The 72,089-nt window shown below is 33.1% G+C and overlaps 1 protein-coding gene across 1 annotated transcript; it reads left to right on the forward strand.

Moving 5' to 3' along the window:
- The first annotated feature begins 7,208 nt into the window (after nt 1-7,208).
- On the forward strand, nt 7,209-41,933 carry LOC129231505 (ferredoxin-fold anticodon-binding domain-containing protein 1 homolog). Its single transcript, XM_054865836.1, has 7 exons — nt 7,209-7,420; nt 17,926-18,007; nt 20,831-21,006; nt 29,607-29,763; nt 37,862-38,065; nt 38,170-38,313; nt 39,088-41,933. The coding sequence occupies exons 3-7, from the start codon at nt 20,841-20,843 to the stop codon at nt 40,211-40,213; spliced, it is 1,797 nt and encodes a 598-aa protein (XP_054721811.1). The 5' UTR covers nt 7,209-7,420; nt 17,926-18,007; nt 20,831-20,840; the 3' UTR covers nt 40,214-41,933.
- The last annotated feature ends 30,156 nt before the right edge of the window (nt 41,934-72,089 follow it).

Raw genomic sequence — 72,089 nt, forward strand, 5'->3', positions numbered from 1 at the left:
GTTAAGAATGTTCTAAAGTGTGAGGTCAAAGGTGCTTTCTCCCTTTATACAGCTTTGCAGAAAAGCATAGTACAAAATGACATTTAAACAAAGTAACAAAAAGGACATTTAAAAAACTTTGAAAAAGAAAAATAGTTTAAAATGAAGAAAAATGTGATACGTCATTAGTGTAAAGAGTCCAGTTTTCATTCCGCAGTTTTTTCTAGATCGCGAAATGAATTTTGTTTAATAGTTATACTTTTTAACATCTTTCTATTTTAGTGTAGCTTAAATGCTATGTATAATTGAAGCGTTTAGTATCAAAACCAGCTCAATCCATTTTTTTAAATTGTACTGTAGAGACAGAAAACATGTCACGTTCTGGCCACTTAATTTTTAAAACAGATTTTTTTTTTCCTTCAGTCGTAAAACATTCGATATACTTCTTTTTTTTAATTAGGCGTACAGCCTTGTTATTTACAGATAAAAATAATTTGCATTGATCTGTTTTTTAAGTAAGTCGAATTAATTTTATCCTTTCATTTTCCCTTCAAATTTCAATTAAATTCAAGAACTTTCTCATTTTTATGCCATGTACTAGCCTGTACAATCGAAAATGAATTGATTAAGCAACTTAGGATAATGTTGTTGAATCCACCCATTCGTGTTTATAGTGGCGATGTGATGCAATCATAGATTGAACTGGTTTTGAAGCAAAGCGGGTTTCGGGGCAGCAGTTTTCGACAAAACTGAAAGGGATTTGTTCCAAATCGCTTTGTGGCGTGATAGTATTAAGTATTGACTAGAAGTATGAATTTATAAAGAAAAACACTTTTGAACATTCATGGATTTAGCTGGTTTTGATACAAAACCTCAATTATTCGTAATGCTTTGTTATTCAGACCTCTATTTTTGCATCACTGCGCCGTAACAATTTAGCAGACTTCCAAGTCAGCAAAGAAAGTGCGCGACGAACTTCAATTTCCTGAATAAGTAAACGGTTTGAATTTAACTGCTTTAGTTCATTAATAAAAATATTCAATCACTTTGTACATTTTTTGACGGGATGCTGTCTTTCAATTTTATAATGAGCTGTACAGTTCTTCTCATCTCAAGCTAGTTTTTAATATTTAATAGAAATTTAGAAATTCGACTGCGAAGAATGCATAAAATTTTGACTAATCTAATTGTTACTCTCGAGACGGTCTTTTTGTCACTGCTATTTATATATTTACCGTCTGCTATAATTTGCATTAATTATTCTGGAAAAAAAATTAGTCTGCAATGTTTTTCTTTTTCTTTTTTTTTTCCTCGCATTATTTGATTTAATTATCGTTTGCTCTATTTAGTAACGTTTTTGTATTTTTGCAATGACAACGATAAAAGAAATCAGGTAGAATAGTTGAAATGTTTTGATGGAATACGTTACTGCTATTTGTAACTTTATCGTTGCATTGCAAAAAAATTATAAATAACGCAAAGGATAATTAAATTAAATAATGCAAAAAAACATAAACTAACATTGTAGACGGCATTAGTTTGATAAATAATTAACTTAAAATCACAGCAGACGATAAATTTACAAATTGCAGTAACCACTCTTGTTAAATGTCTCCGCCATAGACTAATAATAAGAGTAGACCGAGCTTTCTCATTCTTGCTGATGAAGAAAATTGGTTCATAGATGTATCATGTGACTAGTGGAAGGGCTTGGCGAAGACTTTGGCAGCATGGTTGCTAGATGGCAGCATTATCTATAGTTTGGCACTCGACATGTATTTTAAGACGTATTGTGTTTTCATTAAAAAAAACTTCCAGGTGCAGAGATTGAACTGTTTTTCTTTTAGTTATGCATTATTTTGACATTAGTAATAGTTTTTGATCAGTTTTCGGTAACTTTTATTTCATTTGGAGCTGTCAGCGTTGGCGTGAACGAAATGGCGTAAACGTTTTGCGTTAACGCAAAAATGTACTAATCGGTATCTTAAATTGAAACTGTAGGTAAAAATCTTACTGTTTGCTGATTCTTCTTGGTCGCTTGCATCTTTTATTGCTTAGAGAGTTATTGAAATTGACTAAAGAAAATGCACAATACTATCTAAACGAAAAACTCACTATATTAACAAAATATTTACAACTTAGAATAACAAATTTACAAATCGGACTCCATAAAAGATCATTCTTCCGTGTTCCATCAATTCTATTTATTTTATTTCGCGCTGGCGTTGATCGTCTGCTACGATTAACGCCCGCTGTTGCTAGGATATCCACCAGTCACATGGTTTGGTTTATGAGCAGCAAAAGGGTTGCCATAGCTCGGTCTACTCTTATTATTAGTCTATGGTCTCCGCAGTTTCAACATTTCTTGGCATTCTCTCATTCGAAAACAATTATTGGAATGCATGAGTAATAGTTCTTATGGACGTCCTATAATTGTGAGTGTTACGCATATTTTCCTGCATTTCTATAACACTATCTTCCTAGTACGTCTGTTAAAATTCCATCACGGCAATAAACTTAAAAAAAAAAAAAGTTTTTCGTTAAAAATCTTTGAAAGGTTTTAAACGAAGTTAAACCATCACAACACATATGTTTAGAGCATTAATTTGCAAAATATTGAGTCATTTTTTCTTTCAAATATGTAATTCATACTTTAAAAAGTAGAAATATATGATAATTTGAGTATTAAATGGATAAAAAAAAAGAATCGAAAATTTTAAATTCAAAGCTTTTATGACTGACTTGATTATGTGTATTGTACATAAACTATGATTGGTTGTTTCTGGTGTAATGCTTCCAAAGTTTTTCCTTTTTTAAATAAAATAAATAAGTCTCATATTATGGTGTGAAAAGTTTTATTCATAGTTGCAATTTTAGATCGAAAAATAACTTTCGTTCTCATTAAATTGTATTCTAATAGTTTTTACCTTTGTCGAAACAAGAACCGATTCAATTCTAAAACGAAAACCTTCTCCAGTAGAAAAATATAACTAGGCAAGGATTCACTTTCTCTTGTGCATGAAAATAAACGGGTCCTCGCATCGTTTCTTCTAGATGTTTTAAAATTAAGTAAACTGAACTATAAAATGATACAAAGACCGCTTAAATTTCCTACTTTATGAGACTTAATTTTATGAAGCACACAAGAAACAAAATTTTGGAATCAAATGCAACCCATCTCAACACTTGAGCTACAAAATTCACCCCCCTCAGTTAAGGGTTAAAAGAATACCTCACCTCTAAGAACTTCTACAAAACTTGGTATTTTATTTTTCACTGAAACTCACCTACATTTTAGAACTTAGAGGTAGGGTAGACTGGGTACGGTTGTAACGTACGGACCTGGTGTTCATCTGAATATTTTTCATTGTACTGCGTCAACCATTGTGCTACATTAACGTTGGCTGAGGATTACATTACTTTTTGACAGTCAAAAGTAAGTGTTTTTATTCCATTTCTTTTAATTGCACAGACCTGCAAAGTTTGGGTAAAGTGCTTGTACGGTAATGACTGATTTTATATCACCGATTTCAAATATGACGTTCCTTTTTCCTGACCACATAAGGAGTTCTCACAAAATAGGCTGGAATATACGGGCAAATTAGCCTCTTTTATATGTTCTGTAGAGGTGCCCCTCCTATAGGCAAGGGCGACCCCTCCCCCCAAATTTTGTGAAGCCACCCCCTAAAAATTCCAAGCGCGCAGTCTGCGCCATGACCCCATTACGGATCCAGGGCAATCGGGTCTTGATTTTACGTATATAAGAACAAAACAGTACGAAACAAAAACCGGTAGTGAACACAAACTATTGTTTTTAAAAATTAGTATAAATACATATATGCATAAATTATAGCCTATGTCCCTCATTAAGAATGCACCTTTCATATAGTGAAAGAATTTTTCAAATAGTTGCAGTGGTTCTAGAGGTTATCTCGAACATATAAAAATACAAAAATCCTCTCTCTCTCTCTCTTTATAACACAGCGAAACCTGTGTAAGTTGACCGCTTGCGGTACACTACTTTAGTGTTCAACTTAAACAGGTGGTCAACTTACAGAGGTTGAATTACATGATATAGATCTAATTCTGTGCCTGAAAATAGCAGTCAACTTACAAAGGTGGTCAATTTTACAGGTTTACTGTATTAGTATAGATTTATCTAACAGTTGGAAATGATTTGCTTAATATCTATTAACTTCACATTAATAAAAAATGATTGTGATCAGACCAGTTTCCATCATTTAATACATCGTATGGTACACGAGTCTTCTCCGTGTAACATTCAACAGTAATTTGCCATTATATTGACACTCTACTTATCTCTGTATTAACACTCGATCTCGTCACTTAGGAACATTGAAAATAGCGCCCTAAGAAAGAAGAAAGTTACAATCGAATCGCGAAACTTTGCATATAAGAAGAGTGACATCTGATATGCAAATGATCTAAGTTTGGTGTCAATTCGCATGACCGTTTACCCACAGGGTCTGGATCGGCCAGGAAGACGACGAAGAGAGAATATCGAAGCATCGTCCGACAAGTGCTCGTGGATCCCACAGCGACTCGTTCCGTCGTTCCACCATACAAGCAGACGTAGGGATAGCAGTTGTTCCCCGAACCTTTCTAGACGTCTAGCGGAAGTGAATCTGCAGTCCAATCGTCCTTTCCGTGTACTCCCTTTAACACCAAAACATAGACAACTCCGTCTACAATGGTGCGAAACCAGAGCGATGTGTGAGATGTCATTGACTAGCAAAAGGTGGTGTTCAGTGATGAATCCCGGTTCGTTTCGGGGTCAGATGATAACCGCGCACGGGTGTAGTGGTGCCCTGGAGACCAGTTTATTTCACTTAGCATCAAAATTAAACTTACTTTTTTTGCACGCAACATAGCCCATTGTGACACGTCCTTAGCAATTGTCCACCAGTGTATTAACGCTTTAATTTTCATATGAACGTCGTCTTTGGCAGTAAGAGTTTCTTTTATTCCCAGGGTTTCGATGGAAGAGGGATCAGGGTGTAACTGCACCAATGAAATTTTTACGTTTTGTTTTTCTTTTAGATTTGATTCTTGATGGGGGGGGGGGCGGTGCTGTATTATTCAAAAAGGTTCGCTGTTTTGAAGATAAACTGGCCACCAGTGTGTCGAACTGCCCAACGCATGCTACGATGCGCGGAAAAAAATCGACATGCTATGAGGTAACCCCATGCGCAGCACAATGTCCTCATCCACGTATGAAACTGCTGTCTCGGAGCCCAGTATTTAATATTTCAACATTTCAGCGCCCAAAACCTGGGCACCCAATATTCCCGGAGCCCAATATGCTTGGCGCCCAATGCTGTCCCCACGGACTGCGGAGTTGGAATGAAAATTACCTACTTCGGCTCAGAGTCGGGGAATGTTAGATCCTTCGACTCGGACCCCTTCACCCCGAAATCAGTGATTCTGATTGACTCCGCAGCATTGGCAAGGCTGCGAACTCGAAAGGAAAATGATCGACTCACACTTCTGAAATTAATAAATCCCCACTCTGAGTTAGCCCGTCTCCGTTTCCGCAGTGCTGCTTTTAACTCACAATTTTCGCAAACTGTCAGCAATAGCTTCACTCCAGATAAATTATTTTCTGTTAAACTTTAATTTATAATTTTTTGTAATTTGTTAAACTTTAGTTCATTGACAGTAGCTCAGAAATTACTCATAACAGAGGTAATCTCATCATTAGTTCACTGTTTTGGTTCAGGAGAGAAGTCGCAAATTTTTTTAAAACATTGTTTCTTGAGATTTGATACTTATTGGTTGCTTTACGCTTCATCTGAGCCATGAAATGCCCCCCCCCCCACCCACGCCCTGATCTACTTACCCACAGAACCGCAACACAGGGGGCCCACGTCTCTTAGTGACATAGCGATCCAGTAGACAGTTTTTGCGCCTTGCTGCATTTTTGCAGTGGAGCCCAAAATCTATAAATTCGCAGCCACTTCTGGCCCTATAGTAAATTATTCAATGCAATCAAAAAAACTGATTAACATATACTACTACCATTTCAAAATGTATTAATATCTGGAAAATACTGCTTAAAGAGTTCTTAACCTCTTAAAAGTAAGTGGCAAAAGTAACTCTTTCATTTATTTATCCATAACGTCTGCTTTTCATCAGCCTAAATATTAAATATTTAAGAAGTAATAAATTATCGTTCCTTATCGAGTAGAAAACAATGATTTAGCTCAGACAAATTAAAATAGTGAAGTATATATGTTTTTCTGTTTAAGTGGTAAAAACTTCATTCATTCTTATGTTGTTATTGTAAGGTAATATCAATATTGATATTTTAAGATTAATGCAATGTTGCATACGTGTTGTTATTGTAATATTGCTTTTTAATCTTTATGCAAGCTTTATGCAGTATGAAACATGTCAATATTGACGCCGTCAGCATAATATCAAGATCTGTCAAGGTTGATGCAAGAAATTTTGCTAGTAGGGTAAAGGATACATATGTTTAAAATTATCTATTACATTTGCTAATTTGGAGCTTTTACACGATGTTACTGCACTGTGCTTTTAATAATATTATAAGTGTGAAAATATACTGGCGAAACGATTTGATACAGTTGATTTTATCGGGAAAAATCAAATTAACAGTCATGAAATGTAGATTCAGGAAGATAACTAAACACCTTAAGAAGAAAGAAACAAAGCACAAAATCTGCAACTATATGCATTAATATTAGCTTATCAATGAGAATAATCGATTTTCAGTAGCGAAGATACAATGTGAGGTACAGAACAAGACTGCGATCATCAAAATAAAGTCATCGTCATAGCATATGCGAATGCAGAATGCAACACAAATCGCAGAAAAACTAAACAAATTCATCACTGAATGTACGAATTAAACTGAAGACTTTTTTTTTTTTTATAAAAATAACAAATTTCTAAGTGAAACTCAGTCTACGGCAGCCAACATTAGCACATGCATTTGTTTTCATTTTTCAGCTGCTTCCACCGTTGTTTTTCTTTATGACGTCAGGGCAGTTAGTTCAAAACGGAGAGGAGGAGTCTAGTATGTATATCTCTCATTTTGTTAGTATACGTCTGCGCCAAATACAATGTAATGCATGTAATGAGGTAATGATGACGACGACAAAAGCGACAAAAGCATGCACGATAGATACACAATTATAGACGATAACTAACTCCATCATGGAACTCGTTACTGTAAGGGCATATCGCGCCAGGCAAATGCATTTGCCGGTAGAAGAGTATTTCGCTAGTGAATTTACTTGGCACTTTTTTATATTTGTGGTGGTTAACATTTGTTCATTCACCTTAGGTTTTTTTTGTTCTTGAAACGACTTGGATAACAAAAATACTTTTGTTCATAGTTTTGCAGATGACTTTTCGTATAATTGTTTTACCCGGGGAATAAACATTTTTTATGGTACCTACAAATTATTAATATTTAAATCATATCTATCTTATCAATGTCTTTGTACCAAAATATCAATTCATTTAGATGATTCCATTTTTTATTTTGTGCACTTTTAGTTTTACCATTTGTTGTTTCCAATTTTATATAACGTTGTGTTAGAGTGACTGAAACTTATTAATTATATTTTTTACTTTAAAGGCTTTTATTTTTAACACTAGAACCACAGAGCGGGTCTATTTGATCCAAAACGATGTTTAGCTTATAACAGCGCATGAAGTATCTATTGGAAAAGGAAATCCTTTTAAGACTTAAAATCATTCAAGTGAACAACAATTTACCAAATTTAAAAATTCATAACTTGAATAATTATCTGAGTATTAACTCTTATACTTAGAACTACAGAGCAGGTCAGTTTGACCTATAAGGATATTAAAGCACAAATGATGAACAAAAATATATATTTTCTCAGAAGTAACTTGCTCCTCACCCTCTCATTCGTGAATGAAGTGTACGAGAAGAAGAAATTGAAAGATTTTAGTTGAGGACATTATGATTGGTTTGAAACGCAAGCTACCTTTGGGTGTTAAATAAATACATTGAAAAGGCGACATATTCTGAAGTTTCTTTAATTCTGTATACTCAATAAAAAAGACATCACGATTCAGCAGTCTTCCCATTCTGGATGCTTTAGAATATTTCAAGCAATTATCTGAAAATGATTCAAAAGGTGATGATGGTTATGAGAGTGTTTTAATTTTAAATTGTGAAGATGGGTGCTTGCTAATGAAGGTTTTTTTTTTAGGGGGGGGGGTTAGGGGGGGCAGACTTGATTAAAAAAACCACTATCTTGATAAACTGGGTTTTCACAAGTATCTCGAATACTAATTGTTTAAGTATATATATATTTTTTATATTGTTTTTTAGTTCATTTTGACAGGCTAAGGAATTACGTCGCACAATAAATTCTCACCTCTGTTACCCAAACACAAAATACCATTTCTTATAACTGATGACAGTAATGATATCAGATTTTATTTCCTATGATACAAGGGAGCCTCCTTGTTTATTTTCAGCCATAAAGAAGTTGTGAGATTTTTGTTGAAAAGCAACAAGATAGATTTTGTTGCAAAAACCAACTGAGGTTATTGGGAATTCTCACCAGTGTGAACTCGAATTTCAGGGATGTAAGTTAGTGTAAAAAAAGAAGTGCACATGTTTTCATACAGGGGCGGATCTAGAGGGGGGCCATGGCCCCTCCGAAAGGCCTTATGATTGTAGGAATTTTTTAAGGAAAAAAATAAGAAAAAATATTAGGAGCAGATAACAGAATTTAACACATGTATTTTACTGAAAAAGAAGTATATGCCTTAATTAAGAGAGAAATTATATCTCTATCCTCAAAACAAAACTTTTATTTCCAAAATTTTTCTCCATCTTTTACATCATTTCTTGATTCTAACTACAGACACTTGGACAATCTCTAAATGCTGTGGTTCTCAGAGTTAAACCTTTTGTTCACAAGACCAAAGAGAGCCTAAATTTTTGTTTTTATGGCTTTAATTTCGAAACTAGGAGGAGAACCCCCTTTTCCCATGCCCTTTCACAAATGCCTTGATATGTAGTAAAAAATTGCATTTCAAGTCTTATTTGGAAAAATGTCAACGGAAACTAGCTTATCCAGCCCTTATCACTTAACTTGCTTAAAAGCAACTTAAATGAATTTTTTTGGGACTTCAATTACAAACGAGTTTTGATAGGACCCCCCTCCCTCCCTAGTTCATATCGTGATGATAGCTTTAAAAGGAGGTTTTTTGGAGGAGCTCACGAATCTTCCATCCCTTTCTAAAATATGTATAAATATACTTAAAATACACCACCAGCTCAGTTACTCCATCCGAGGACTGCAGTTTCGTGCTTTTTAGCACTCGTTAGCCCGGAATAGGAATCACATAAGCTGATGGCGAAAATCCTCTTAAGGAAGCCAAGAGAGCCAAACAAACTGGTAGCTAATGTAGAATTAGCACACACAGTGGTTGGAAAAACTACATTTTTTTGTAGCGAACTACAACTACTTTGTTACAAATGTAGTTGACTACAGCTACAACTATTTTTTTCAAAATGTAGTAACTACAAACTACTTTTGAAATGTAGTCGCTACTTCGCTACTTTCCAAAAAAATAAGCAAATAAAAAATATACACAATAGGTTGTCCCTCAAAAAATGAAAGTCAATTTTTCAAGTCCCATTCCCTCTTGTATTTTTCCTCTTGTGTCAAAACAATAGTGAAAAAAAGTTTCATATAATTTGCATAAGTGCAACCCGTGCCGACTTGCACCTGAAAGTGTAAAGCAGTACTTGTATGCTAGGGCAAATCGCAAAAAAAAAGTTTTTTAGAAACTTGAAATTTCTGTTGGGAAGCGTTGCCCCTGTACCCAACACCACACGTGTACCACAAGAAAATTTATTCAAATTAAAAAACATTTAGATATGCCGCACTTGACCTAAAATTTATAATTTTATTTAAAAAATTGATTTTTTTTCAGTTATCTTTTAAAAAATTGCATATAAATTTAAATAGAATATCAAGTTCAAAAATTAATAACGAACACATTTACAGATCAACAATTACAAACGAATAATAAAAAAAATAATGTATTTTAAATGAAAAATTTAACTCAACCTGGAAAAAAACCAGATCTTTGAGTACTATGTGGGAGACTTAAAAATTGCAGGAAAACAAACATTTCTATTTAACGCTAATTACCTACTTTTCTACTTCACTGTTTATATTTTTCAGCTTGATAATTTCGTAAAATCTTACATTTCTGAAAATATGTATCAAAAACTTAAATTTTTGAAGAAAATTAAAAATGTTAGGCACGTGTGGGATATCTAAATGGTTTTTAATTTGAATAAATGTTTTTGTGGTGCATATGTGGGTATAGGAGCAACGTTTTATCAACAAAATTTTGAGTTTCTAAAAAAACATTTTATTTCAATTTGGCCTAGCATTACACAAGTGCTGATTCACACTTTCAGACATAATCGGCACTTGCTGCTGTTGTTCAAATTACATGATTTTTTTTGGATGTAAAAGGATAAAATATAAGAGAGTGTGCGACTTAAAAAATCATCTTTCAATTTTTTTTTTTTTTGGGGGGGGGGGGGGATCCTGATACACACACACCGTAAGAGAGTTGAACAAAAAAGATTGATAAATTAGCTTATCAGAAGACATTTTAAGAAAAATGTCCGTTATCATACTCTCACACACTGTAATGCTCGTATTTATTGTAAGTCCTCCAGAACAGTTCAATTTCACTCTTTTCTATAACATATAAAATTCACCAAATTTTCAACTCGCGAAATCACCGATATCTTTATTTTCGCGAAACTAAGTCCTTTTTGCAATATGAATATTGGGGAAATATGAAAATTACAACAGCAAAAAAAAACTATTTGCGTCAGACAGATAGAACGTATGACGTCAAAATAAAATGCCTGAGGTCAGCTCGTATTTTTATGAGTATTATTTCTCATTGCATCCGCTGATGTACTTGTGTAAAATTTGAGCCAATCAAATTCGTTTGATCCTTTTTTTTTGTTTCCAGTTTATTTAAAAGTAGTTTCCAGAAATCGCTACAAACTACTATTTTTTGTAGTTAACTACTCACTACACTACTTTTTTAAAAAAGTAGTGCGCTACACTACAAACTACTCAAAAATGTAGCTACTACAGTAGCGTCGCTACTTGTAGCGCGCTACTTCCAACCACTGAGCACACCAGATGAGTGACCGCAGCAATGGTGCGGTTCAACTCAAAGATTGATGGCAAAGCTAAGGTATTTTGTAGTAAGTTACCGCCCTAAAGCCAGGGCTAAGGCAGAAATACTTAAAATACACCACCAGCTCAGTTATTCCATCCGAGGACTTACTACAAAATGTATAAATATAGTTAAAAATCGAATTTTTGAGCCTCAAAGGCAAAATATTTCCAGGAAGGAAGCACCTTGACACTTAGGTAAGCAAACATTACCTAAAGGTGCATTTTTAGGCTCGACAGCTGAAGAGTTAGAAGAGCACCCTTCCTCTTCTAACTTCTCAATCTATATTGACAGAATATTTTGGTTTCTAAGCTTTATTTCCAAAAAGTATTTTGGGGCCAGAGCCCGAAACCTGACCTTTCTCCATACATCATCAAAAATAGACAAAATGCTTTTTTAGTTTCCTAATTTTCAAAAATTACTCGGAAATTTAAATTTTGAAACATTTTTGAGAGAGATTCCTAAATCTACCCCCGCACCTAATGTCTCGATACCCCGAAAATTGAGTTTGTATAGCTTCATTTTAATAAAATTTCTGGTGAGTTATCAGGGACCAATTTCCTAATAGGCAGAGTACGCAGCTGCCTAGGGCGGTAAATTTGCTATTATAATAGACATTTTTTGAATTAAATTGTTATTCTTGAAAGTAAAATATTAGCATTATTTCATTTTCCACACAGACAATTTTTTCTTTTAATTTAATAATGATTACTTTCACATATCTTATGAAAGTCGAATGTTTTTCAATCATGGTAATTGCAGAATCATCAGCAAAATTTGCCAAATAAAAATTTTTTTGGGAGATCACTGATTATTTCGTCGGGGCGCCTCAGAATGTGAAACGCCATCATTTCCCCATAAGTTTGACAGTTTGAACCTGGGGAACACTTTTTTACGATTTTTTGAGTCAAAGATATTTTGCTTCTTTTTTTTTTGGGGGGGGGGGGGGGAGGAGGCAGCAGACTTCAAATTTGCCTAGGGGTGGCATGGAGCTAAATTCGGCCCTGGGGAGTTTGTTCAAAAATTCGGATGGCCCCTCCCAAAACAATCGGCTGGATCCGCCACTGTTTTCATATGCTTAACATGTACAGATTGTAGCAACAAAGAAAAAGAAATCCCTGAGAAGTGTATCCAATAGGCCTATATCAATAGAAAATTCCTTATTTGTGTGGTAGACCTTATCAATGTCATTATTTCTGAGGTGAGAATACGAGGGACGTTTTTAAAGTAAGGTACGTTTTGAAATAAAAAAAGAACTTGAACAGATAAAGCAAAGACATTTATTGCAAAAAAATCTACCACCCTTATGCTACATTTCGACACTGCTCCCGTGGTTTTCCAAGCATTTGTCATAGCGTGGTACAGGTTTTTGTATACCTACTCGTAGAAAATTGCCGCCTGTGTAGTCAACCATGGGGGTAACATCTTCTCTGAGCTCATTATTACTGTTGTGCCACAGACCACCTAGGAAAGACTTTAGATGCCGAAACAAATGAAAGTTGCTGCGAGCGAGGTGGGGGTAGACCAAAGGATGTTCAAAAACGTCCCAGCCAAAGCCCTGTAACAGTTCTCATGGTCGTCTACACAGGCGGCAAATTTGTACGAATTGGTATACAAAAACCTGTACCACGCTATGACAAATGCTTGGAAAATCACTGGAGCAATATCAAAATATAGCGTAAGGGTGGTAGATTTTTGTGCAATAAATGTCTTTGCTCTATCTATACTCGTTCTTTTTTTATTTCTAAACGGACCTTACTTTAAAAACAAGCCCCGTACATGATGGAGACAAATAGATCAATTTTAGATGCTCTGCCAAAGTTATAAATTACCAGTATATTCTCAAATTTACTACTTTGGAAATTTATTAATATGTACTATACTATTTTTAACACAAATTTGAACTAAAAGGATAACTAAAATTTAAGTATTAAGTATAATTAAGAGAGTAAGAGCTTAATACTAGATTCACACCAATCATTAAAATAGCTCATTCTTTGTACAATTAACAAAATTACTACTTTGTAATATTAAATTGGCCTCTATTTTTGAATGCTAAAAGTTTTTTCTTTTTTTAAAATTTTCCTGAACAAGGTATTTTTAAATTTTTTTTTAAATATTATGAGTGAAATAATTGGAATTTAGCTTGGCCATTGTTTATGGTTACTTCTGTAGGTAACACTTACATATAAGAATTGAAAAGAAAACAAAAGGTTTTGAAATTGAAAAATTTTCAATTTCAAAGCCTTTTTGTTTTTTTTTAAACTAACGTAAAATCCCAAAAGTAAGCCCCCTATCAATTATAACCCCCTTTTATTGTTTAAAGTGAAATCATTTTATAATCCCGAATTTACCTCTCTCTCCCCCCCCCCCCATTCACCTAAAAATCATCTTCATCCTTCACATTTCTAATCTTCATTTGCCACTCCATCCAAAAAAAAAAAAAAAGATAACATTTTCTGTTTCAGTTAGAAATCCTTTACAGAGATTTATTTTCTCCCTCCATGTGCGGGTTTTCTTATCTAAAAAAAGAAAGAAAAAAAAGTCTACACATTGTATTTGTTGGAAAATATCTAAGGCATATTTTTTTTTTCTCTTTTTTTTGTTCATATGTATTACAAAAGAAATTTATGAAATTGTACTGCTTTTTATTCATTTTGAAAGGAGCATTTTTGTTCGGACTTGTGAAAATAAACTATCTTCAACACGACTCCATTTTGGAAACGTGTTGCTTAAAAAGTTGCGCAAAACTTAAAAATAACCTGTTTTTAAAGGAGAAATAAAGTACTTGAACAAGTTTTTTTATCATCAGAAATGTATATTTTACTAAATCGAGTAAGACATTTGTCTGTTTTTACGTACGGGAATTTTGTAATGCGCAGTTTTCGAAATTATGATTTTCATAACGATATTGGTGTCGTGATTGTGATTTTTGCTTCTATTTTGAAACAAGAACATTAAGATTTTGCTTCTTTTACTGTATCCTTATTACATTCAGCACATGATTTATTTTCAAGCGATAAATTATAGGGCTTTTGCCAACTGAGGTGCAAAATCCTTTCTTTCGAAAAAAAATGGCGCCCACGTGCAATTTATTACAAGAAAATTATGACAGGTTTTAATTAATTTTTCACTCTTCATTCACTCTTATTTACTTATTATTTCTTTTCTGTACTCTAAAATTAATACTACTAAAAACTATTATTTTGGCTAATTTTTCAAAAAAATCTCAATTATAACCACCCCTCTATGAAATCAACAAGTTTTGGTTTGAAAATGGGGGGGGGGGGGGGTACTTTCGAGGTTTTATAGTATTTTCGTTCAGAGGTTACACATTTTGGAGAATGACCCATAAGCCAAGGATGCCCATCCCCCTAAGAAGCAAGGGTGCACCCCCCCCCCAGTAAATATTGCAAAGACCTCCCCAAAAGCAAGAACCTCCCCAAAAAATGAGAAAAATGCCCCTCAAAACACCCCCCTAAAAATTTCAATCGCACAGTGTGTGCCATGACCCCCCTAGGTGAGCACTTGTGCATAAGCATTGTATTTGTCATTACTAATACATACCTGACATGGCCATCTTGTGCTATACTTGTGCTATAGCAACTTTGGTCAAAAATTTAAATGTAGTAATTGGTATTATTCATGTTTATGATTTATGCTGCCTCTTTCCCTAATATTTTAAATTTAGTCATAAATTGTACTCCTATTCAAAATGTTGTCATAATTTGCTTCTGAATAATGGTAATTGTTAACTCCTTTAGTAGTCATATCTTAGAAAAAAAGATTTTTTTTTGAGCAATCACGATAGCTTATTGCTTTCATTTGACTGTTTTTGACGTTCCTTTGATTTTTCCCACCCGCCACCCTCCGAAGCATCACCGTCGACCGGGTCCTCACGATGCTGCACCTCTAGCGAAAACCATCTCCAGGTTTCGTCAATATCCTACACTTACACGCATACATAGACGTACCTACACACATATACATATACAGTTGACGCTCATTATAACGACCACACATTATAAAGACCGTCCCATTATGACATCCAGTGGTAAAAGTCCCAACTTTGTTCCTATGAACTCTACGTTGATTTGCCTTCGTTATGATGACCGTTCTGAATCGTCTAATCCAATACAACGACCGAATTCAGCGGACGCTATTTCTGGTGTTCTTTCCAATAAAACAAATCTGTAGCTTGAAATGACCTTGATTATTGTTTACGGACATTTGCCCGAAGTTTTCAATGTAAAATCCAACTTTGAGAGGGGGTGGGGGGTGGGGGGGAGAATTACCATTCACCACAGCTAGCACAAAAAAAAAAATGGGAGGAAAAATCGAGAAATTTCCAGATTCCTAAGAAAAGGGAGTTGACAGATGTGTTGGTAGTTTTGTGTTTGAATCTAGTGGTTTTTAAGCTTTGAGGTTCTCGATTGACTTTTAAATGTTTCTTTGAAAAGCAAGAAAAACACAATTTATCACCTATATCTGAAACGGATAATAAGGTTTTGCAAAAATCACGTCTGCTAAAAAGGCAAACATCTGTTTCTGGTCAGAAAATGTAGTGGTAGCAGTAGTAGTAGCAGATTTGTAAGTGTGTAGCATTTTCCTCCCTATATTTTCTACTTAAAATTTGTTTAATATTCTGTTATAGTATTTTGCACACGATGTTTCTAAAAATTCCTATTAAAAAAAAATTTGAGCATTTAACTGGAATGTTTGAAAAAGTACCATTTTTTTTTTTTTGGAACAGGGCATGCATGATGACTGGGTGTATTTTTTTAAATTATACCTCTTATAACGACCACTCATTATAAAGACCTTTTTTTCTGGGACGGAGATGGTCGTTATATCGAGCGCAGACTGTATACACCTACACACACATACATACTTATATACACCTACACACACATACATATATACACCTACACACACATACACACAACTACCCACACACTCATGCATGGACACAAACACATATGCCTACACACACACACATACACATACCCCTCCACACACACACACATACCCCTCCACACACACACACACATACCCCCCCACACACACATACACACAACTACCCACACACTCATGCCTGCACACAGACACAAACACACACACACACACTTACATATACACACATACTCGTGATTGGGAAAAACATATAATTGAATTCAAGATGGCAAAATTCAAATTAATTTTTTTTGTAATATTTATGTGACTTCTATAGACGCTGCTTAATGCAGGGGTGCCCACCTAGGGGGGGGGGGTCATGGTGCAGACTACGACATTGAAATTCTTAGGTGGTTGTTTTGAGGCTTCTTTTTCACTTTTTTTTTGGGGGGGGGGGCTTTGCAATTTTTAGGGGGATGTGCCTTTGCCCTTAGGGGGTGGCACCCCTGCTTAATATGATCATGGTTAATGTTATCAGAATCATGAAGTTACGAAACATTTGGTTTTGTTCCGTGTAAAAAAGTCTGATATTGTAGTCGGTGTCTTTGCTTATTGTTATCACTTTTTCATGAACTTTGTATTTTTTACCCCTTTTATGTTCTTTAATTAAAAGAAATAAAATGGGAAACCCTGACAAGTAGCTTCTGGGAAAACAAGTTCCCTTCGTATGAGTAAAGCACGACATATGTTCTCCTTGCTCATTTACACTAAAAACTTCAGTCTAAACAGTCGAACATTTTAGCCAAGGGGGAAAAGCACAATGATATAATTGTAAAGGAAAAAATTAACATCTTAAAGGCCTTTGACAGTTTAACTGCGATGATTTAATGAAATACTGCGGGCCTTTTTTCGTAAGTTACTACAAAATCGTGGCAAGATTGAAAACTTCGTGAAACTAAATGAAAATTTAAACAGCAAGTGAAACAGGGCTGGAAAAGATAGGGAAGTTGAATCAGCTTTGAAACTGGGTTTTACGACTGTCGGGGGAAAGGATGCATGAAGGATAATGCTGCAGAAAGCACAAGACCGTCCTTTTAAAATGGGCTAATGGTAATGGAGTAACAGATGGATTCTGATAATAGGGAAGTTGCAACCTATTAAATGTTCATATTTTGACTATTGGATATTGTTAATTGACCCTCAAAACTAAAAAATTCACCATTGCCGGATTTTAAAACACCTTGGTTGATTTTTAATGAATTTTTAAAAATCCATGTTCAAAAGTGCGCTCTTCTGAAACGTCACGAGCCTACGTCACAGGGCGCGAATGGGCAGCCTTCCGCCGAAGATCCCTTGTTTTCGCTAGGGACATTTTGAGCGCGCTGATATTTATATTTTTTAGAAATTCAATAATCCTTTTGAACACACTATGGAGACCGGATTCGTTAAAGCACAATCTAAATAATCTTCCTCATGTAACATCAATGATGATATTCGAATATTTCCGAGAGGATGAGAGGTTTAATGTTCCAGAAACGTGAGGAGTTAAATGCGAGGAGATAAGCCTTTTACGTTTCGTCTTCGAAGTCGAATGCGTGACCTTCGGCTTCTCCCCTATCGGAAGAGCGCATGACGTCATTTCCTATGCCATTTGACGTCACAAGTGCTTGAACTTTAAAAATTAATTTAAAAAAAATTACTTATTGTAACGCAAAATTTTTTTTACCTATGATGTTCATACATGTTACTCTATCATATAAAAATAAAATTGAAAAATCGAAAACTTCCCTATTTCAGAGGCGTATTTGGATGTGAATCCGCCCTGAGCTTTTGAAACTGACCGCCCTCTACAGGTGTTGAATTACAGAGTTGGAAAAAAGTAATCTTTTTCTTTTACATACTTAAAGCAGATTTTTTTAAAATTTAAATCAGCTTTTTTTAAAATTTAAATCAATTGTTTAATAAAATCTGGTTAAAGTCAAATTAGAAATGCATTCATAATTAACTTTAAATTAATAAAATTATAATTTCTAATTCTAAGTAATAATTATTATCGTCTTGAAGCTATTCATTATACTTCATTTACTTTTTTGATTAATGATATTTTAATTTATTAACTCACTTTTATTTCTTAACATTATTAATAAGAATGTCAAACTTTAACAATAACAAATTTCTGAAATTATAAATACTACAAAATGTAACATAATAATAATGTATTGTTATACACTTAGCAATTTCTATTTAAAATACAAAACAGGCAATTATATAAGCAGTTAGTAAGTAAGTATTAAATTGGTTGTTTTTTCAACCAACCAATTGGTTAAAATTAGTAGTTATCAAATCTCATCTTTCACTGTTAAAAACTTATTCTTACATTACAATAAATCAATATTTTCCCAACAGATTGAAAACTTAATTTTTGCAATTTAAAGCAGTTTTTGAAATGAATAATCTTAGCATATTTGTTTCAAAAATAACTTAAAAGAATTTGAAAACATATTTAAAGATTTAAATGGGAAAAAAGTTTTGAGGCCTTAATCAACAATTTCCAATTTAAAATAAAGTAAACTAAATAATAATAATAATAAAACAATATGTTCTAGTCCAACAGATGCAGCGATTGCACTTTATGGAATGACATCAATGTCTATGTTTTTGAAACATTGATGTGTGTGTTAAAACATCGATGTTTTTTACCATCAATGTTAGAGGCTCGCTGTTTTTCTAACGTCAATGTTTTGCTTTCAATCATTCACATCAATCACGTTGAAAGGAGTTTCCTCTTTATTTTATAAAGAAGTAGACTTTTTTGCGTGTTAACTTAATGAGATACAACAGTAAATTATCACATGAAAGAATCCGGTGCGGTCAGACCGGGGTGAGATTTTTCTGGCTTTTTCTGTTTGCTTTTAAAACCTTTCCTCCTTTTTTTTTTTTTTTTTTTTTTTTTGCCTGTTTCAGACCTCATTTTTCTCAAAAATCGAAAAAAAAATTTTTTTTTTAATTTTACATCCCCGATTTGTTATGTTTTCTATTTTTTCCTTGTGAATCTTCATCCTCCGCAATATCTGCCAAAAACGTATGTTTTGGAATCATGCCAATGACATCAAAAACGTGCTGCGCCAAAAGTTGCTTGCCTCGTTTGAGATTTCAATCTTTTTGCATCCTGTATGTATTTCAATTATTTTTAATGTTGGAGTGGTTTTTTACTAGGTGCTGCCTTATATCTGATATTTTTATTCATCATTTCAATAGTATTTTTATTTCTTTAATTTATAATTTATTTTAGAAATGCAAAAGTCTATCAATAAATGTGGCTTAGCTCCCAGTCTCGAATTTTATTGAAACTTGGCATGGTTACTTTTTTTGCGCATTTAAGAAAGTGTAAAAAATATCTATGGTGAATCTCAAATGATTTAGCCTTTACAGCTTGTTAAAAGTTTTGAGATTTCATGATTGAAGGAGGCAGCTGCGTGTTGGTTCTTTTGATTCTGAAATCGTATTAGGAAATTTTTAAAAACAAATTTTGGGTTCCAATGCAAGGAAAAAGATAATTAATCTTTTATATACATATATATTTATTTATTTTCAATTCTTACTATGAAAAGTATGTTCTACCACATAAAAAAATTTCAATTTTTCTCTCTGTTATTAAATTTTTACTTTACAAACATACCTAATTTTAAAATTTATGTTCTCACTCGTTTCACACTATAAACACAAATGTTTTGAATGAAAAAAAATGTATTTTTCTCTAAAAAAATATGAAAAGTTGACACAATTGTGTGATGCTGTCAAGATTGACCTCTGGTTCCCCCCAACCCTTTGTTTAAGGAATCGGGTTAGAAATTGTTGCCTCTTTTTCAAAATTTAGATTTATTTAGGAATAAACGCTCTTGCAAGAAATGGTACAATGCAGCAAATTGCACAAAATTATTAATTATAACTTAAATATGTATTACCTTCAAAACTGATAAGTTAGCCATTTTTTTGTTGAATTTTTGAATATCATGGCTTCCAGGTTCTTTTTTGATACGGCTTTGGATATCATCCCTTTTACGATTTTTTTTTTTTGGATTTCCTCCTTTTTGCTGCCTGACCACTCTCATCCCTGGGTCAGATCTTTGTAATTTTTGGGCCATTTCCAGTTTTTTTAAACTTTATTCATGTTCATTTCTGCACCCTATCACTAGATAAGTAAATGAATAAATAAGGATTTTATTAAATGAATAAATAACGTGGTCTCTCCTATGGCCTTTTGACAAAAAAAAAAGATTTTTACTTACAATTTTGGTATGGGAAAAAGTGCCGCCCCTCCAATCATGCCGCTCTGGGCTATAGCTCAGTAAGCCTATACTTAAATACGGCACTCGTTAATTTGTAATTTAAAACTGCTTTTAGTTGGTCATTGTAATTTTAATTTGCAGTCATGAAACTAATTTTTTCTTAATTGAAAAAATAAACATTTTTTGTGTCCTGGATTCTTTTTAGTTATTGTTATCAATCGGTTATTGTTATCAAACTGTATTTTTCCCAAAGCGGCGCCTACTGTATTTAGTTGTTTTTAAATTAATATTTCTGGCATTTTCCTCTACGTGTTTCATTAAAAATTTAGATGCATCATATGAAAATTATATATTGCTCAATAAAATGTAAAAATTGAGAACACACATCTTTATATCGTTTTTGCTGTTTTCAGTATAGATGAAATGGCTTCCCAACTGAAAAAGGAAGCAGTTCTCTTTGTTGGTGAAGGAGATTTTTCATTTGCAGCTAGTTACATTGCATGTGATGCTGGACTTAATGAAGAAATTTATGCCACTTGCTTGAATGGTTTGGAACAAACAGAGAACATTCAAAAGATTCAAGAATTTGGTATGTTCATCTTAAAATTGATGAGCTGTTTCATAAATATCCTTAAGAGGTGTATAAAAATAAGAATAATATTATGTTAAGACTGGTTGGTCCTGAATTTGTTATATATTAAGTTTGGGATATCTTGTATGACTGCAGTATATTTCTTTCATTTTCATTAGAATTTCATTTTAGTTGCTTTGTTTTTTGTATTTGTTATTGATCAACTTTCTGATTATTTTTATTTTTAATCTCAAGCCATTATTACGCCTATAATGTCATTAAATATGGTATAGTCTCTGTGCCTCATCATTATAAAATCAAGGTAAAACTAAACTAACAGCGTAAAACAGGGTGTATACCTACTTGGAAAGCATGAAAAACCTAGAAATGTCAGGGAAGTTTTTTGTACTGGAAATGTCAGGGAAATCTACTTTTGTTTGCAGAAAACCTGCAGTGTTTTCAAAATTATAACCCGTTTCAAAAGATTTTTCTTTTTTTACAGCTCAGTAAAATAAATTTAGTCAGAAATTCATGCAACTTGATATTACTAAAAGGAAATATTTCTCTCCTAAAACCAGTTCTTCAATCCCTCCTTTTGGTTCCTAGTTTTGCACATTCCAGTTTCCCTTTTTGGTTGAGAAGTTTACACCCCCTAATAATGGTAGTTAGTTTCATTGAAAAACTGTTTAGTTTTCCCTTATCAGTTATAGATAAGCTCTTCAAAGTAAGGATAAACTATACAAATACAAATACAAAAGTGACGACCAGCAACAGGCTCTGGGCCCAGCTAGACTGGTCCTAGTCAATTTACAATCCCCAGTGAAGATCAATGGCCCTCTTAAAACTGTCTACTCCTTTGCTCATTACCACCTCTTCCGGTAAGCTGTTCCAAGGTTCCACTACCCTGCTAAAATAATAATTTTTCCTAATATCCATGTTAGCCTGAGATTTAAATAGCTTAAAACAATGACCCCTTGTCCTGTTTTCAGTGCTAAACTTTAGCCCCGTAACATCTTTCGTTTTAATAAATTTAAACAGCTGAATCATGTCCCCTCGGTCTCTTCTTTGCTCAAGACTGTACATTTTTAGCCTTCTAAGCCTGGAATCATAATCTAAGTGGGAAAGTCCACTTATTAGCCTTGTAGCCCGCCTTTGAACCCTTTCCAATACATTAATGTCTTTCTTAAGATTAAGGAGACCAAAACTGAACAGCATACTCCAAATGGGGTCTTACCAAACTTCTATATAAGGGCAGAAGAACTTCTTTAGATTTATTTGAAATAGATCTATTGATAAACCCAAGCATCTTATTGGCTTTGTTGCTAGCAATGCTGCACTGTTGGCTAAACTTTAAATCCTGACTTATTAGGACCCCCAGATCAGTAACTTTGTCTGCCTGACTAATGACTGAACCTTGCAAATAATAACTTGTACACTTATTTCCATGCCCTAAATGTAGCACTTGACATTTCCCAACATTAACAGCCATACCCCATTTATCAGCCCACTCCGTAATATGATCTAGATCCTCTTGCAGCTGATTTGCTTGTTCTTCATTTTCTACAGTCCCCATAACTTTGACATCATCAGCAAAACAATTCATGTTCCCAGAAATATTTTTGTGAATATCCTTCATAAAGACAATGAACAAAACAGGCCCTAACACTGATCCTTGAGGAACCCCGCTTAAGACCTCACTCCAATTAGAATAATTTCCCCTTACAACTACTCTTTGTTTCCTTCCGGTCAGCCAATTTTTTACCCAAATGAAAGTTTTCCCTCCTATTCCTATATCAGCTAATTTGCTAAGTAGAGCAACATGCGGTACCTTATCGAAAGCTTTTTTGAAAATCAATGTAAACATCTACAGGCTTCTTATTGTCCAAAGCCATGGTAACTTTGTCATAGAATTGTAATAAATTAGTTGCACAAGATTTACCTTTCCTGAAACCGTACTGAAAACTAGTCAATAGATTATTAGTCTCTAGAAAATTTACTATCTTAATTTTCATCAATGTTTCAAAAATTTTGCAAACCACCGAAGTTACTCACAGGTCTATAATTTCCCGCACTCCCTTTAGACCCTTTCTTGAAGAGCGGTGTAATGTTAGCCAGCTTCCAGTCCTCTGGTACTGTCCCCAAATTATAAGAAGCATTGAAAATGTTTGCGATTACATCTGCTAATTCCTCTGCACATTCAACTAAAATTTTCAGATAAATATTATCTGGCCCCGGAGCCTTAGTCTCTTTAATTTTTTTCAAATGAAGTAAAACGTCATCCCTGGAAAATACGAAGTCCTCAAGCTGTACTATAGCTTGTGTCTTGTTGGTGTCAACTGTTGAGATACAGTTATCGTTAAAAACACTCGAAAAAAAGTTATTAAGAACATTAGCAATATCACTATCGTCCTGAATTAAAATTCCGTGCTCATCAACCAGTGGCCCAATATGACTATTTCGAACTTTCCCCGAATTAGCGTATGCAAAAAACCTCTTGGGATTCCTGTTTATGTTATCTGCCAGTCTTTGCTCCAACTCTCTTTTCTGAATCCGTACCAAATACTTAAATTTACGCCTTGCCTTACAATATTGGAGCCTATCTGCACTGTGACCTGTTTCTCTAAACCTATGAAAAGCAGCTTGCTTGTAATTTAGAGCGTCTTTAGTTTCCCTGGAGAACCACATTGGCCAAATTTTAGTGTTGACACCCTTTCTCCTAAAAGGAACATGATCCCTAACCGTATTCGCTAGATTTTCCTTAAACTCTGCCCACTGAAGATTCACATCGCTATTGTCCAATCCAGAAGAAAAAACTGCTTTCAAACTCTGCCGAAGTGCCACAAAGTCAGTATTTCTGAAATTGGGCACAAACCTAAAATTCTCTACTTTGTGCATATCAAATTTAATCCCAAACCTAATACTGTTGTGGTCACTATCTCCAATGTGTTCCCCTACACATAACCCCTGAACTGAGCCTTCCATGTCGCAGAAAACTAGATCTAAAATCGCGTCCTGTCGAGTACCCTGAGTTACAATTTGATCTAAGAAACAGTCACCAATTACTTTCAAAAAATCCTCTTCTCTGCTATTACTATGGTAAAAATTATTCCAATCAATTCCTGGAAAATTAAAATCTCCCATTATGATGACTGACCCCTTGCTAGAAATGTCACTAATAATGCTAAACATCTGTTCGTCTTGACCCTGGCTTAAGTTGGATGGCCTATAAATATTCCCCAAACGTAGTTTTTTGCCCTTATTACTAATCAACTCCAGCCAAATCATATCAATCTCATTAGGTAGGGTTTATCATTAATTACCAATTCACTGCAAATTAAAGTGTCTCTGTCATAAAATAAAACCCCACCACCTCTTTTACCTACTCTATCTTGTCTAAACAAATTATACCCAGCAATAGATAATAAATCATCATCACTTTCGGTAGCCCATGTCTCGGCAACTCCAATAATATCCAACCTCTCGTCTATAATTATGTTTTTCAATTCTTCCATCTTGTTCCTAATACTACCAGCATTTGTATAAAAAAACCTTAAGTAAGCCCATCTTACTTTTATTTAATGCTGCACGATTGTTTGAATCCCAAGTGTTAAAATCTTTTCTCTTATTAGCCACCCTATTTCCGTTTCTACTAAAATCCCGATAGTTAGTACCCTTTCGAATTCTGCTCCTTAAACCATGCCCCCCATTCCAACTTAGTTTTTTGATTCTGAAGCCTCTAAAACCAAACCACTAACCATTTTGACCCCTGTAGAGCTCAGATGTAGGCCATCCCTAGCAATCCAATCTCGTTTACATCTACTCCACACATCAATAAACCTGATACTACGCTTAACGCAAATTTCCTTGAGTACCAGGTTCATACTCCTAGCCCGTTGGTTTAACCAACTCCTATGCACAGGAGTTGGTGCTTGGCAATGTCCTGAAGAGTTGAATCAACTTTTCAGTTGATTCAACTCTTCAGGACATTGCCAAGCGTTAACTCTACACATGAGTAAATTAGTTGAGTCAACTTGGTTCAACTTTAACAGCGTTGTGGGATATTTTTAGAAGAAAAATTGAATCTACGAAGGTGCCTCATGTAAAAACAATGGAATACTCCAGTCAACGAGTTAACAGGAAACTTTTGAAAAGTTGATTCAACTAACCGCCTTTTGTTTATAAAGGCCTAATAGAATGTTACAAGTAATAAAGTGCTTTTAGAACTTTCCTTACCTAAACATGTGATTGCATTGCAGTTTTAGTCTGTTGTAAGCTAAGGCGACCCAAACTTTTAATTTTCCGGAAGTCGGAAATTCTTAATTTGCTGAATGGAACTTTAATTTTCTCTGAATGATTATAGTTTGCCAAAAAGAACTCCAAATTTTGCCGAATGATGCTAATCTTGCTGAATTATCAGCCATTTCTTTTGTTGGATGCTTTTCATCCATAAGCTGATTTCTTTTGATTTGAAAGAGGCGTTCCTTGTTATGCCGAAAAACGTGTCTGCAGTAATCTGCCATTTCGCATTGTTATTTCTTATTTTACTTTTCATTCACAAGGGTATTTATTTAACTTAAACAAAAAGAGTTTTTATTGCATACTGAGTAGTTTATGGACTTAATTTTCAATTTGGTTCCTACTTTATGTTGTCTTTTGTTACCATTTTATTTAGTTTATGAAAATTTATTATAATATTGTTACAAATAATAGTAATAAATACTTAAAAGCAGGTAATTGGCATTTTTTCACAAGTGCCAAATAACACTCTTTGAGCAAAGTTTAGAGTCAAATTATGTAAAATGTGAAACATTAGCCATAGTTCTGTTAACTGATTGTGTTTCTATGACAAGAAAGGCTTCTTCTCCAGGTAGTTTCATATCTGCCGACTCTTGGCGCAAGCAATTAATGACCTTGAAAGTCATGCAGTTTTGTGATTTCTGCATTTTCAGAGTTGAATACTTCGGTGCGCCAAATGTCAGCCACACAAATCTTTCTCTTTTTGAATACTACTCTATGGTATGTATTTACTGAAATATGTACTACTGTGGCTCACTGTTTGCGCAAGAAGATTTCGACGATCAAAGTTGCAGAAAAAAAATTTACAACTTTGAGTAACCCCTGACCTTTGTGAAAGGAGTCAACCACAATTAATTATATACTAACAGATATCGAGGATGTAGTAGAAGACAAAATAATTGCCAGTGCCACGGTTCACTCTTAAAGTAAAAAGTATTGGCCCATGTAAATCGGTATGTTTTTCTTTGAAAAAACGAACTAAGTCCAACTTTGACCTCCAAAAACTTTAAGAAAAAATCTTTTTGCAAAAATAAAAAAATGTGTCTTTAGTAGTTTTAAATAAGGAACATATCCTGAAAATTTCAGCAAAATCAAAAATGTCAACTATCCAGACTGCCTGATCCTTAAAAAAACTGGCTCTTAATTAACAAATGCACTAATCTGCTGAACCAGTCAAGCCAAATTTTTAGTTATGGTGAGTTAAACATACGTAGTCAAGATTGGGATGATTTTCAACGATGCAGTACAAATGGCTAGAGTAAACAAATTTTTGAATTTCATTACTCACTCTTTTCTTGGGCAAACTGATCATTGTATTGAAAAACCACGAATGGCACTGGAACAAGTAATGTGGGATGAATATTGTCAGCGTAAAGTGATTGAAACTAAACTTTTGGCAACTTTTGTAATATTTTCTACTGGGCACTTCTGTTTAATTTTAAAGAATGCTACAAATATCGGTAAGAGACATGTATACAAAAAGTTTAGAATTAAAATTACTATATTAGAGACTTTAATTAAAAACATATTCAAAGTGACAGGCTTATGGCGTTTGAAATATTTTGATTACCGAAAGTGTTTTACTCATTTAAAATTTGACTGAGAAATTTATCCTTTAATACTTAGACACAAATTTTCGTAACAATATTTAAGTTATAAAAGCCTCAGTTCTTTGCATACTGTAAATCAAACAGTAATTTAGGGGATAATCGATAACATTTTTTAACAAAACGTTTTCCAACATCTAAACTAATTAAAATATAAACTAAGGCAAAAGGAACTTATCACAACAAAAATTAATCTATACACTAATATAAATTTAACACTATAATAAGACAATTATTCATACCTACATTATAGTTCTAATCCTGCACATTCAGTTTCTGCCAACATGAACCTCTTATGTTTTAGTGGTAAAAGTTTTAAGAACTTTTGTCGCAAAAATTATCAAAAACTATTTTTATTTGAAACTTTTAATGATTATTTAATATGTGGTTCCAGAATCTGGTTTCTATTTTTGTCTTACTTTTTAAAGAAATACCAATACATCAAAATAAAATGGGAAACTCCAAGAGAAATACAGTCAAACCTTGATATCTCGAACCTCCTTATCTCGAAATTCTTGATGTCTCGAAAAAATATTTTTCCCCTGCATTTTATATAAAAACCCCTATGTATTTTCCACAGTTATCTCGAAATTTATTTTTCGAAACCCTTGACATGTCGAAATTTTTGCACAGAAGCAAGTTTCAGCTGTCTTTTTTTCTTTGGCAATTTTTGTAGTAAAATCAGTTCCAGGGACCAGTTTTCATCTCTCTTCTTGGAAACTTTGTGATTAGGGTATTGAAGCAAGATAATAGGGGAATGTTGGTATGAAAGGGGTGCTGTGTTTTCCCCAGAGTTTAGAATCTTTGTGCATTTCTCTCGAACATGTTGTACATTTTGAGGAAAGGGGGTTGATTTTTCACCAGTCACTTTTCAAGTGAAAACAGAAAATGCGTTCCTGATTTTCATCTTTCTGCTTTTTTAACTCCTACAAAATGGCTGCTGAAAAGTTTTTGAATGTGGGGAGCTACTAGTTGAACATAAGAAATTTTTAATTTTTAGGTAAAAAACCAAGTTGAAATTGTTGTTCATTTCAAAATCTCTTCCTTTGCACTTTCGACAATTATAAAATTTCAAATCTAGTAAAATATTGAAGACTACTTTATTAATCGTAATTCAAAGTGGTCTCATAGTACATATATAAATGCATATAGCGTACATGTGTGTAATTGTGAGAGTTTTTAGTGCAATTTTTTAAAAACCTTGATAACTCAAAAACTCGGTACCTCGAAAAAATTTCCCGTCCCGAGAGTTTTGAGATATCGAGGTTGTACTGTATGACATTTAAGCTTCCATTAAATGGTAGCAATGGTAGTATGCTACCAACGTCATTTCAAGCCAAACTTATATTCAGAGAGCTCCACTTTTGAAGCATGTTTTAAATATATTCTGTAATTTTTTATTATAAACTTTCCCTGGAATGTTGGTTTTTTACTTTTAACAAGTTATTTAAAACCATCAAATCACCAAAATGTGATTGGTCATAACTTCCCAAATATCAAAGACTTTCACAAAGAATTACTAAGTGTGCTTCAAAAGAATGAGAAATCAGGAGTACTAAGACAAACTGGAGACAAAATAAGACTTGATTATGCTTACATAACTTTATTTGCTTACATTTACAATTAATGGTTAAGTGTTAAGGAAATTCTCATTTAGTCCTCTTAGACAGTCTGTAGTGTTGTTTCTGGATAGACATTGTGGTCACATAACACTTCACTTAAGTAATTTTGTCAAGGTAATTGTTGCTCTAGCCCAAATACTACACTCATTCTCCAGCCTCTTAATTTTGAAGGTATCATACAGATTATCCCATCCCCTACAGTGATAAAGTTACATAAGTAATTACTTTTCTTTGTTATTGTACCATTTTCTCTTATTGCTGCCATTATTATTGATTGGTTTCATTTTTATTAATGATTCTTATTCAGTAAAAAGTGGTTGAAAATGCCCAACCCATTGTCATTCTTTGTTATTTCTTTTGCACGTAAAATATTTAGTCATTTTTTTCAATTATAAAGCAAAAGTTTTGTTTTTGCCATAATTAGATTGGAAGGTACCTGTAAACTATAGGAGGTCCCAACTTGTGAAATTTGAACTGTATTTATGTTAAAGATGCTAAAGTTTTAAGTAGTCAGACACATATTTTATTGTTGTAATGCATATGTAACATATTTTGTTGTTGTAATATTGGTTACTTTTAAGTTTCGCTTGTGTCGTCATTTTCCTCATCAGCATCGTATCTGGTTTTCTGCTTTCTGGTTGTTTATCTTCAGCAGAAGACTCAAAATCTTCCTTTTTTTATTTTTGACTCTTTCTCTGTTTTTAAGAGTTAACTTAGTTGACACCCTGAATAAGATTTTTAGATAAAAATAGAAAAACATAAATTTTTCATCAAAAAAGAAAAAAAATATACATTAAGGAAATTATTAAGGTTGAAAAGAAATTAATTTTTTTAATGGAATGTATTGAATCCTTTTTGTTTTATTTGTAGAGTATGTAATTTAATGCAAAAAATACCAACTCTTTTATTTGTTCCATGTCTTGTAAAATATATTTCTTGAAATATGTTATTGTACATTAAATTTCAAGCTAAACAAAATTTCTCTCCCATTGTTCATCTATTCTCTGAATATCAGTGTGCTTAAATTTTCTGAATTTAATGATCAACATCAGTAACCTTTTAAATGTCGTAATACTTTAATCCTGTATTCCAGGTGGACATGTATATACTGATGTTGATGCAACAAGTCTTCATTGTCATCCACTGTTAAAGTATATTTATTTCACAAAAATTATTTTTAACTTTCCTCATGTGAAGAAAAAAATGAATATTCGAGACAATAGAAAACTCTTGCAAGAATTCTTTTGCAGGTATGTAGTGTACTTCTATAAATATTTTCTACTTACTTTTGTTTTAAAATTGTCTAGGAATTGCTTGCAAGAATGGACATCAGGTGCTTGAGAAGATAAATGTCACTTGTACGTTTTTTTTTTTGAAAGTTTGGGTTCGTAGATAGTATCTAAAAAGGTTAGAAACGTATAGAACTTGTACTTTTATAGCTAAGAGAATAAAAATTTGACCCTGAGAGAATCTCGGGCTTAGTTAGTTCCCTTCACTAAAAATGGCAACCCGAGTGATGCTCAGGCAAAGACCTCAAAGTGTTAAATGTGCTTTGAGAAACATTAGGCCGAAATGTGGAAAATTTCATATTTTACTAATATTCAAAGTGTCATAACTTTTTGCACAAACAACATATTGAAGTAATTTCTTTGCCGTTATTATACTTTATTATGTGTATTACTACAGCAGTAAAATCCATTGAGGCGAAATGCTTTAAATTTTTTTAAATATTATTTTTTAAATTTAGCCTATTCCGGTAGTCTGGATTTTTTCCATTTTGATACTACTTGCCTCACTTACTGTTTCTTTAATCATGTAGTTTGCAATGTAAACTGATATTTTAATGTTCTGTGACACATATTTTTAAATATTTATTTAGTTTTATGTATGATAATAATAAGATGACTTTTTAGATGACTGTGGGGACAGTTGGTCCCATTTTTTGCTGGAGCTAATAACTTTTGTTGAATTCAATGGAACATTTAAAGTTACATAATTAGAATAGCCTTTGTACTCAATATGTTTGTTACTTAGAATCTCTGGGTCTAAGGAGTACCCCAGATATCGTCGATGCTTATCATATGGAAGTCTCAGTCCATTCATAACAATACATGCATGGTAGTTGCATAAGTGTCTATTTGTTGTAAAAAAGCTGCACGTTGAATTTGTGGCATTAAAACTCAATTTATGACTATCAGCAAAGTCCAAAATGTCAATTAAAGTAAAATTCAGACTAGTTTCAATCTGGTTTATGTCGTTGTTGGAATTAAAAACCACTATGTCATCATCAAATAGATCAACTTTGCTTTTTCTGGAAATAACCTTTTCTATGACAGAGAGATATAATACGAAGAAAAGTGGGCTCAATATTGAACCTTGAGGGACGCCTTGTCTTAAATTAAAAGTTTTGGAGGAGTAATCTCCGTGTTTCACTCTAATTTGATGTTATCCCAAGAAGTCATAAATCCTTTACAAGGCTTTCCCTTTTATTCCAAAAGACTTGTACAATGCAACAATCAATTTCTTTCTCCATTCTCTATCAAATGTTTTGGTTAAGTCCAAAAGAATAGCAATAGTATGATTAAAAGTGCTGAGGTTTTGAGTCTATGATTTGTTGCCCAAAGTATAATATCTGATCAATAGTTGACTGACCTCTCCTAAATCAATATTGCTCTGGAGGAAGTAGGTCATTAGAATTGAGGTAAAAGGTCATACTCTCCCATAATCATTTTCTCCATGCGTTTAAATGAAAAATTTGTCAGAGAGATCGACCTGTAACTATCAGGTGAGCTAGCTTTTTTATTTAGTTTTTTAATGGGTATGATCCAGTCCATTTTCCAGTATTTTGGCAGTCTGCCTAGATTCCAGGATAGGTTGAAGTTTTCCAGCGGGAACCTTTACTCCAATCGCCGAGGTTATAAGGCGAATATCCAGCGTGTCTAACTGTTCCGCTCTCGGATTCAGTCCGTCATAATTCGACAAAAAGTTGAAAAACCACAATCGCGCTTCACTTCTGTAAAACTAGTTTGACGTTTTCTCCCCGCAGTCCGACCACGGCTCATGCTGTTTTATGTGGTGAAATTTGATTCGATTACCAGCGATTGGAGCATGGCTTTGTTATTCTTCGTTAAATTGAAGATTAAGAATGTTTTGAAAACGTTCCAAACCAATTCCTTTGAGATTGGGAAAATGCCTTTCAGTTGCTGGAAGAAACTTTTAATACAATCTTATTGTGTAATGAAAAAAATAGTGATTAAACTCAAGCAGAAAATGAGACAATGGTCTATTATCGTAGAGCTTCTCTCAATACAAATATTAATTAATTAAAAATTATGTGATTAGAACTTTTAGTATGCAATCTGTTTGGAATTCTTATTTCTTAGCATTAATCATATTAGTTGTGGCTTTAATAACTCACTAATGAGTGCTCTATTCCTTTCAATTTCTTGCTAACTGTTTTTGGGTTTGGAAAGTAAAATAAGTAAATAAAAACTTCAGCTTAACAATTTGCTTTAATGTAACTGTTTTTTCTTTCTTTTTTTTTTTTTTTTTTTTTTGAAAATAATTTTAGGATCAATAAATCCTATTGAGTTAAATTATTGTATTCAAAAGATATCTTTGATTTTAATTAGAAGGAAAGTCACAACTGTTTTTGAAAATGTTAAAATTGTTAAAGATTTTTAAAAAATAATAATAAATGTCTGGATTTTAACTTATTATTAAAACTTACTATTAATTGAAATTTAATGCCTAATTTAAATTAGAAAACAATGTTTAACTGAATATTTGTGAGGGACAACCTGTCAATTCTTTTGCGTAAAGTTTTCTTGGAAAAAAAGGACCTTTATTTTAATGTACTATTTCATGATCACACAGTTATAAAGGGGGGGGGGGGCACTTTTCTCTATTTTGCAAAATAAGTCGCACAATTTGAGTTTTTAGGAAATACTTCAAAAAAGAATATATTGTTCGACCTAGAATAAAGATTTTACCTTGCTTTCTTAAAATGAAAATAGTGATGTATTTTCAGTCATAAGTTTTCAATTGTCTCTTACCCAATGTGTTATCCTCTACTAGTTTCAGCTTTGTGATGGTTTTCGGAAAGAAAATGAAAATTCTGAGACTAAATGTGGTAAAATTTATCCTAAGTCGAACTTTATAGCATGCATTACCTATTTGGATTGTTCTGAGAAACTGTAATCTGAGTTTAAAAATAATAAACTTTTATATTTTGATTTGAGTAACTGTGTGCAAGCACAAATAATGACAAAATTATTATAACAACAAAGAAAAATGTTACGCATTATTTTTTTTAAATAGTTGGAGGAAGGATGGTTTAAGGGCTAACCTTCCTCAACCTTTATCTTCTAATACGAAATCTTATACTATTTTCTTTATTGAAAAAACTAAACTAGCGGCAAATTGTAATTAGGGAATAAAAAAGCTCTCTTTATGACTGGCATTTAATTTTAGGCTCCAATCTTCAGGAAGCCAGTAAAAAATGTAAAGTTGCGTCTTCTAAAAATTACTTAGCAGTACTTAAATTCAACTTGCTGGAATACAATAAGTTCAATACCACTGTAAGATGTAATTTTACTATAGGATTTGAAGAACTACTAGAATTATTTAAATAATAGAATTTGAAGGAAAATAAGTTATTAACGACTGTAAGCAAAAATATAAAGATGTTAAATCGTACAAGTTTGCAGAGAACTGCTGATACGTGTTTTGGGTATTCAAGGAACCAATTTTTTAATGCAGAAATCTGAGCTTTTATGTGTAAAACCACCCGGTAAAAACTGGTTCAACAGGACCATAGTTTCGACGAGCAATAACTCCCCCTAATTGTATTAACTTTTAAATTGACTGTTATAACATTTCTTTTTTTTTTCCCCCCATTTTTAATTTTTTTTTTTTTTTTTTTTTTTGCCTGTTTCAGACCTTATTTTTCTCAAAAATCGAAAAAAAATTTTTTTTTAATTTTACATCCCCGATTTGTTATGTTTTCTATGTTTTCCTTGCGAATCTTCATCCTCCGCAATATCTGCCAAAAACGTATGTTTTGGAATCATGCCAATGACATCAAAAACGTGCTGCGCCAAAAGTTGCTTGCCTCGTTTGAGATTTCAATCTTTTTGCATCCTGTATGTATTTCAATTATTTTTAATGTTGGAGTGGTTTTTTACTAGGTGCTGCCTTATATCTGATATTTCTAATAAACAATGCTTTGTAAATCTCAATTTTATTTAATTTACAATTTAATGATATACACCTTTTTTCTATACAAATTTTGATGTATTTAATTGAGTGTTGAAGCATTTGATGACAAGTTTATGCCAAAGCAGCAGCCCTCCACTCCATGGAATTTTAAATAAGTAAACATGATACATTTTAAGATGTTAAAAAAAATCTTACTTATCACTAAGCGACACACAAATGAAAATTATTCTTTTACCATCCAAAATATATGACCTTACAAATTGGTTAATTTTATAGCTTTTTTTTTTTTTCAATTATTTTTACTTTTTTTTTACTATTTAATTCTGATATATCTAAAAATAAAGATTTTAAAGTAGTTTATTTACTCTTGTTTTTCGTTATTATTATTTTATTTCTTCATTTTTTTTTTCATTTCCTTATTATTTTTGAATTTATTTTATTTATTTACTTTAAAGCGAATTTGGAATGTATTTTCATCATTTAGATTATTCAATATCTAAGTTTTTTTTTTTCCTCTGATCACAGAATCTTTTAAATTTGACCTATGCTTTAAGTGAATTTAACTTCAATTATTCAAAATTAGTACTTATCTTTTTAAAAAATATTAATTCAATACTAGGGGAAGCTGCTATACCCACAGACAAAATTTACTTTTCAATTTTTGCTGGTCTCTGGGAATGGATAATCAATAGGAAAACTTTTCTGGCAGATACTACAACTTATCTGATTTGGCAATTTTTGTCAGGTGAAAATCTCAAAGCTTCCAACTTCAAAGAAATTTCTTAAAAAACATCTTTTTTTTTCCGTGGGTACAGCAACCCGTTCACCTTGCGGACAGGTGCCTTTGTACCCATGAACATATAAAACAATAATATATAAATAGGTCTGAGGGACTAATTTATACTCAATGCATTTTCATAAGCCATTTCATATTGAAATACTTCAAACATCCATTGAAAATAACATTAAATAACATATCCAACATAAATTAAACTTTGAAAATTAATTGAAGGTGTTTTTCAATTTTTTTAATTTTCCTTCATTTTTAACGTCAGTGAACTCTTTAAAAAAGTTACAAGTCTTAAGAGAGTTAATGATGTTATGAATAATTAATATGTTTTTTAACAAAAAATAATTAGATTCATGATAGTATGGCTCTCTATGTACTTACATAATAATTTCAATTTATATGCAAATTGAAACCTTTCGCCAAAATTAACCCATTATAAAAAAACTCAGTTTAGATTAAACCAACAAAAATCTAGAAAAGTTGACTTCAAATAAAAACAGGTGGGATTGACGGTCTGTAGATCCTACAACGGGTGTGGGGGGGTTACTTCAACACTATATTTTCAAGTCCTACTTCAAATTCATCATCATTGTTAAAAGCAAATTTTGGACATTGATGACAAGGCACCATTTTGAGGTACTTTGCATTGTAAAAATACTCAGATGTGACCCAAGGAGACTAAAAATTGCTCTCCATGGATACACATGGTTGTGTGTCCTTTGGTACAAAGGTATGCCATTTTGGTTTTGCAAGTAGTCACATCGACAAGACCACAGTTTTACCACATTAAAAATCAGAAACAAAACCTTCAAAATATAGGGAATCATGATACCTGCAACAAAAATGAATAATACAGGGATGAGATTTTTCCGACTTTTGCGGAATTCTGGCTTTTTCTGTTGGCTTTTAAAACCTCTCCTCCTTTTTTTGCCTCTTTCAGGCCCTATTTTTCTCAAAAATCGGAAAAAAATACGATTTTTTAAAATTTTCGGTCCCCGATTTTTTATTTTCATTTCCCCCCTCAAATCTTCATCCTCTGCGATATCTCCCGAAAACATATGTTTTGGAATCATGCCAACGACGTCAAACACGTGCTGCGCCGAAAGTTGCAAACCTCGTTTGAGATTACAATCTTTTTGCATCCTGTAAGTATTTCAATTATTTTTAATGTTGGGTGGTTTTTTACTATATGCTACCTTATATCTGCTTATTTTATTCATCATTTCAATAATATTTTTATTTCTTTAATTTATTTTAGAAAAAATGCAAAAGTCAATCAAAAAACGTGGCTTAGCCCCCACAGTCTCGAATTTATTGAAACTTGGCATGGTTACTTTTTTTTTTTTTTGTGTATTTATGAAAGTAAAAAATATTTATGGTGAATCTCAAATAGTTTAGGCTTTACAGCCTATTAATAGTTTTGAAATTTCATGATTAAATGAGGCAGCTGCAAGTTGTTCTTTTGATTCCAAAATCATATTAGGAAGTTTTTAAAAACAAATTTTGGTTTCCAATGCAAGGAAAAAGTTTTAACTAATCATTTATGTACAAATATATTTATTTTCAATTCTTACTATGAAAAGTATGTTCTACCACATGAAGAAATTTTAGATTTTTCTCTCTGTTGTAAATTTTTACTTTACAAACAGACCTAATTTTAAAATTTATGTTCTCCTTCGTTTAACACTATGAACTCAAATGTTTTTAATGGAAAAAATGTATTCTTCTCTGAAAAATGTGAAATGTTGACACTATTGTGTGATGCAGCCAAGATTGACCTCTGGCTCCCCCAACCTTTTGTTCAAGGACTCGGGTTAGAAATTGTTGCCTCTTTTTCAAAATGTAGATTTATTTAGGAATAAGCACTCTTGCAAGAAATGGTGCAAGCAACCAATTGTACAAAATTATTACTTATACTTAATTAAATATGTACTACCTTTAAAACTGGTAAATTAGCCATTTTTTGTTGAATTTTTGAATATCTTGGCTTCCAAGTTCTATTTTGATGCGGTTTTGGATATTATCCCTTTCACGAAATTTTTTGGATATCATCCCTTTTACGAAATTTTTTTGGATTTCCTCCTTTTTGCTCTCTGACCACTCTCATCCCTGATAATACAATCCACGACGGAGTTTAAAAAAAGAAATTGTTCATGGTTTTTTTTACTTAGATCCTACTAAAACCGAAAAAATGTGATAGAATCTTAAATGTTCGTTTGATGGCCTTGAAACTTTCTAGGGTATTGGAGAGGGTTTTGACACACATGTTGAACCCCAATTAGGATCCCTCCCAACAATACCTGGAATTTCCCGATCAACGTCCATAGATACAACTGTCCGTGGGTACAGCAGCTTCCCCTACTGTTTAAGATTAATTTTATTATATGTTTAAAAGCCAGGGGGTGAAAAAGCACACCCAGCACACCCTTGCAGCATCCAGCCGGCACATTAACTTGAGATTAATATTTATCGTCTTTATTTTGGAGACTTAAAAATTTTGTAGTTTTTCCACACTTTTAGTAATTTAATTTAGTTTTTGAAGGTCAAGGAGTGCGAGAATGCCCCTCCCCTGCCGTCCCTCGCGAGCATAACCTTAAGATTAAATATTTTGTGGTATATTTTGTCGTTTTGAAAGTATTCTGTAGTTTGTCCTTGTTTAATTGATTAAATATAATATTTAAAGGCTAGAGGGGGGAGATGAAAGTGCTTCCTTTTCACCCCCTTGCCAACGCATAAGCATGACAAAATATTTCTTGTGTTGTAATTTATTGTGGAAGGATTTTAAAGTTTGTTCTTTGTTCAAATAAATTAAATTCAGTTTAATTAGCATAAATATTTTGTTATTATTAAAAATATCAATTATTTTAATTTAAAAAAAATCTTTCTAAAGTCAGAGGGAGCAAATGCACCCTTGCCCGGGTTCTAGGTTAATTCAATCCCTTGAAGCTTAACTGGCATTGCGCGAAAATGTGCGCAGTCCCACTGGTTCTCAGTTTTTTTTTATGTATGAAAGTAATGTCATCTTAAGGGCGGAGTTACAAAGCATTCCGAGACCCGAAACGTGTTTCTGACTTCCCTTGAGCAGAGCTAAGATAAGACCTTTTGTTCCCTCTCGGATCAGAATAGAGGAATCTGCAAGGGAAGATTCTATTGAATTTTGTTTGTTTATAAATTGTTTTGAATTACAATATTTATGAGTAAAATCCTTTTTGTACTTGGTTGCTGATTGAAATTCATAGAATGAAAACTTTTTTCATGCAAAACCTATCTTTAGAATTTGTACAATTATTTTCGTGAAAAATACAATGTGAGCTCATTTTCGGTGTTTGATATTACAGTGCAAGAAAACAGCTGAAAGAAAATGGCAAAATTATAGTTACGTTATGTCAAGGACAAGGAGGCACAGAGTTTGAATTTGTAAAAAGAGAATGGTGCAATACATGGCAAATCTGCAATATGGCAGCATCTGCTTCTTTAATACTAGTTCAAGTTTTGCCATTTGATCCAAACAATTTTTTGAATTACAAATGCACTGGTTACAGGTATTCAATATATTTCCAAGTATTTTTATTCTTTTGTCTAATAATTGTAGCATCTATTTTTTCATAAATATGTTTAGATATCATTTTTCTTTAAATATTTTTAGAGGACTTAATAAACCTTTCAATATCAGTGGTGCATTGACTCATTTTTTCTGTCTTGCTCCGGGTGCTGAGCTTGAAGTGAGGGAAATAAAAATTGAAGAAGATATTGAAAAATATTATCTTCAAAATTGCAAGGAATTATTTCTGTAAGTAGCTTTTTATTGTATAAATTCAGAAGAGCTAAATTATTCTTTACAGGCTGTTCCTCCTTTTAAGATAAATTGTATCTCGACCAATATATAAAAAGCATTTTTATTACTAACATTCTGGAAGTGAGTTCGAGCCACTATATCTTGCAAATTAATGCCAGTGCTGCCAAATTTTAATGCTGGTAGAAAATTCTTTGAATCCATTCAATTATTAACTATTGAAACTTTTGTTAAGTAACGAGTTTGAGTTTTTGGTTTTCAAATCCAATTACACACGCTCATGCCTACCCTGATTGGATAATAGTGGGCCAAAATTTTTTGTATGATTAATTTGTCCTACTATATTTTAGGAGTAACAGTAGTATTTTCAATAACATGATAGTGTTTTTCAAACTTTTCAATCTATCTTTTTCCCAGATAGAAGAGAGTAAAAAAAAGGTGTTAGCAAAAATCCTGAAAATACTGAGACTTGAATTTCATTTAACTTTTGAAGTCTATGAACAGACTAGGTGCTCAAAATTGCTGCACTGTGCACATTATGTCAAAATGTGTGATTAGTCTGCCTTGCCGCTGTTCAGGAGTTACTATCATATAAATTCGATGTTGATGCTTTAGATAATGGCTACTAAATTGAGCTAAACATTTTATAAGTATCACATCTTGCCATTTTGTACTACGAGGACAGGAGGAACATCCCTGTTATGATGACATTTTGTTTCAAATAATCTATGACCAAATGAGTTTCACTTATGTGTTTTATTTTTCTTTTAGAAAGTTCAGCATGAACATGGATGGACCATTCTCTCCTTCTAATAAAATAATATCATTTTTAATGAAAATGGTATCTCAAAACTTAGTTTTTTCTCCTGAAACAACTGTGTCGACATTGTTAACATGTACCGATTTTGTGTCAGTAGGTGAAACAAGTGTTAGTCAAGTTCAGAAGTGTGCAAAAGTTGCAAGCAGCAATATTTGCACTTCATGCTTAAAATGTTTAGCTGAACTATATGTGCAGAATGGCTATTTTGATACACAGGCCATTTCGTCATACATTTGCAGCATTTGTTGCAGCAAATATTTTGATGTGTTCAAGCTTCCATTTTACAAGAGTGTCACATACTTTTCTCGTAGCAAAAATTCACTTTTTACATTTTACAATTTAATAAAAGAACAGCTAAAAAAGTTGTTTGATCCTCATTTAAATGATGGTGTTTACAAAGATCAAAAGTCAGCACATGAATTACATAGTAATAGAACTATTGAAGCTCCTTTTAAATATGTTCTTGAAGATATGCTTGTGAAGCAAATTGTGACTGTGTATGCAAGTTATTCTTTAAAAAAATATAATGGCCTTACCTTCTATTGTGACATTAATATTATAGATTCAAATTTGTGTCAAGCAGCTGAATGCAGCAACATTACCAGTGTAGAAATTGGTTCCATTTTCCTGTTTGAACATAAATTGCTGTCTAAGTTTTGGTGTTTCAACCTAAACATTGATCTGATTGCTTGCTTAAAATTTAATATTTTAGATGAAAGAATGTTATTTTATGAGGGCTCCTATTTTACATGCACATTTAATAAAATTTCACAGCTGATCTACAGGTGTAAAAGTATTTCTCCTCCTATTTTTGTACATGATACCAGCTTTTGGGTTGAAGATGACTTTTGCGAAAGAAAGTTACTTTTATTAATAAGAAGCATTTCCCACCTTCTAATAAAGAAGGCTGTGCTAGTTGATTCATATTACCAAGAAAGTGAAAAAAGGTTTTCAAAGTGTTATAGATTCCACTACCAATCATGCAATAATGCTTTGTCCAAAGAAAAAGCTAATGACATTCACACTAAAATAATAAGAAAAGCTTTGTCTCGGGTGCTAAAACTTAGTTTACGATAACTGATGCTGAAGTTTTCCTGCCTGATATTTCTTTTCATTTTCACACGAAAATTTTTTTTGTTTTTTGCCAAACGAAACTTTATACGCATTCTAAAATTATTTTTAACTGCTACAAACCAGCAAAGCCTCGAGATTGAATGCAACAAAAAATCGTTAAAATTTGTAAAACTACCTCAAATCAGATATGCTTCTTTTCATTATTTTTTAATTTACTCAAAAGTTCTTATGATCATGTTGGTAATTATTAATACTATTTTAATATTTTGTTTCATACAGCTGATGATCTCAATATTTTTGCAACTGTGTTTGGAATTGGAATATATATATATATATATATATATATATATATATATATTCAATTGATGAATTCAATTGATTTCTTTCTTTCTGATAATTACAGGAAACCTTATTTTTCTTCACTTAATGAACTTTTCACCAGTGTTTAAATTGTTATTGAAAAAGCAAGCACACCCTTTTTGGAAAGTATTTTTGAATGAGTTAAAAACTAGATACTGGTTGGTTATAAAATGAGTATCTCTATTTGAAGCAATCTGTAGCATGAAGCAGATTGCACCAACAGGTGGTGCTTTTTAATTTATAATGTGCAATACAAGAAGAAAGAATTTGCATGTAAAGCTGGGTTTTTTTCATTTAAAAGTGCTACAGGCATATTACGCTTCTGCATGGTGGTGCCGATCAAGTTCAAGTTTTTTGACTTGACCGTTGAGCTTGAGGACACAATCCACGCAGTGCACAACATCTTCAACTGGGAATGCAAGACATCTGGATTGATGTTTGTTGTTATAGATTCACATTTTTTTAATAACATTAATTTCCCAAAAAGTGACTTCCAGACAAATTTGATTATTTTACTGTTTATTGGTAAAAAGATGACTTTTTGTCAACTATGAATATTGAAGGCTCATCTATCATCCAAAGGACCAAATACAAACACTGTATGAAGTGTATGTAGTTTTTATTTATTTTGCTAGTGATGTATATATATTGTGATTAATAATGAACTTTCTACTATAAAAGTAACTAATAATGACTTATTTGAGAGAACAAAATGATGTCTGTTAATCAATGATGGCGATAAAGCACCTAAGATGATTAAGCTTTACTGACGACAAATCTCCAACGACAATAATGAGGGCTTTCCCGAGTGAAAACCTTAGAACAGGAATTAGTAAATGAACCATTGGCTAAGCAAAAGCTAAGGCACATAACTATCTTTTTATAACTATCATCCTCAAATCTGGAGCAATTTCAAATACCTTTTAAAAGAAAAAAAAATGAGTGTACCTTATTGAAAATCATTCTGAGCGTTTTTTATTTAATGCAAATTCCAATACGAAATATGATAGCATTACTGAACCAAAACTGTTATGTGAAATACAGTCATTTCCAGCCGAGGACTGCAGTTTCGTGCTTATTAGCACTCATCAGCCCGGCATAGGAAAGTGACTGAGCTGGAGATGGAAAACCTCTTAAGGAAGCCAAGAGTGTGAAACAAACTGGTAGCTAATATAGAATTAGCAGACCAGAGGAGTGACCGAAGCAATGGTTCGGTTCATTGTATTTCGCGTATTTTTGATTTAGCCCTGGCTAATGGGTGGTAATTTACTTAACAAAACTGTTATGTTCAAATATAAATTTGATAAGAAGTAATCAACATAAATTGTAATATTTTTAGTAATTATTTTTATGTAAAGTGATCTAAATAAAGTAGTTTTTGATCTAAGATTACTCTCTGTTGTGATAATGTGATGTAATATCATAGCAAATGAAAGTTAAAAGATCTATTTCAGTGTAGAATCATGTTGGTACTTAAAACATTCGTGCTATTTTGTTTTAAAGCGCATTTAGTAACAGCTGCACAAGCAGTTAACTCTGTTTTAGTGGAAAATCTGCAGAATCAACTGTAACTCAAATATAGCGATGAAGAAGTTTGTCCAGATAAGAAAGAGTCTACTTTTCTGTGCATCATAACTGGATTTGCAAAACTGATTGTATTATGGATCTAATAACAAAGCACATGTTCTTGAGAGAGTTCATTTCTTCTTGGGGAGAAACAAAAATTATATTAGCATGAGGCCGAAAACCATAAAAGTATGTTATTGGCAAAGCACAAATTGCTTTCTCATCCCTATTTCATCAGGGTTCCCTATTTAATCCAGGTTTCTTCTGTGGTCCCCCACAAAAAAATTTAGGGGAGGCATAGGAAAAAATATGAAAATGGTGGAGCCATGAGCCTTGTGAAGGGGACCACGGTTACATTTTTTGAAATTGGTTAAGGCTTTTGCGTGGATGTCGTGAACGAAACAATTTTTTAACCGTAATATAGTGTTCTTAAAATTAAAAACCTTTTGTTAGTTATTTTATATAATTGAATTTCTAAAAATTATATACATTTTTACTTTTCCTAATTTCAAGTTTTATACATTGAGGTTAATTTTTGAAACCTAGCTTTTCCTTTTATTTTGCCTTTGTATGCTAAAAGATTGAAAATATGTGCTTGAATCAAAATGTTAGCGATATAAAAGATTGATCATCTGAAATTGCTGAGATATTATAACTATAACATATTCAGAGAATCACCTTTGACTTCATTTTTATAGCAGTTAATGTTTCCTTTTCATTTAAAAGGATTAATTTGATTTCAGAGAATTCATTTCATGGAGAAAAAGTTCAACTTGATTTGGAGCCCAAGTCAAATTAGAGAAATGGAGAGTACAAATGGAGAGTGGTTCAAAAATACATGTAAAAAAAAAAGTTTCTCTTAGATACCTGGACACCTCTCAAAATTTTTGCACTTGTGCATAGCAATATGCTGGAAGAATTTTAGTTTCCTATTTCAACTGAAAGAGGGGGCTCATCCCCTCCCCCAAACTATGCATATACATTGCAATAAAATAATCATTTACAAAAAACAACAACTGGGAAAATTAAATCTTTCTAAACTTTTGGCATTTTTTATACTACGGCTAATGTTAAATTGAGGGGTCATTGAGCACCGTCTTAAAATTTGAGTAAGAAGTTAAAATTTTTACAGCATAATACTATTCGTAAGTGTAAAAAAAGGGGGATGTCTTGGGCTTTAGCTGAAAAAAAGTTTTTTTGAACCACCCTAATGGAGAGTTCATGTCAGTATTGATGTAATGTACAGGAAAGTAGACCATTTACGCAACGAAAAATGTCTTGATTAAAGTGAAAAACAACGTAAATAAAGCACAAATATTGGAGAAGATATTGGAGAAGAATTTGTGCTTTATTACGTTGTTTTTCACTTTAATCATATTGTAGCACAAAGCTTATATGATAATTTTTCATAGAAAAATGTCTTGTTATATGCATTCTACCCAAAAGCTAATGATTTAAAACTGGCAAAAAACAAACAAACTAGATTGTATTAACAACCAAAAGTACTTTAAGCTCCCCAAATTTCATGCATCCAATATAATGAAATTTTGTGCAAGCTTAGCTTAAACATGACTTTTCGTTATGACACAGTATTTCAAGCTCAATTTTTTTCCTTATCTGAAAAGAACACTATCGGGGGGGGGGGACATTTTTTTAATAGGGGGAAAAGTTCTTTCTAACGGTGAACTTTGTAAATTGAAGCTGCTCACTTGATTTTACGAAATCATTCTAAAAACTAAAACTGTCACCTTCCCAACATACTAACAGAAACTTTTTTCTATTTCAGAGAGCGCTTTCAAATATGAGCAATATTTGGAAGGATATTTTTCAAGATTGAGGGAACATTTCATTTGGCAAAAAGTTGTTAAACCTTGAAGCGGAAACATTTACGATAGGCAGAATCAGCTAGAAAGCGTTGCGTAGTAAGGAACGCATTCTTGTTGATCCTATCTATTTCAAAATAATTTACAACCAACCTATTACAAATTGTACAAATAATCTCTCCGTAGTCAAGCTTTTAGTACGCAAGCCAGGTCAAAAAATGGGGGGTGGGGGGCATTTGACCCACCGGGAATCTTATTGTAAACTGTAGTGTAGCTCGTAAAAAAGAATTTGAGCAAGACGCCGCACATTTTGCGTCGTCGATGTGACTACACCGGTTGCAGGAAGTGCATCGGGAAAGGGTATTTTAGGATAAAAAGATATTGTACGGAACTATAGTTAATTTTGTAGGTAATCCGTACATTTTTAAGTAAAGGATTAATCGTAGCTGATGTGTTTTTCAACGATTTTTTCAGACTATTTTTTGTCATACATTTTTGTACGGCATTAACATTATTTTTTTCGCAATATGTAGTTCTTATAAAAAATTCTAATGCCGTACATTTTATGTGAGACTTTAGTGGAAATTGAGTTGGGAGTGGGAAATTTTTAGTGGAATTTTTTAGAATTTTTCATATTTTTAAAATGAAATTTTTTTTTTTCAATTTACTGTTACATGATTTTTACCTAACATTTAATAATGCTTGATTCTGCCGACGGAAGTAGATCAGTTTGATCTTATAATATCTTAACTATTTTTCACAAACCGCTTTTAATTTCTTCTATATCTAAAATGTAGAGGTGTAGTATTCATGACAATTCTCGAATTTGTGTGCTTAATAGATCATCTTTACCATTTCCGGAAATATCAAGTACTATGTGTGTGTGACCGATTTTTGGTGGTTACCTGTATGCGTGTTTAGGACTTCAATTTCGAAAAGCTTTCAGAAGAACACTCCCTTATCATTATTAAAGACCGTCATAAATTTTGTTTTTAAGGCTCGATTTCGAAACAATTTCTGCGGCCGAGCCGTGATTTTTTTTTTCAATCCCATTATCGAAAACCACCTACAATAGAGTTTTTGGAAGCTCAATTTCAACCCTGAACCTCTTACCTCAATATTTCCAAAAATCGCCTAAAACTGCTTTTTTAAAGATACAAGTTCGAAAATTTTCTGATAAAGGTCCACAACCTCCACTCCTGTTCTTCGCAGTTCTCGCAAACATTTTAAAAAATAATTATAAAATTCGTTTCTAGGGCTTAAATTCTGAAATATGTCCGGAGAAAACTTCCAAGAACTCCCCCCCCCCCCTTCAGAACGTCATCGAAGGTCGGCTAAAATTGCGTTTTTATAGCATCAATTTCGATAAAGTGCCAAAAGATGACATTCAATTGTGTGTTTAGCCCATAAAAGCTCAAAAAATTCCTCCCCCCTAACACGATTTAATATCGAAGACAATCTACAATTGCGTTTTTGAAGTTCCGCTTTCGAACAACTGCCGCGGAAGAGCCATGGAACTTCAACTCTGCTTAACATTACCAGAGATCGTCTAAAACTGCGTTTATAGAGCTCTAATTTCAAAATAGTTACTGGGAAGGACCCATGAACTCCCTTCTCCCTATCCTTACTGAAGATTGTCTAAAACAGTGCTATTGTAGTTTTGATTTCGAAAAATTGCAGCAGAGGGTCATCGAGACCGAACATTACTGATGACCGTTAAAAAATACGTGTTATAGAACCAAGTTCCGTGGGAGAGCTTCCGAAAACTCCCCCTCCTAACATCATCGAAGATCGGCGAAACTTGTGTTTTAGGAGCTTCAGTTTTGAAACGTTGACTGTCATCAAACGTTGCCAAAGATTGCCTACAATCACGTTTTCAATATTTTTTTTCAAAATATTTTCAAACATAACCGAAGACAATCCACAGTTGCGTTTTTCAGAGGCCTCAATTTAGCAAAATTGCCGTGGGAGGGAAGCCCCTCTGCCTAACATTACCAAATATCGTCTAAAACAGCGTTTTTGGTATTTCAATTTCGAAAAATTGCCGCGAGCGGGACACGAAAACTTTCCTTTCTGACATTACTAAAGATGGCCTAAAACTGCATTTTGAGAACTACAATTTTGAAAAAATTCAAAGCCACAGTCACTGAACTCTCTTTTCCTGACATAATCGGAGCAATCTGCAATTGCATTTCTAGGGCTTCAATTTCGAAAAATTTCCGCGGGAGAGCCAACAAGTTTCTCCTCACCCTAAGCATGATCGAAGATAGTTTGAAGCTACAATTTCGAAAATTTTCCGGGGGTGAAAGCCCCAAGAAACTTTTGCTTCCGAGTTTATATAAAACTTATCGACAGGATTCTTATCGCTTAGATCTAGTAAAGACTCTTTCCCAAATCAAAAGCTGAATCCATCTATCTCTCTATTTTAAAATATATTAGGGGAAAAGTTGGGATAAGCACTTGCTAAAACACAAACCTTCCCTTTTGCTTTTTGCCCTCACAACGACCCTGAAATCTTAACAGCGACTTTTACATAACTTAAAAATTTCGCTGAGACAGGCAGCAAATAGAACGAATCTGGTAGCCGCAACACTCAAAAAAGTTCCGAGCAAACGGCAAAATTTCGCGAGATCCTAAATTTATTGATTGATTTTACTTGTATTTGCAGTCGTAAATGTAAGTAGTTAGTTTTTGCATTTGTTGCAACTTTAATTTCCTCAAGCAACTCGAATTCTTGAATTTCTTTCAGATATTACTTTGATTAGTTCAGAAAAATACATAAATTTAACTGGAAATTTGTGACTCTAAAAAGTGTTATGTTTAACCTAATTAAAAAACAAGAGAGTTCGGATTTTTTTTGGGGGGGGGGGGGATTTGCGCCATTGAGCTTGGGGGGGGGGTGAGCACCCCTGGTCTCCCCTTCCTTCCTTGAGCTGAACTCTTCGTACGACCACAGTTAATACGAACTAACAGTTAAACCAAACATTTTGTTAACAAGTTTGGTTTGATATCTAACTACATTAAAAATTTCGCGCTTAATACGCAAAATAAAATGAAAGTTTTGATTAAGACGAACACAAATTTCTTTTCTCTTCACGGAAAATTTTACATACTATTATTTTTCTCAACTTGTTTGAGTCATTGTTGAAGCTGTGCTGTGAATCATTTGTCATATTTCTTCCAACAGAGAATAGAGCTAGCACACCTGTTTACCTTCAGAAAGTACAGCCTACTTAGGGATAAAATCCTTTGGGTATTATCACCTGTCCCCCCACTATCAATCACCTTCCTTTGAATGGGTTCTTTAAGTATGGGCAAAACGGATTCACACAATGAAGATGTTCGTCCCACTATTTAGTCTCTTTCATTTAGTCTGTCCCGGAACATTGATAAAGCCAGGATAAGGCAAGTTATTTCATAATTAATGTGAAAAACCAACGTAAATAAAGCACAAATTTTGAAGAAATCTTTCAAAAACTGAGGGCGAGGCAGTCATAAAAAGCCATCAGTTATATAGTAACAATTACAGTCGGACCTCCATATATCGAAGTAGCAAATTGCCGGAAAAAAATTCGATATATAGAAATTTCGATGTATGGAAACGATCTTATTTTATCATAAAAGTATCCTAAAACATTAAAATAAAAGCTAATTTTCGTGTATGAAACCCAATTTATAATTTATACGAGTATCGGATTAAATGAAAGTTAATGATTAAAAAATTAACAAAAATTACATTTCTACGCCAACCATACATTTTCATTTTCTTCGGCAATTCAACTTGATCGCAACATTAGGGGATTTTCGTTTTTACAATGTAATCGAGAGAAAAGGAAAAAATCAATCTACTTAACTTGAATGATTTTTACTGAAGCTAAGAAGACTAGATATGATAATCAACAAACAAAAGGGATAATTTGAAACTGATTTTACAGTGTTACTGGTTACAGCTAAGATTTGAAATAAACTTAAGGGAATTTAAGAACTTCAGAACGGAACAACGACTTAACTACACACCCTTCAACCCCAGAATTATTATGAGTTCCGTAGCAACCTTTAGTGAACGTAATTTTCTCTTCTAACCTTCATTTTCATGAGACATACAGTCTACAGTGGGAAAAAATATCTACGAATGTCTCGAAATTTTTTCGATATATAGAGATTTTTTCGATATATAGAAACAATTTTTCTATATAACGAACATAGAAATTTGCTGGAATTTCGATATATAGAAAATTTCGATATGTGGAAGTTCGATAAATGGAGGTTCGATTGTAGTTAAAATAGTAACCCTCTGTTTAAAATAAACATTCAGTTTCTTCTTCCCCTTTTTACTAATTCACGATAGTTACGAATAACGGCTAATACAAACATATGTGTGAATTTTTGGCATTTCGTATTAACCGAGTTCAACTGTATTTCGGATATCATATTTATTAATATTTAATAATGAATACTTATAACATTCTGAATTATTTTTCATATTTCTTTATTTTTGCTTCTTTAGTGATCGAGTGTTGATATATTAACATAATAAAAGTCAATTGTAAAATATTTGTAAGTTTTTGAAAAATCGCATCTTATCAGCGGCTTATCAGTATCATCTTATCGTTTTTACCTCATCTTATCAGTGGCATAAGAAAGGTCATGTGGTTCAGGTCCAGACCCCTAGCTTGAAGACCTAATTAGTTCCAACAAAATCTGTTCCTATCAAATTAATTCCTATAAGAAACATTTCTCTCCTGTTATTTTTCGTCATCTAATCAATGTTACCTATACGTCTAAGTAAAGTTAAAATAAAATTAAGATTTCCTTCTATTTACATTTTCAAATAGCAAAGTTACACTTCTTGAATTAAATATTCATTGGCAAGAAAGGAATAAAAATTTGAAGGTTTGAATATATTTTTTAAAAATCCCATAAAGTAAAGAAATATTTTTTTAAAAATAAGAAAAAAATCCAGGGCACAAAGAAACTTTTTGAAGGCATCATGGAGACACATTTGTTCTGAAAAATTAATAATATTTTTTCATATATTGAGAAATGAAGAAAAAAAAAAGTTCACATGTGCCCCCTTTTCCCCTATTTTTTTTTTAAAAATTTGTCATTCTTAATAAGTATTACAGCTCAAAAAATGTTACAATTATTTAACAAGATACATTTCAGTCACAAAAGTATAAAGGGACGACAAAAATAAGAATTCATTGTATATTCTCATACTATTATCAGATTATTGATCGTAACAATTGTTGTTGCTTTCGGTTCTAAATATGAATTCTTGAGCGCTAACAAAGCTGCTAAGCAAGGAATCAACATTTTCATTTTTTTTAAATGTTACTTATGTATTTCACATCATGTTTATATCTTTGCCATCAAGTTTATATTATCATCATTTTCTTAAACAATTGCATTTGAGTACGAACATCAAGTTTTTGAAATAAAGTTGAATGTATAAAAAGGTTGCGACGAAATGATATTTCTGATGTTTTCTATTTCTATTTCTATTCAAGAGTCACAACGGACTACAACTGTATTATGTCGAGGGATCTGCATACTATGTGCCTTGCCTCCATTATTTTGTATACCGATAGATGGCAGCACCATCACCGGATCGAACAGTTAATGAGAATTTAGAACTAGTCCAAGAGCTAATAGCTACCTGGTACTAGCACCCCCAGAGGTATCGTTTCACTTGGAGGACATTGAGACCACGAGCATATTTAACGTCGCCCAGTCCCCTTTAATGACGACGGTGGGTCTTCGACCAGCGGGGATCGAACCCGAGCCCCTCCGGCCCCGAGTCCTTCTGATGTTTTCAATGCAGTCTTCAAACTAGCTGCCAACTCAATAATGGCAGTTCAGAATAATAATTTTGAAAAAGGATTTCGGGTTCGGGAATTTTTCGATTTCGAATCTTTATCTACTCCAAAAAAAACCACAATAAACGGAATTAAAAAAAAAGAACTATGTTGAACAAAAAGTACATATAATTTTTATCTTAAGAAAACAGAAGAATTTTTTCAACCTTATACAGGATGAATGAACATAATTTCTAGGTGAGACTGACAAGGCTGTATTTTCATTTAAAAAAATGTTAAAATACATGCTTGTTATGTGAAACATTTCACAGCAAGCAGAATACCTCCAGTTTTTACATACCTTTCAAGTTCTAGAAAATGATAACAAGTATTGGGAACGAAAAGTAACTATAGATGGCGCTATAATTAGGATAAAAACGAAACCAGCTTTTCTACTATGAAGCTAGCAATGAATCCTTACATTTCCACTTGTTTTTACGATATTCTTGCCTTGTTTTCATATTTTGTACTTTGTTTGTGAAGATGTGGTTATTCTTAATGCATCAATTATTAATAAAGTGTAGATTATTGGTTTTCTTTCCTATTTTAATTTGTAGTATTGGTATTTGTTACACGTCCATTCTTGTATCAAAATTATTTAAAAACCTTTAGATAGAGCAGAAAATGGCCTAAATTTCTATGTTAGTTATTTTTCTGATAAGTTTTAACAAATTTGGGTAACATTGGCTTAAAAATAAGATTTTCAGTGTGGAAGTTTACATTTTTAGCATAAAAATATTAGTAGAAGGAAGTAAGACTCAATCTTACTTTTTTTCCCCTGGAATAGATATCTTATAGAACTATTCTCAAAAGCAGTATGAAATGTCTGAAGCAAGTCCGTTTTTTTTATATCGTTAGTCAAACTTGCCATCTTAGAGAAAAAATGCTAAATTCAAGATTCAATATCTGAAAAAGGGACTGAACGAAAATTTATGAAAATTTAACTATATAACCTTCATATAATAGTAAATATGTGGCAAAAATTTTATATTTGATCCCTTAATTGTTTTATAGATATGGAGAATCGAAGTTGTCTTAAAAATTATATTTGTTTTCACGCTAAAAAATCATCATATAATGCAAAATTTATTATAATCATTATATCAGATGCTGTTTTGTGGTATAAACTAACCTTTTTACACATAATGTATGATATTTAAATTTACTTTCCCCTCACAAAAAAAAAAAAAAAAAAATTCAAATAAAATAATTCTAATATCTCATCAAGTTTAGTAATCAGTTAGTTCATCATATTTAATTACATTTTAAAGAAAATTTAACAGAAGTTAATTCTCATTGATTATTGAAAATAAAGGGTGAGAAAAAATATTTATAGATCTGCATGTACTCGGTGAGGAACTATAGTAATTAAACAGAGAAAATCATACTCATGGAAAATGCTTCAATCATTGTATGTTATTATATATTTCACAAAATGCATCTGTACCAAAACAATTGTAGAGCAGTTTATTAAAACTTGGCATGCGTTCGAATTTTTGACGTTTCAAATTTTTGACGTATCGGGTTTTTAACGTTCGGATTTTTGAAGTTCGGATTTTTAAAGTTCTACTGTAATGAAATAAATGGCTATGAAACTGCCGAAAAGTGAAAAAACAAAGGGGGGGGGGGGGACTATCTCCAAAGGGTGGGAGAAGGAGCGGGAAACGGTAGTCATATTTGGCCTCAGGGGGTCCTAAGAATCCGTAAGAATGGTGTCAGAAGCATTTTGAATGTTTTTTTTTTTTTTTTTTTTTAAATTTTATCATGTAGTGTTATAAAAGAAAATAGAAGCATTACAGCACTGTTGGGGGAAAAAAACTGAATATTAACTCAAATTCCTTAAATCAAAATGGAATTAAACATAGAAATTTTTTCGTTAAATATAGATTTAAAATTTGCCAAAACTGAATGTCAATATTTTATGTCTTATTATTCTTTCTTTTACTTTTCCATTTCAGTAATTCTTGGATGTTTGTTGGGGTAAATCATTTCGACTTCGTCGCAGAAGTAAGTAAGGCGGTCGCCTGATCAATTCGAGGGGACTTCGTTACAGCTGATTACTGGGCTTTTATTGGCAAATAGTTAGTTGAGGAACGTTAACAAGGCGCCGGCAGGGGATGCAAGGGGGTGCTCTTGCACGACTATAGCTTTAAAAAAAAAGTTTAAAAAAAGGTAAAAGTAAAAAATAATATCAAATCAATATTAGTTTAATTTTTTAATTAAAACCTTTTTTAAACTTATTTTTAATAACTATTTTGTTTAGAAAAATTAAGTTAAATTCATTCTAAAGAAAAGACAAACAACAACTTGCTGAACGAACTACAGAATAAATCACGAAAATATTAATTTCTTGTTTATGTCTGAGTGTCGGCCGGAGGGTGCACTTTCTCTGTCACCTCCTGGCTTTTAAAAATAAAATAAAATTAATTAAAAAAGGATAAATTGCAAAATACTTTTAAAACGAAATAGATCATGAAAAATATTTATCTCGAACTTATGTCCTCGAGCGCTGGCAGAGCGTGCAACTTTCATCCCCATGACGCTCAAAAATTAAATTCAACTAAAAAAGAATGAACTTCAATATATTTTCAATATACAAAATGCATGACGAAAGATATTTGTATGAAGTTTACGTCCATGAGGGCTGGTAGGGGTGAGCGAGAGGTTATATTACTTATAAATAAATAAATATGAATATATAATAATAAAAATAGTAAAAAAAAAATCTGGCAATTGTATTATATATATATATATATATATATATATATATATATATATATATATATATATATATATATATATATATATATATATATATATATATATATATATATATATATATATATATATATATATTAAACTTACATGCGGTGCACCCTCTGCATATGCGTCTGCCGACGCACTTCCTAGGTAGACATTGCATACTGTTAGCTAACTGTAGGACTCCACAGTCAATTTACACTCCGAATTTAGATTCAGACTCCACAGTTGACCATCAAGTTTCCTCTACACTTTATACTAATTATGGTACCAGAGGTCCATCAACTTTATCTACAAAATATACATTGGTTAAAACAGGGTTTTACAATTTTTTTCAGACATCGATCAGAAAATTGTACGTCACCTATCACCAAAACCTCACCAAATTCTCCAACAAAATCTCTCTCTGCAATCTATTGTGAGTTAGATAAAATTTTACAGCTAATTTCCGTTTGTTTGGAAAAGTAACATTAATAGAAAGTTCAAGCGATCGCGAGAAATCTGCAATTTCGAATTAGAGACCTGTGAGCTATCTAAATTATACAATGTACACGTAGGGTGGACCGAAAAAGTTTTTTGTGGGATTTTCAAATTGGCCAGGGTGAAAAAAATTGTCCACTAGGACTAAACAATTCCATGTGAAATTTAAAATTGGTCTGATAAAATCTTCATGCTCCGTAAGGCGGTCAAAGTTCACAAATTGATCCTCAAAATGCATTTTTTCTTCTTTATGAATACGTTAATTTTTAATAACTTTTCAAATCGGCCAGGGTAAAAAAAGGTTACCCAATGATTTGAAATACCATGATGTGAAATAACATCACAGTCCGATAAACTCTTCACTTGCCGCATGTCGGTCGAAATTCGCATAATAAACCAAAAAAAAGTAATTTTTTCATCACGAAGGCATCAATTTTTGCAACTTTTTAAGCCGACCACGGACTGAAAGTAGGCAATAAATACATTCTTTAAACTATAAAACAAAAATTATTATAAATATCAAGTATTTCAATCAGTTTTTTTTTTTCTTTTTGGTAGACATGTGAAAAATTTTGAACGTAAGATAAGTCACATTTTAAAGTTTACATAACAGTCATAACATGGTATGTTTCGATTTCAGATAAATACAAGTACATGTAAGATCCCTAAAAGTTAAGTATTTCTTTGCATCATTTCACTAAAGAATACTTCGTCGAAAACTTCATTGACCCCCAGGGGGTCAGTATCGACTATTTAGAGAAACATTGGTTTAGAACATGGGTTTCCAACCTTTTTTGCTCAAGGGCCACATTGTAAATATTTAGAGGCAAAGCAGGCCAACAATCCAACAATATTTCAGTTCAGATGGTTTAGTTAACGCTAACCTTTCTCCCCCCTTCCCCCATCACCCACGACTTTTTTCCCTAAGCACTCATTAGCACGAGTGTAGCCAGGATTCATGTTAAGCACGGCAAACCAAGTTACAACAAAATGGCAGTTTTTAGCTGCCCCCTTCGCCCAGTGCCATATCTTCGTTTTTCCGAGGCCAGGTAAAAACCTGACGCAGGCGCCCTTACCCATCTTGTTTCAATTCTCTTCTCCAAAATTTAATTTAAAAAAAAAAAAAAAGTGAATATGTAAAATGTAAGCCAAGTTTATCACTGAGAAATTCTTTATGTGCAATTTACTGCTTTGAAGAGAAAAAAAAAATAATAATAATAATTAGAATTCTTAAATTTTGAATTCAAATTATGTTTTTCGCAATCACGAGTTGCGACAGAACCCTACTCATTGGTTACTACTCTACTCACTTGTTTCTAGTCACGGCTCCTGTCCCTCCAAGTCTACCCTCCTGTTGAACGGAGACGTGTGTATTTTAGTTGTGCATGTGTAGCCGACTAGGAGCGGCTACCGGAAGACGGAGCCGCGCCAGCAGGTGACGGTGGTGGTTGAAAAAAGCACGGAACATCAAAGACGGTCAAATGAGAACAATAAGCAATCGTGATTGCTCAAAAAAAACATAAGTTTCAAGTCCTTGAACGTTTTACCTGTTGAACCTGTCTTTGAATTAGAAAAAGTATGGAGGTGGGGGAATCGAGCTATATTCCCTGGAAATGTTTCCAAATTCGACAGAAACGCAGTTTTAGTCAATTTTTGGTGGCGTTATAGATGGTCGAAGGACTAGTTTCAGCGTCCCACCCCCGGAGAAACTTTTAAAGTAAACATCAAAATTTGCATTTTCAGGCAATTTTAGTTTAATTAAGAAAAAGTGTTAAGGATATGCGGAAGGTTCAGATGCTCTCTTCAGACACTTTTTGGGAATGAAGTCCTAAAACACATTTCAGGATATCTTTGATGGTGTTAGAAGACGTCAGAGTTCATGAGCTGTTCCAGAAAGATTTTAATAATGAAGTTTCAAAAATGCAATCTTAAGCTATAGTATGTTGAGACGTTTGGAAAAAAAACCCTCGGAATCTCGCTCGAAATTAAAATCACCAAAACACCATTTAAGGACATTTTTGGTCAAATGAGGGAAAAAGAAAGGGTAAGCCACTATCATCCAGAAATTTTTTGAAACTGAAGTCCCAAAAATACATTTTAAACTACCTTTTGTGACTTTTGGGAGGAAAGTGAAAGATAAGACTTTCTTTTAGAGAGAGGCAGCTGCCCCCCTCTGGCTACGATCATGCTAAGTAGTGGTTTTTTGATATTTTCTTGGCTCAGTTTTCTTTTAAAAAATGCTTAAAAAGTAATATATTATCAAATAAAAAAAAACATTTGCTTTCGGATTGCAAGCTTCCCGCAGGCCGGGAAAAATCTGCTTGCGGGCCGTAGGTTGAAAGCCCTGGTTTAGAAGCTACTCACTTTACAAAAAGTTCCTTTAAATAAAAAAAAAGACTAATGCGTAACTAGTGTTGCATGGTGCTTTTGAGATAAGGGTTGGCAAACCAGTAAATTGAATTTAGTAAGGCTGATTTCTCGCGTCACTTCGAAAACGATTTAATAATAATGCAAAAGTTGACTATAAACATTTTGAAAATAACGAAAATAAAATGTAATGAGCAAATTTAAATATATTGTTAAAACTGCAGGTTTCATTTGGCATCTTTCAAGGGTGAAACGCTTATAGCATCAGCGGCACCCAATTGGGAGATGAAACGGCACCCTTAACAAGGGTGAAAAGATGGCACTCACAACGCAAAGTGCACCGAGAGTGAAAAGATGGAACTCTAGGAGAAAAAAGTGGCACCCTTACCGTTTCCTATTGCAGATCCTCCCCTCTCCCCCCGTGTTGTGTGCATTTTTAGATACAATTGTATTATTTATATATTAACTTAACAAACGTTAAACTTTTATTTATTTTTTTGATTTATGATGCACGAATTCTTGGTACAATCTTCACATTGAATTTAGTTCTGAGTAACTGAAACTTGAAACTTAAGCCATTTGATCACATTTCATACGTTTACATAGTTTAGAAATTTTCATGTCTTTAATCTGTCGGTTATTGCACTAACCTTCGAATCTCTTGTATTCAGGGGCGGATACAGAAATAACTTTTGGAGGGGCCCCGGAAATAGTATTTCACCCCCCCCCCGATACAACAATTCATACCAGTTCTCATGTCTTTATTTTTATTTTTTTTTAGGAACACTTACATACTTATCATGCACTAATATGCTTTGGATAAGGACGTAAAATTTTTTAACATTTTAAGCGAGTTAAATACTAAACCCAATACAATATCATTGAGATGCTCTAAAATGAACTGATTTAATTAGGAAAATTGTCATAATAATTATAACACGAGAGTAAGGTTATTAAACGAACCCATACCTCATCATTTGACTTTTTATAAATTAATTTATACTTTAATTATAAAATAGTATGTAATTAAGAAAACCATAGCTTCATACACATAAGTTTTATTGAATTCAGAAACTACTAGAATTTCTTTTTGAATTTAAAGCAGTTACTGGTTTGTTCTTGAAGCCATGATACAGTTGAGGTGACATTTTGATACTACATGCCGTTTCCATTAATGTCATGGTTTTGCAAAGAAACTACCATGTAATTTCTTTCATTTTGCATTTTTTTTATAAGCTGAATTATTTCGCAAGTACTCGTAGCTTCCTGGATCAAAATGCTTCTTTTAGGCACGTCTACGCATTTTTTTTTTAAACTGTTAATTACACTAGTCAACAAAAAAGAACTTTTTGTCTGCATCCTGGTTTTAAATAGTCAATTCCTACTAATTTTGGCTCGAGAAAAACGAATATGGTAGTGGATTTTTTAAAATTTGTTCTTATTTTCAAGATACACAAAAGCCCACTGGAGAAAGATGCACAGCAGCCACACATTGATTTAAAGGTAATGTTAAAAATCTTGTGCAACAAACGTTATTAAATAGGTCCTGTTTTATTGAACAATGATTATTTTTCGGAAAGCAGTGGTTGCCTTTGGCTTATTGCTGTAAACGCTTTATTTTCGATTGATTTTTGCACGTCAAAGACGGACCATCTGTTGTAATAGTTCAGCAGCATTTGGTGAGCATTAACTCAGCCCAATGACCCTGATATCTGCGTTCCATCGTAAAAGATATGTTGTTGAAACATTTTCTCATGCTCACTGCTTATAGCTTTTGTTTTTAAACAAAATATCCTGGAAGAAGTGAACAAAACAGAGTTGACCAACTGTTTTTAGTGCTCGTCTTCTCTGCTGCTTAGAAATATTTGTAATACACCCTTAAAGGCTTCTTGGGTGCTTTTTTCTCTCCTCGCAAATTTTTAAACAAAAACAGCGATTTTCATCGTTGCGCGTATTTGAAGGGCCGTTAAAATTTTTCTCCTAAACCTTTGCTTCAATATGTCTTGGAAATTTTCCTCTTAGGTATTGGAAAACTGTCTTTGTTCACAGCTTTCACGTTCTTCATTATTCCCAGAAAAATGATCATGAGGGGAAGGAGAAATGGGTGGATCTACTAGAGGCTAATTTTGGGCATTTCTCTTCCCAGAATTTAAATTTCTTGGAGTTCATTTCGGTTTTCACGTAGTAACATTCTTCAACCTGGGGTCGAAGTTTAGAAGACAGTCAGTCCCATGGGGGGGGGGGGTCTATATGCAAGGAAAAAATAGCATTAGTAAGAGTTCACTATCCTAGTTGGTTCTGTATCTTGGAAACTAGAGCTAATCTTAACTTTTTATGGTGATTTTCGTGTTTAGCGAGGCAAAATTCTTCGGAAAGAGCTATTTTTGAGCCGAATAGATTTTTCGTGTTGACTATTGTTATTGTTTCTATCAAAGAAGAATTAATGGATGAATCGCGATATTACGTTCCCTTGAATTCGAAACCAGTGAGTTTTGAAGGATTTGACCTCTGACTCCAGTATTACTTCTTTAGCAAACAAAAATGCTTTTATTCAAAATATGCTGTGTGTGTTTTGAGTTCTTTTCAAATAATTGTAAAAAAAAGGTTATGTTATACAGAAGTCAATTAAAAATAATAAATGAAATAATTAAATTATTTCATCCTTTCAGGAGGCGGGTCCCCTTGACCCCCCTGAAATCCGCTACTTCTTGTAATTTTGCTCAGTAATTTTAATATGTTATTCGCATTTACTATAGCATGATCCGTACCGAAATGAAAAGTGTACGTATTTTTGAATCATTTACAGGAACAACCAAAAATATTCAGTGATATTAGAATCATGGGAAAATAAAATCAAATTCAAAGTTTTAATCAAGAGTAACATATTAAAACGTATATTTATGATTCGACATTTGAATATCCTACTTTTTTCAATGTAAAGTTTTTTGAGAGATTAAAATCAAAAATTTTTAAAAATGATCTATTTATTCTAACTGATGTACTGACGACACTAGTCGAAGTTAGAAAAAAAAGTAAAAGAATAGATACTGTATTCGCTTCATGCAATAACACAAACGAAGGATATTTACGTTAGCACGATACGAAAGTCATGACATTTAAAAAAAAAAAAAAAAAAAAAAAGGCGAGACAGAGAGAGAATATTTCCTTTTCAAACTGTTTTTTTTTCCCTTTCTTTGCTGTGTTCTCTTTGTCTTTTCGCAGTAAACGTCATCATAGTTCCAAAAGTTCCTAATTGCTAGAAGGTTTTGATTATTAAAACTTGCTTATCTAGTATTTAAGAAAATACTGATAGATAGTTTTAGGTAACTTTTATGTATGATAGAAATAGCAAGACTTAAAATGGTTATAGCAGTAAACTGAACAATAAGAAGACGTCAACGTACTTCGAAACACTTTTTAATATGTTCGAAAGCCTTAAAAGCTACAATATGATCAATTACCTACTTACATGAGATTTTGACGAGTAATCTAAGAAATGTTCAGTTATAATCCATTTTTATACTTCATTCAATGTGAAAGTGCTTCTTCGTTGCAACTTCCTTCGTACGCCATTGAAGTGGTTGAACGATGTCTGAGCGCATGCGCAAACGAGTCACCCAGGTATTCTGTGGTCTATTGGCACCTTTATTAGCCTCGTTCATCCAGTGGGGTGCCAAAAGGCATCTTTAACACATTTTCTAGCCTCCATTGCACCCCGAGGCACCGCTTTTCACCCTACGGTGAACAACTGCACCCATTAGACACCTCTGGTTCTAACAGTGTAGAAACTGTATGATTTTCGCATCTCTACATTAAAATAATGTTTTTGTAGTCGTTGTTTTCTCACTTAGGCTTGCTTTAGCCATTGTGATTTTTAATAATCGTTGCTTCTGTTCGAAACAATAGTATTAAATTTCTTTCAATCGCGTGCGGGTTTATTAAATTCTATTGGACTTGAAATTTCACGCTCTTAAATATTTGGAAAATTCGCGTATCTAGAAACCGACTTTTCTCGAAAAAAAAAAAAAAGTCTGAATTTCTATTGCAGCGTCATGCTTGTTCGGCATTTTTTGGCATAATCTGCTTTGGGCCATTACCTAACATTGGCGATTCTTATTTGCCAGGAAATAACATGTCAGTTTATCACTCGAAATACCACTGGAAAACGTAGCAAGTATTTGAGAAAAACCGTATAAAAACAAGATAGCCAAAAATGAAATATTGAAGTTAAATTAGTCATTTGTTTATGATGTTAAAATGCAAATTTCTTTATTTCCCCCCCTTTTTTTAATTTAAAAGGTAATAATTGTGAGTGTTTTTTAGGTATTACCTGGGGGGGGGGGGAGGGGTGCATTGCCTTCCCGAGGAAAGTCAAAAACCGTTTACACTACTAATAGATAAAATACAATTAACATTTCCTGGCAGCAAGCCCGAGTGAGGATACTCGAGCTGGCCTGTGACGCTCAACATTGATTGGGCGGGCGTGATCCTGCGACTAGGAGAGTAAAAATTTATAATAATTTAAAAATAAAAATATTTAGCCAAGTTCAAGTTCTCGCAACAAATGATTCAAACTAGGTTTTGAATATTGCTTTTCAAATTTTTGAAGCGTCCTTTTTTTCTCCTTTAAAATTCCTGTGCTCTGTGTAATATCGACTGCTGCCAATTTCTAAAAGTTCTAGTTTTGCATAAATTTGCAAATCCCTTTTCGGACTTTTTATTCACACTAAACACCATAGAAGTGGAGCACTTAAAAAGATTTTGCATAAAACATTTAGCACTAGAGCAGCCAGAATTTTCTCCTAATTTTCGTAAAAAAAACTTTCATTTCAAATTATTTAAAAAAAATTATACAAGCCTGCTTGGGTCTTCTTTTTTTTTCTTTTCAAATTTTATTTTCATTAAAGAATTTTTTTCTTCAATGCTATTTCAGATTTTTTGAAATTGAAATGAACTGATTGTTTTCATTTGATGAAGAACGATGCAAAATGTTTTTCCCAACTTTTGTCGTATGTTTGCATAAGAGCTCAGCTCTTATACTTCTCGTTTTTTTCTTTTTTTTGGGGGGGAATTTTTAAAAGGTAAATGGAATATACAGGTTTTTTAGAATTTTCTCCTAAGTAGCGAAAAAAAGCTTTCATTTCACGTAAAAATGTTTTTGTACAATCTGCTTGGCCTTTTTTTTTTCAAATTTTATTTTTATTTTAAAAACATTTTTTCAAAGCTGTTTCAGAACTTTTGTCATTGAAATAAACTCATTTGTATCATTTGATGTGCAACGATTCAAAATGTAGCATTCCAACTGTCGTATAATGCTCCAAGCAGGCTCATTGAATCAAATTTTTCTGGAAGGGGGGGGGGGGACAAAAAATATGCATTTAATGCAGTGGTGAGAAAAACTATTTTTTTTGTGGCAAACTACAACTGCAACTACTTTGTTACAAATGTAGTTAACTGCAACTACAACTACTTCTTTTAAATGTAGTAACTACAAACTACTTTTGAAATATAGTCGCTACTTCGCTACTTTTCAAAAGATGAATAAATACAAAGCATACACACATACACCGTTTGAGGATTGAACGAAAAAAAGTTTAGATTGATAAACTTGATCATCTGAACATGGAATATTACTAATAAGAATTAGCTATTCTTTGTTTTTCTTTCTTTCTTTTTTTTTTTTTTTTTTCAAAAATTTCCGTTATCACTCTTATATAACATTGTAATACTCGTATTTATTGTAAGCCGGTCAGGGTAGTTCAATATCATCCCCTTTTGTAACATTAACAATAGTTTCTATGCTTGCTGTAAAAGCACTTACACCAAACATGGCTGTAAAAGCACTTACTTTCGCAAGACGTTTTTCGCGATTTTTGCGTGCCGATCGTAATCACGAAAATTTAAGCCTCGTGAAATATTTTTGTTTTCCAATTTTCGGTCTGTTCGTATGATATTCACGAAATTTTCAACTCCCGAAATCACCGATATCTTCATTCTCGCGAAAGGAGGTGCTTTTACAGTATTGGAAAAATAATCTCATTGAAATCTGAGACGTTCATCCACGGGACATTCTCGTCAGCCAGAAAACACAAACGAATTAATTAATTGGCGGTTATCGCTCTTATTCATATACTTTTCTTTCTACCTCGTTATAACCAAGGGTCCCATACAAGTGAATATATTCCCGCTAAAGTGAAAGTATGGTGCCGAAGGGTGCAATGCTGGCCAGGAAATAGAGCAGGTGTGCCAAAACAGCAGGCAATCACAGAATGACTCGCTGGCGCATGCGCTTTGACATACATTCAACCACTTCAATATGGCGGACGAATGATGATAGCTTGCATCTATGTCTTTCACATTGAATGAAGTACACTATTGGATTTAAACTCAACTTTTCTAGGATTAATCTCCAAAATAACAAGTAAGTTCAGTTTTTGATCATTTTGTAGCTTTTAGGGCTTTAAAACATAGTTAAAAGTACGTTTACTGCTTTTCAGTTACCGTTACTGTCCGTGAAGTCTCCATCATTCAAAACGCTACTAAAAATATCTATCATTATTTTCTTGAGTACTCGATAAGCAACACTTAATCACTAAAATAATAACCAGCAAAAAGGTTATCATTTTATTAATAATCAACAAGTGAGAACCTGAATAAAAATGATTCTTGTGCTTCGTAGATTATTACAGAAAAGCATGCGAAGAAAATGAAAAATAAATCTCTCTCCGTCAATTTTTTTTTTTTTTTCGCTTTTTTTCATTCAAGTGTTTGAATCATTTCCTGTTAGCGGTTAATATTTCAATAACGTTAGACATTTCTTTAGATTTTTAAACTGTCGAAAAACTTCATGTGCATTTTATTTTATTGTTACTCTTGATTGAAATTTTGAACGTTTATGAAACGATTTTGTTTTTCCATAACTGTAATATCCCAGAATATGTTTGATTCTTCATGTAAATAATCCATAAGTACCTCTACAGTTTACTTTCGGTACGGGTCATGTTGTAGTAACTGTATAATTTCCCACAAATGATTACTAACTTAATTATGATTATTGAAATAATTACTCGTCTTTAAATTTAATATATTTGCAGCAGTTCTTTGATACCAAGTAAAGGGGGTAAAGATTTATTGTTTTATTTATTTTTAATATTACTTTGTAAAAAAAAAAAAAAAAACTCATCATTACGCAGAATTTTTTCACAAGTTTTTAACAGCCCCAGAGTTATTATTATTATTATTATTATCAATTTTATTTATTTTTAAGAAAAGGATAAAAATTTCACTGGTACGCAAATGCTTTTCGTTTGCTTTTATCGGCCTGTGGTTCAAAAGAGGTTGAGAAACATTGAGTTAGAGCACGATCAGATGAATTAAAGCAATGAGCACTTCTTAATTATGTTGAAAACTCTGAAATGTGATAAAATGCTGTAATAACAAGCTTTAATCATTTCCAGTACAGAATGCAATGTGAAAAATGTCCAAAACGTAGAATATTATTAATCAACACTATTTAAAAAAAAAAGCCTACACAACTGTGTTCAAAAACGCACACAATACGGGGGAGGAGGATCTTACAGAAGAAATCAGTAAGGGTGCCATTTCTCTCTCCGTAGGTTGCTTCTTTTCACCCCCGCTGCCTATTTTTTAAAAGGTGTCTATTTTTCATCTAGTTAGAGGTGCTATTTCGGCTCCGTATTGGGTGCCGCTGATGAACAAGCGTTTGACCCCTGAAAGGTACCGAATGGAACCTGTAGTTTTAACAGTGTAAGCAAATCTCTATTCAATGCAAGTATTGGCAAAATATGAAAATTACGATGCCAAACAAACTAATCGCGTCAAACAGGTAGAACGTATGACGTCAAAATGATATGGGTCATTCTTCAAAAAGTGTACCATTTTTGTCACGCGCCTATTACATTAAAAACTTTAAAGAACAATCTATTCAACAATGCTTTTTAATTTCATCAAAAATATATCATTTAAACCTGCCAACAATCTTTTAATAATAATTTTTATTTTAGTATATTTATGGTTCCCAACATGTGGATTCTCACCTCCGTGGCATGTCACACACCTTGTGTGACTGTTTATGTTGCTTAATAATTTGTTTAATTAAAAGTATATGCTTATTTATTTATTATTCCTTTCACAAGTGTCTCAAATACTAATTGTTTAAATATATTTAATTTTTTAATATTGTGTTTTAGTTCGTTTTAATAGGATAAGGAGTCATGTCACACAATATACTCTCACCTCCGTTATCTAAATCCCCCTTGTTTGTTTTCAGCCATGAAGAAGTTGTGAGATTTTTGTCGAAAAACAAGAAGATTTTATTTTTAAAAACTAAGTGTGGCTATTGTGACTTCTCAACTGCGTGAACTTGAATTTCACCGATGTAAATTAATGTTAAAAGAAAAAAGTGAACATGTTTTCATATGCTTAACATGTCAGGTTGTAGCAACGAAGAAAAAAATATTTAACTGAAAATTGTATCCATTAGTCCTATATTAATGGGAAATTCCTCACCTCCGTTACAGACCTTATCAGTGTCATTATTTCTAAGGTGAAATTTAATGATGGAGATTAAATATCTTAGACATTCTACCAAAATTATAAATTGCTAGCATATTCTCAAATTTACTAAATACTATTTTTAACATTCATTTGAACTAAAAGGATAACTACTAATTAAGCCATACTTTAATTAAGATAGCTTAATATTCGATTCCCACTAATCGTTAAAATAGCTCATTGTTTGTACGATTAACAGAATTACTACTTTGATATTAAATTGGCCTCGATTTTTAAACAGTAAAAGGTTTTTTTTCCCGTTAACAAGGTTTTTTTTAAAAATATATGAGTAAAAAAAATTGGAACTTAGCTGGGCCATTGTTTATGGTTACTTCTAGTAGTTAACACTTTCATGTAAGAATGAAAAAAGAAAAAAAGCAAAAGATTTCGAAATTGAAAAATATTTGCTTTCAAAAGTAACATTTTCTGGAGAATGACCCATATACTATCTGAGGTTAGCTCGTATTTTATGAGTCTTATTTTTCATTGCATCCGCTAATGTACTTGCGTAAAAGCGTAAATTACACCAGTCAGATTCGTTCGAACCTTGCTCGTTTTTTTTTTTTTTAATTTATTGAAAATTAGTTTCCAGAAATCGCTACAAACTACTATTTTTTTTTGTATCGAACTACTCACTACATTACTTTTTAAAAAAAAGTAGTGCTACCAAACTAGTAAAAAATGTAGCTACTACAATAGTGACGCTACTTGTAGCGCGCTACTTCCAACCACTGATTTCATGCATATTACTAATTTGCATGGGAATTCAGTTCTTGTACTTTTGGTTTTTGGTGAATGTTTACAGGTTGGACGAAATTTAAATCAATGTCTGCATGCTTCATGTATTTCAGTTAATAAGAATATAAGACTCAGCAGAAGTTTTTCGTAGAAGTCTATCTCCAAAGGCCGATTTATACTGCACAACAGTAAAGGGCGGTCCATGACATAGGTTTCTCGAAGAGGATCCAAAATGGCACATAGGAAATACTTTACGCAGCCCTCTTCTTTCTAAGAGTCCCCAAAAATGCATTACGAGTGGCCCCAAACCCTGTAGATCCGCCACTGTCATTCCCAGAAATTGAATATTCCAGCTCAGGGGAGTCGGAGGAAAAATGACCGACTCTTACTCCGACTCAAACTTGTCATTTCGAATTTCTCCAAGGGGGGGGGGGGGGCATTGGTGAAAACGCAATGCAATTTTATTGGTAAACAGCAAAAGCAAAAACCACTTCCACTCATGCTGGAAAATAATATTTTTTCAAAGCTGGTGTGAGTGGGGGGGGGGGGGGTGAACCCCTAAATGACGGATCTACTCCGACTCCTGAAACTTTAAAGCCCCCGACTCCGACATCGTAAGCCCTGGCAGAGCGGCCAACTCGAATGGATAATGACGGACTCCGACACATTATTCCATTGGTGAGTATGATATAAAATTTGAAATTGGCTGCAAACAAAAGGAGACGAGAGATGAAAGGGGAATGCCTCCTCAAATTGAATGAAAATTGGTGCCGCAGTGAAGAATCCCGTTTAAATCCACTTTCTTCATTTGTGCCCGAAGCGAAAACAAGAGCTTAATAAATGCTAAAGGCCGCTCACCTCACACACCGCAATGGAACCGTCTGCTCTTCCCAGCGTGCCCTGCGCCGATCAGCCGGTACTCCAGCGTGCTCTCAAACACTAGCGAAGTGCTTCGGTTCCGGACAGATCGTTTGTTGTTTAAATTCGAATGTTTGGTACCTTTAGGAATAATCAACATGAATTGGAAATAAATTGAAGCCATCGAGAGAGCGAGGGAATACCCTTTCTTTCAGGTGAGTGATTTCGTTGAACCGTAGCTTTTTTTTTTTTTTTTTCCGGCCAACCAGGTTACTGGACGGAAACTTTCGGTTTTGTATTCGTTCATCACACCTCCAAACACACCTTCCGAACTCATATTTTTGCTGTCTCACATGAGGTATCCACTATTATTTTCACTGGACCTCTATTTAGGTATTCCATTAAATGTATAACCCTTCCCCCCCCCTCCCTAGAGGCATATGACTCTATTCGTTTAATTACTTACTTGTTTTTCCGGTATGTTCGTATCACATTAGATTGTCGCATCGCTGTCTTGATGTCATCTTTTAATCACCGTTATTATAAGTGTTCAATATTCGTTTGATTTATGTGTGTCGTAGCACATCGTTTCAGCATCATAGGCAGCTCTTATCAACTTTCTCTGTTAAAAGGAAATATTTGGAATCTAAATACAGTTAAAGTTGGACAGAACGAAATGCAAAGAATTAAACAATTTGTTCTTTTTTGAGCTTTATTCTTAATAACTATAAATAAGCTTAATCGTAAAAAAAATTAAGAAATCTATATTCAAAAAATAATTACTTCTATTACTAATAGATACATTGGACTCTATCTGTTGTTTCAAGTTCAAGTTGTTTCTAGTATGTTCCGAAAATTTAACTTCTTGAAATTTACCTTTTTTATGAAGTAAGGATGTTAACCAACAATATAGAGATCGATGATAATTCATAATGAAAAGGTAGACAGTTTTATCTCCAATCAAATTGAAATGTCCAGAAGTAAACAGGTGTGTAAGGGCATATTCTCTATACAAAAGATTTAAGGTATGCTCTCTATACCTGTCTGGCTTTGTACAACAACATAAAATAGTGAGTATTTCTTTAAAAAAAAATTGCAATCGCGAAAATTTTCAGTGAAGAGGTCAAAAGTTTTTGTTCGTCTTAGCCAAAACTTTCATTTTAATGCACGCATTATGCGTCAGATTTTCAATGTAATTAAATAACGATACTAACTGAATGAAAAAAATGTTTGTTTTTGCCGTGATTTCGTATTAACCACGATCGTATTAAAAGACTTGATTTGATGTCAGCTGTCAAAAGAAAAAAAAAGAAAATATCGTTGCCAAACCCATCATTTTAAAGTTTTCCCAAGTCGGGGGGGGGGGGGAGGGTAAAGGGGTTTATACTCAGTACATTTCATTGGAAATTTACATTATGATTTTAAATCCATGGCCCCTTTCCCTGGTCCAATGCCCTCCCCCCCTGATTGCCCAAATGACGGACCTGAGTACTGCTCCCTGTGCACATGCGTTCATGCGTAAACACAATCCCTATTCCACTTTCGTTGCCCCATTTCGTGCATTTCAAGGGGCCCATTTAGTCTGTGTACATAACTCATTGTCATCAGCAGAGACTGCTTTAAGGAGTTTTTCATAAACTTGAGTGTGTTACATTTCTTTAAGCGCAGTGTGAACGACTGATACTTAAACGTCTCTGAACGAATGTATGTTTGCTTACTTTATGTAGAAAATGAACGCTTTTACATGGACTTCAATGCAGAAGATCCCAGAAATATCACCATGACCATTAAGAACGAGTGCCCCCTCCCCCCGTCCAAAAAGAGAAAAATGTCCCTTAAAAATTACCCTTACTCAACCCTTACTAAAACTTTATTGACCTCTTATGTTCAGCCAGTTCCAGAACAGCGATTTCTACCTAAACTCTTTCACTCCTATAACATACGATCTCTCGGAATTTCTGTTTGAAAGCATACAAAATGCTAACTACATTTTCATACAGGGAGATGGTCACTTTGAAAACATAAAATATTACATTATTATGAATGATAATCATTTGGAGATGTTGCTCGAAGGTTTTAAATAATCTTTAATATCGAATAAAATGAGAGGTGAGTGGTGAATGCGATCACTCCGGTGGGGAGGGGGGGAGAACCCCCCTTTTTCTAACAACATTGTCTTGGGGCGGGAGAGCAGAGGACAAGGTTCGTCATTTTTGTTAACCATGTTACATCTTACTTAGAAAGAAGGAAGGGAGGAGGGAGCACAATGCGCCCCCCCCCCTTTCTTGCTTTCTTTTTTTTTTTTTTTCCAAAATCGAGATTTAAACAGCATGGTACTCAAGTTTTTATACTGTATTCAGAGGTGTAAAGCGCTGAGATTTTGAAAAGAAATGTTCATTTTATGTGGCCATGAATGAGAATTCAATGCTACAAATCATCACGAAAGAAAAACTTGAAACTCATTTCCCGGCTTTTTTTTTTTTTTTTGTGACTTAGTACTCTTTTCCTCTCCGATACAGATTTCAAAAAGGAAATATATCTTCATGTGTTGACGAAGAATTGAAATTTTTAATTTTCACAAATGAAACGTTTGAATCTAATATATATTTACAATATTATCTTTTTCAACTAAACAATAAAGTAAAAACCACGAAGTTTTTGTTGGAAATAAATCATCCAGCACATCTTTCTCGGTTCAAAAAGTTTTCAAAATGATATAATTTTTCTGATACAAATGATAAATTCAATAAATATCTTTCTTCACATCGCTGTTCCATCCACTGATTAATCCTTTTCACCCATTGAATAATTTCAAATGACGTACTTGAGTTCCGAACATATATGCAATATTTGGTTAATTTAGTTTTGGCTGCCTCTAGCGGAAGCCGCCTATGTGGACCCCTCTCTCCGCCCCCCAATATTGATACCACACCACCCGAAACGACACCCCCTCCCAAATAATTATAAAGCTGATTAAAGTATCAGTATTGTCATTTGTCAAACATGATTTCATAAGGAGACCGTTTCTTGAGGATACGCTAGTTTCATTTTACATAAGCTCTTGCTGGTGAAAGAAGGTAAAACATTCAATAATTTAAACTGAAGTAAAACTGTTTTGTACTGCTAACGTTGTACTGGTATATGCGTATTCGCATGCACTAGTACAATAAAAAGTAGAATATCGAATGTTATTTATAGCGCTTCTTTTACTATCGAAAAGCAAAAACTCTTATCAATATTAGCGTATGAATGTACTTCTATTCTCATCCAGGATTTTGAGCACCGGCTGGGGTTGCACGTGCTGGCTTTTAAAAATAAAATTAAGAAACAGCTAAACTGAAAAAAAAAAAAAAAAAACATAAATGTTCATTTATTTATTCATTTTTTTCTTTAAATTTCAAAACTGTTTAGTAATTATTATGGTTGCTAAAGAAAACACCCAATTTAAAAAAGGAGAAACTTCGAAATAGTTTAAAAAATACAAAATGTGTCACAGAGTGCCGGCATGTGTTTACAAGGGGTTCATACCCTGGCTTTTAAAAGTAAACATATTATAAATATTTTCTAGTTTGTCCTTTTTTGACCAGTCAAAAGATGATTGCTTTTTGATCTCACTACAGCTCAATATTCGCTTTAAAAATAATTAATTAGATAAAGGAAAAATAATAATAATAAATTTTAAAAAATAGATAAATAATAATAATTGTAAAACCTGTTTTTGTGTGTGTGTGTGTGTGATTTACATGCGGGTACATCCTCCTGCATTTGATTATGCCAGCGCCCTTGTTCAGGATTAACTAAGATTTTCTCTTTCTCTGCAGTCACAACTTTAATAAAAATAATTTATACTTTATTTCTTATTGATGTAATTTATTTAACGCCTTATAGAACTTTCAGTTAAGCTCTTTTTTTTAAGCATCTTGCTTGCAATACCTATTTTTGAAAGTAAATCGTGCCAATTAAACCAAACCTAAAAATTCGGAAGGAGATATTTTATTTTGATTAAGGCATAAGAGTTTTAATTCTTCGATTATACTTTTCCATCCAGTTCCAATAAGCTTTTGAGTGTTAGGTTTCTCATGTTTTGTTAAAAATATCCATTGTTTGCTAGATGAAGAATAAAAAAGTTACACTTTGTATTTTCTCGCTACTATTAACAGTACCGCTGGCAAATCAACTTGAAGTATAGGTATTGCGTTTTTGCAGTCATAGTTGTGTTACCTGTCATGCTTATTATAAACTTCTCTCCCATGGTTTAATTTCTTACAAAATAAGTGCCTGTGTTCTTCAGAAAGCTTTCGTAAATAGTATTGATCTCTGAAAAAGAGAAAGAAAAAAAAATAATTAAACGAAGAACAGGAGCTTAGTTTCCGTGAGCTCATATGAAGTGTTTGGCTACAAAAGTATCGGATCTCCGAAACAAACATTTTTTAGGAAAATTCACATTTCTTGCTACAAAAAATATTATGAGTTACAATAACTTTTACTATTTTCTTTAAACCAGACCAGAGGACCATTTTGAATTTTTCTTACTTTTAATATTTTATTTACATGTGTACATACTTAGCACATGCGAAACGTATGACCATTATCTTTCGTAGTCTGACAATATACGATGCTTCTAGCGGTAAACTGGTTCAAAATTACTTTTGTCAACTGAAGATACTTCTTTGCCCTCGTTTTATAAATAACTTCATCAATTATGTTTCAGTTTGATTGAAATTTTCATATTCCGCATAAAAATATAAATTGTACAAAAGAAAAACCGCACAAAAAAAAAAAAAAAAAAAAAAGACCGCACAAAACAGGTTAGAGTGTATAAGATAATCTTTCTTTATGGCTTTCTTTTTGTTGATAGTTAATTTTTTACTACTTTAAACCTTTTTTTCACGCCTTTATTCAGTATACCCATCTCATTTAACAGGATAATAGGAGTAAAAATCGATCGTATATTAAGAAGAAAATCATATTTACTTCTAAACGAGAGTGGGTCTAGAAAAAAAGAGTACAGAACTCAAATTTAAAAGGAAGAAGGAAAAAGTTTATCCAATTTAGGTTTTGAATGAAACTAATTATAAATTAATTATTATAATGAATAAATTGTAGCTTGTACGTTATTGTAATAACGCTTTATGTGCATATCATTTCTTTAATGTGCTAGTCTCTAACTTTTGTTATATATTGTTCATTTATTTTATAATTCGATTTTTTATCAAATGTATATAACCGATATTCACAAGAACAAGAATATAGTTTTTATAATATGCATATGAATAATTATCCTTCAAGTAAAATAAATGAAATAAATTAATACCTTTTCATTTTTAAGTTCTCATGCAAACGTTTTGAATTTTATTTATTCTGCAACTCTTGTTTTACTGCTCAAGAGTTCAAGCTCAAATTAGAAAACTTGCTTCTTTCTTTATACAAATATGTACAATCATGTACCCCTTAGTATTCGCGTTACCCCCCTTTTTTTGGCTTAATAATTGTTAAAAATGGCCATTTAAATAAAAGAGGGGGGGGGGAGCATTTATTTGAGAAAAATGCTTTTCACGCACGCACTCTAGTATTTTGAACCCGGAACGCCTTGCTTTTTGTGTGTGTGTGTGTGGGGAGGAAGGGGGTCCTTTGAGGTTTGGTTGAAAAGTTTCTATGCATGAAAAATGTGGCTGCAAGGGGTTTTATTGATTTTGTAAACTCCGTAGGCCCGTATTTAGGCCTTTGCTATATTGTATTTGGAAAAATTTAGGCCCCCTCCTCCCCCGTATTTTAAGAGATTTTTACAATGCATCCAAAGAAATGCCGACCAGACCGATTTTGTTGGCCGCTTCCCAGGGGTCGAACCTGACAAAAGCAGCCTACGTCATTGTTCACACTAAACCCCTATAGTGACATAAGTGCTCCTCTTTCATAGGTCATGTTCCTTGAGGCACCAATATTGGGGCCTGACGAACAGTAGATGTCACGTTTTTTTTTGGAAAGCATGAAACTAAACTTCATTAGACCGTTCATAGAAACAATAGAATTGACTATTAATTGAGTTGTAGAATAAATAAACGGCGTAATACTTCCATTTTCGAAGCCAAGTATTCGATGTTAAGTTCGAAGCCTAATTTGCATGAGAGCCCACGGGAGCTTAGCTTCTGTGCTTCTTTCAATTTTATGTAAATATTTACAAATTAGGCAGAACTCACATTTTCCTTTCGTGCATGAAAGTAAGTTCAGAAGAATGTAGTTAATGGTAATGCACTTATGTTAGAAAGTTCCATAGCAGGCTCGGATCTATAAATTTTGGGCTCACTTGCAAAAAGTGAGTGCCGCCCCTAATCACTAACTGGATGGCCGCTCGCCCAAACAACGAACTTTTAAAAAGAAGTGTTTGTTGCTTGTTTTAAACTGCTTCAATATTTCTATTTAAATTTTTAAATCATTTGCTATTAATTTTTTAATCTATTTTTATTTTAGTATTATTATTAATATTTTAGGGCTTTT

This window comes from Uloborus diversus, chromosome 10, assembly GCF_026930045.1.
Source record: "Uloborus diversus isolate 005 chromosome 10, Udiv.v.3.1, whole genome shotgun sequence".
Lineage (NCBI taxonomy): Eukaryota > Metazoa > Arthropoda > Arachnida > Araneae > Uloboridae > Uloborus > Uloborus diversus.

Excerpts from the sequence above, each read along its gene's own strand:
- LOC129231505 (XM_054865836.1), top strand. The coding sequence starts at position 20,841 with ATGGCTTCCCAACTGAAAAAGGAAGCAGTTCTCTTTGTTGGTGAAGGA. Across the intron at positions 21,007-29,606 it reads TCAAAAGATTCAAGAATTTG|GTGGACATGTATATACTGAT; the intron begins GTATGTTCATCT and ends CCTGTATTCCAG. Across the intron at positions 38,066-38,169 it reads TACAAATGCACTGGTTACAG|AGGACTTAATAAACCTTTCA; the intron begins GTATTCAATATA and ends AAATATTTTTAG.